At 40.3% G+C, this 62,191-nt stretch overlaps 3 protein-coding genes across 3 annotated transcripts; 2 read left to right on the top strand and 1 right to left on the bottom strand.

The window, feature by feature from the left end:
- Positions 1 to 6,332: 6,332 nt before the first annotated feature.
- Positions 6,333 to 10,484, top strand: LOC117410500 (proline-rich nuclear receptor coactivator 1-like). The gene is made up of 2 exons (XM_034017090.3): positions 6,333 to 7,398; positions 8,993 to 10,484. The coding sequence occupies exons 1-2, from the start codon at positions 6,991 to 6,993 to the stop codon at positions 9,464 to 9,466; spliced, it is 882 nt and encodes a 293-aa protein (XP_033872981.3). The 5' UTR covers positions 6,333 to 6,990; the 3' UTR covers positions 9,467 to 10,484.
- An 8,866-nt stretch (positions 10,485 to 19,350) lies between these two features.
- Positions 19,351 to 36,691, top strand: LOC117411418 (peptidase M20 domain-containing protein 2-like). The gene is made up of 7 exons (XM_034018932.3): positions 19,351 to 20,037; positions 23,612 to 23,760; positions 28,313 to 28,455; positions 28,871 to 29,025; positions 30,558 to 30,693; positions 33,138 to 33,245; positions 34,425 to 36,691. The coding sequence occupies exons 1-7, from the start codon at positions 19,612 to 19,614 to the stop codon at positions 34,631 to 34,633; spliced, it is 1,326 nt and encodes a 441-aa protein (XP_033874823.1). The 5' UTR covers positions 19,351 to 19,611; the 3' UTR covers positions 34,634 to 36,691.
- A 2,586-nt stretch (positions 36,692 to 39,277) lies between these two features.
- Positions 39,278 to 61,476, bottom strand: LOC117411500 (gamma-aminobutyric acid receptor subunit rho-1-like). The gene is made up of 10 exons (XM_059025847.1): positions 61,067 to 61,476; positions 57,198 to 57,260; positions 56,632 to 56,738; positions 51,962 to 52,029; positions 48,989 to 49,212; positions 45,771 to 45,853; positions 45,487 to 45,627; positions 45,065 to 45,217; positions 41,468 to 41,664; positions 39,278 to 41,124 (listed from the first exon to the last, which is right to left on the bottom strand). Exons 1-10 carry the CDS (start codon positions 61,168 to 61,170, stop codon positions 40,828 to 40,830), a joined length of 1,437 nt encoding a protein of 478 aa, XP_058881830.1. The 5' UTR covers positions 61,171 to 61,476; the 3' UTR covers positions 39,278 to 40,827.
- Between the last annotated feature and the right edge of the window lie 715 nt (positions 61,477 to 62,191).

Raw genomic sequence — 62,191 nt, 5'->3', positions numbered from 1 at the left:
GGACATCCCCTCAGATAGAACTCCTTCCTTTGTCATGCATCAGACCTCCTCGAGTCAGTCCTCAGGTATCAGGTGTCGGGCATCCGTCCTCCTCGAGTCAGTCGACAGGTATCAGGCATCAGTCCTCCTCGAGTCAGTCGACAGGTATCAGGCGTCAGGCATCAGTCCTCCTCGAGTCAGTCGACAGGTATCAGGCGTCAGGCATCAGTCCTCCTCGAGTCAGTCGTCGGGTATCAGGCGTCAGGCATCAGTCCTCCTCGAGTCAGTCGACAGGTATCAGGCATCAGGCATCAGTCCTCCTCGAGTCAGTCGTCAGGTATCAGGCGTCAGACATCAGTCCTCCTCGAGTCAGTCGTCGGGTATCAGGCGTCAGGCATCAGTCCTCCTCGAGTCAGTCGACAGGTATCAGGCGTCAGGCATCAGTCCTCCTCGAGTCAGTCGTCGGGTATCAGGCGTCAGGCATCAGTCCTCCTCGAGTCAGTCGACAGGTATCAGGCGTCAGGCATCAGTCCTCCTCGAGTCAGTCGACAGGTATCAGGCGTCAGGCATCAGTCCTCCTCGAGTCAGTCGACAGGTATCAGGCGTCAGGCATCAGTCCTCCTCGAGTCAGTCGTCGGGTATCAGGCGTCAGGCATCAGTCCTCCTCGAGTCAGTCGTCAGGTATCAGGCGTCAGGTATCAGTCCTCCTCGAGTCAGTCGTCAGGTATCAGGCGTCAGACATCAGTCCTCCTCGAGTCAGTCGTCAGGCTTAAGGTATCAGGCATCAGTCCTCCTCAAGTCAGTCATCAGGTATCAGACATCAGTCCTCCTCGAGTCAGTCGTCAGGTATCAGGCGTCAGGCATCAGTCCTCCTCGAGTCATTCGTCAGGTATCAGGCGTCAGGCATCAGTCCTCCTCGAGTCAGTCGTCAGGTATCAGGCATCAGTCCTCCTTGAGTCAGTCGTCAGGTATCGGGCGTCAGGCACCAGTCTTCCTCGAGTCAGTTGTCAGGTATCAGGTATCAGTCCTCCTTGAGTCAGTCGTCAGGTATCAGGCGTCAGGCACCAGTCTTCCTCGAGTCAGTTGTCAGGTATCAGGCGTCAGGCATCAGTCCTCCTCGAGTCATTCGTCAGGTATCAGGCGTCAGGCATCAGTCTTCCTCGAGTCAGTCGACAGGTATCAGGCGTCAGGCATCAGTCCTCCTCGAGTCAGTCGACAGGTATCAGGCGTCAGGCATCAGTCCTCCTCGAGTCAGTCGTCGGGTATCAGGCGTCAGGCATCAGTCCTCCTCGAGTCAGTCGACAGGTATCAGGCATCAGGCATCAGTCCTCCTCGAGTCAGTTGTCAGGTATCAGGCGTCAGGCATCAGTCCTCCTCGAGTCATTCGTCAGGTATCAGGCGTCAGGCATCAGTCCTCCTCGAGTCAGTCGTCAGGTATCAGGCATCAGTCCTCCTTGAGTCAGTCGTCAGGTATCGGGCGTCAGGCACCAGTCTTCCTCGAGTCAGTCGTCAGGTATCAGGCATCAGTCCTCCTTGAGTCAGTCGTCAGGTATCAGGCGTCAGGCACCAGTCTTCCTCGAGTCAGTTGTCAGGTATCAGGTATCAGGCATCAGTCCTCCTCGAGTCAGTTGTCAGGCAGGTATCAGTCCTCCTCGAGTCAGGCGTTAGGTATCAGACGTCCGGTACCAGGCAGGCATGTCCTCCTCGAGTTTTTTTTAAAGAGGAGAGTGAGGGGTTGGGCAGAGTCGTCTATCACCTAATCAAACAAGAAGACTGATGCCTGATATCTGACGCCTGATACCTGACGACTGACTCGAGGAGGACTGATGCCTGATACCTGATGACTGACTCGAGGAGGACTGATGCCTGATACCTGATGACTGACTCGAGGAGGACTGATGTCTGATACCTGATGACTGACTCGAGGAGGACTGATGCCTGATACCTGATGACTGACTCGAGGAGGACTGATGCCTGATACCTGAAGCCTGACTCGAGGAGGACTGATGCCTGATGCCTGATGACTGACTCGAGGAGGACTGATGCCTGATACCTGATGACTGACTCGAGGAGGACTGATGCCTGATACCTGATGACTGACTCGAGGAGGACTGATGCCTGATACCTGAAGCCTGACTCGAGGAGGACTGATGCCTGATACCTGATGACTGACTCGAGGAGGACTGATGTCTGATACCTGATGACTGACTCGAGGAGGACTGATGCCTGATACCTTAAGCCTGACTCGAGGAGGACTGATGCCTAATACCTGATGACTGACTCGAGGAGGACTGATGCCTGACACAGGAAGGCGTGATACCTGAGGATGTCCTAATATGGACACCCTAAGCATGACTTGGTTAACTGCTGTAGTTTGTAGTGTGTGCTGCAAGGTATATGATATTCCAAATGAGTCACAGCATGTTTAAATGAACTCAAGAACTGAAAGTAATTTCAGGAATTTCCCAGAACATGCAAATAATGTGTCATGCATTTCTGAAATCATGTTTCTGTGAAAAGTGTTGCTAATATGATTCAGCTCATTTGTAACAGATAGAAAATGTGATAGATGAAATATATTATCAGTACTGTATGCCTAAGAAAGCATTTAAGTAAAAACTGTTATCATTCTCAAATCTAGAAACATACAGGAATGGAATTTTGTTCAAGTCTCTTGGTTACAACAAAACAAATAACAAAGAGAAATTATTTTACACAGAATCAAAGATTTGCCTGACCTATAGTAGTCCCATTGTTGTGTTCTGTAGCAGCCCTACTGCTGTGTACATGCTAGCCTCTGAGGTTAAAAAAGTGAGCATACAGCTCTTCAGAACAAAGGACCATAAGACTACAATGCCCTGGTGTGCCAGTCCTTTGTACAGAGGGGCTTTGAGCAGTGTACTGTAGCAATACTGCGGTCTCCTTTTAATGTGCATGAGGAGTACACTTGCGGGACTAATTTCAAAGGTTTTTGCTCCAGTGCAAAATGTGCACCGTGCACCCCTTTTTCTGACTCCAAATAAACTCCAGCTAGGTTTCCTTGAATTCTTGTATGTAGAAATTCTTATTTTAAGAGGTAATTGTATTGGTATCTGAGGCAGGCAGAGAAGGAGGGAATTCACAAAGCCATTTTTTAAACTATTTTCTGAAAGAAAATAACAACTAAACAAACAAGTCAGGAAAGTAATTCAGTGGATTATTTGTTATTTCTATTTTTTTACACATTCACAGGGGTGTTTCTCTTTTTAGAGAATAGTGCTAATGACACTTTGCATATTTCACCCTGAATGAACAGCAGCAGAATGAAAGTAGAGGGATTTAAGAGAGCTAGCTTTTGTTCCTTTTTTTAATCCCAAACAATCATGTTTATGTGGTGCTAGAAGGTTACACAATCAAAATGAACCATCTTACGCCATGTTTTAGTCTTGGTTCAACCATCCACTATTAACATGGTCAACCCTGATTTGGGCTTCGTTTACCAAATTGTTGGAAATGGCACCACAGCCAATGTTCATCTCATACACATGTGTATTGTCAGAACTAAGTCATACATCATTTGATTTTTTTGTTTTAATTGTATTATCACAATCCCATTCCTTTTTTCTAATTCTGAAACTGAAATGGTACACTCCTGAATATATGCTGTGTGGATTTTTCCAGAAGGGATGTGACGATTTTTTTGACATGCTTGCCTGGTTGGACACATCCTGATAAACTGCTAGGTAACAACTGCTATGTCTGTGTTGCTGGGGGAAAGTACCGCCATGTGACTTTGCATCTCACCCTGCCATTGGTTACTGTTATAAAGGGTGGGGATATTTTACACCACAACTGAGGAAACGAAACTGGTTACCTCATCGCTGCTTTGTGCAATACAGGTTTCATTAAAATGTAGCTTTGTGGTTGGAAATAACAGCCAAATAAAGCTACCTAAAACAGATTATATACCTATAAGCATTTATTTTACTGATTTTTAAGATTTAATTCTGCCACAGGACCCCAGTAGCCCATGTTAATTGTCTTTCAGGCCATTTCTTTGCTGTGGTTTTGGGCTGGGCTTGCACAGGCTCAAATAGAATTCAGACACCAGTATTTGTGTGTGGCCTGCAGGGACCAAATAGTTTGGAACATTCAAAATGTATAGCAATGGCAAAGTAGCAAGATAGGGCAGTTTATATGTAAGTACTGAAAGCTGTTTCGGAAATCTCTGATGTCCTGCGATGAAAATGCAATTTTTACAAGCATTTTGATGTTACCATAACACAGAGTTCTATTGTACAGTAGAGGGTAGGCCCCTACTAAATAAATTAACTATTACTGTATATCAAAAGCATAAAGTATTTTTTTAGCATTTTAATGTTTTAAGTACTGTATGTTTAATTTGTTGTAGGTCTACTGTACATGTACTGTAATAGCAATAAATAAATTAAAATAAATAATTTACTGTAACTAATGAAAAACTAGTGCAATTTTTAGTTCATCCACGGTTTATTTTATAAATGGTAGCAATAAATGTTTATTTTGCCAGGTTATTAGTGAACTCCTGACAATAACAACCCCAGTCGCTTTCAAGTGATATGAAGTGGTTTCTTCATATTCATGAAGTCCACAGATGCCAAACAGCAAGCGTTACGATCTGTTTCTGGCACTGAAAATGTGTAACAGCAGCTGGATATACAACTGTATTGATTAAATGCACTGCACCAATGTCATACAAGATAAAATGCGTGGATTTTCATTCTCTTATGATTGTATTTGGAAGAGGTAAAGGCAAGCTTGTAGAAAGGTACTAATAAGGACACACTCGGGTATGATATATTGTCAGTGTCTGTGTCTTGAAATAGGAGGCTGTGTAGTCCAGTGGTTAAAAAAAGGGCTTGTAACCAGGAGGTCCATGGTTCAAATCCTAGCTCAGCCACTGATTCACTGTGTGACCCTGAGCAAGTCACTTAACCTCCTTGTCTTTTGGATGAGACGTTGTTGTAAGTGACTCTGCAGCTGACGCATAGTTCACACACCCTAGTCTCTGTAAGTTGCCTTGGATAAAGGTGTGTGCTAAATAAACAAATAATAATAATATCTTATTAGCAGGGTGTGTGTGTCAAATGCAATAGTGAGTCTGTTATCTTAGAAAATGAGAAGTGACCAAGAGGGAAAAGGTACAGGAGGATAACCAAGCTGTCCTGGAGAACAGATAAAAAGAAAGAATTGTTGAAGGATGATGTTACCACAGGTAAGGTATAAAAAGGGTTATAAAGCTCTTTTGTTAGACCAGAGGATGAGAAGGCTGCCACACACTGTTTGCCAAAACTGGTAATTCTGCGCAGAAATACCTTTTTTAGAAGCACAAGCCCCCAAAAACATCACAGCAGGGAATTAAGGCAGCCATTGGATTGTTTGATTGACTCCACCCACACAAACCTCTGTACTGTATGTAACACAATGACAATGCATCTTATATGTACAGGAAACGTTTTACTTTGACATTTGAATGATTTATATTAGGACAGTGACTAATGTAAATAGTTTTACTGTGAACAAGCCCACCTTTCTTGCCATTTAAATTCATCCACTTCCTCCACTCCTTTATCTTCAGTAGCATCTAGAGCTTGCGTTTCAAACACTTGACAATCCTGTCCCCACCTACAGAAGACTTGTGTCTTTAAAGCTTGAAAGCTTGTTTAAGGACTACAATTACATATAACATATAGGAATCATGAAAAATGTACATCCACCTAATACATGTATGGTAAACTGATTATGAATTCAAAGCTGGTATATATTAGCTGAAAGAGCCCAACGTTTTGATATGTTGTACATATCTTTCTCAAGTGTTTGAATCAAAACATTGGAGGTATTTATAGGTTTTTGACGGCATGACAACGACTTGTTATTGTTTATATTCAAATCCATGATTTATTCTTACATGATGTAATGGTCAATCAATCAATCTTTATTTTATATGTAATGGCGTTATATATATTGTGACAACTGTATAGTGTGTGTGTGTGTTACAGCATGAAATACAACTATATTGCTACATCAATTAACTGTGTATTCCCAAAGATGTCCCATATTAAATAATTATACATACAAGTCACTGAAACTATTGATTTTTTAAATTATACTATTGAACTTTTTTTTTTTTTTTTGTATCCCGCCTAGGTTAAACAGTTTACTGTATATTACATCACCTCACTATTGCCAAAGGCATTGTTACCCAAAGTTAGTTTCTCTCATCCTCTTGTCACCTCCCAGACTTCGGAAACTCCCACCCCCTCGGAACGGATTGGTTTGTCTTATGACGTAGTTGAATGGGAGGCGGTGCATGGTCTGTAGGTACAGAAGTGATTGGATTGCCGATTGTAGATAGAAGCGTTCCAGGTTGGTTCGACACGAAGTGAAGTTGTGCAGATGAGGTTCTGTTTTCTGTTGTGGAGAGGAGGCGAGACTGGAGATTTTGAGTTTGAGTGCAGTAAATAAGACAGGAAAGGGCGGTGGTGAGGGAGAAGTACTGTGAGGAAACTTTAACGTAATCACTAACAAAATGGTTTATAAATACAATTCAAGCTCGACTGCTAAAAAATAGTAACCTGTCGCCTACATTTAAACGGGTTGTTGAGAATTTGCCAGAAAACACAAAGAAATACAAGAACATTTAACTGCGAAAAAAAAGCCCCGTTTGCTTTTTTGTTTTTCTGGCTTCCCTTTGTGTGGAGAGGTGGGTGGGTGTGTGTGTGTTTTTTTTCCTTTCTGTTTACAATCAGGAAGTGGCTAGGCCGCCATTTTCACTTGCTCTGGCGACTGCGCCATCTCAGAAGGGGCTCCTTGCGAAACCGCTTTCGATTCATTGAGGGTATCAGATTGCACGATCGAGTCCGGAGCAGGGACTTGAGAGGAGACGCAATCGGGCGACAGCCGGGTACGTTGTTGTTTATATATGTGGACTCTGCAGCAAAGGCATTTCTTCTCGGTTTTGGAAGGAAAGTTTTACAGTAAGTTAGCTTGCCGATGTATCCTCCTTCGCCGCCCTTGTACGATTTCCAGGTCATGATCGGGGAAACACTAGCTCACCACGTCGAGTCTGAACTCGACCCTGGCGAGAACAGTAAGCCGCCGTCTTATCATCATCATGCCGGGGCCAACAATAATATCAGCAAAAGACAAGCTTTGTTGAAGAAAGGTGGGAGGAAAGCCCGCTCGACACCGGCGGCTTTACAAAGCAGACACCATCATCACCCCCATCGTAACCAGAAACATCCAAGTTTGACGAGGAGCAACCCTTCGCGCTTCAGTGATATCAACAACATGGGGACTGGAGGAAAGTCAGCAACAGACTGTGGTAGCGCCACAAGCCGGGTCCCTGCATCTAGTACTGCTATAACACTGCATCACCAGAAACAGGGGGCGAAGAAAGAGGTACCAACATGAATGTGTGTGTGCGTGTGTGTCATTTTAATACTGCAACGCATATCTATCTATCTATTGCAGTATTAAAATGGCTTGGTAGGTTTCTCATTTTAATATTGTGACCAAAAAACAAACCATACAGTGAAGCCTGCCTGCTTGTTTGTTATGATGATATTGACATGAGGGTGTAATGTAAGCTTATGTGATAGAAACTCACCTGGAGAGAGCGGTTAAACTCCTTTGTTTGAAACGTAAACCTGCGTTTTGATTCTAAATTATGCGTATATAACTAAAAGTAAGTGTTCATGTCCAATAATGTGCAGCTTAACAGTTTAGGGAAAGCAGTGCAACAAGGCATCCACATGGAAACGATGGAGCGGTAGCGAGGTCATGTACTCTCTTTGTCTAGGCAGCATTTCCCACGGGGTGTTACTTTAAGAAATGCTAATTCTCTACTTTGAAAAGCATTTTAGCAACACCAGTAGAAGTCTAGGTTATATCACCGCGCCGATTTTAGGCTTCTGTAGCGCACACCAAATGGATATGGCTAGTGTTTTAATTGTATATTATGTAATAAAAAGGGGGTCGGGAATCGCACGTTTTGTTAGTATAGCTGCTGTTAGGTGACAGAGGCCACTGCACTTTATAATACTCACTTAACTGACACATCTGTTTAAACTAGAAGGATCTTGTACCTCCCTGTGTCGCGGATCACGTTTTCAGGCGTGTTAAAGTTTAAATGTGGTTGTTTTGGAAATTTGAGATTATTCCTACAGGATATGGGGGTTGTTTGGAGTAAGCGATGGTTCTCGCACTGTTCTTGTCGACTTCAGGCGCTATAAATAAGATTGTAATAACGAAACTGGTTCTGCGCACAGATTACCGTCATCTACAAAACTGCATTTTTATTTGTCTTTTTATTTTATTTTTTTAAAGGGGGGGTTGTAGCCGCCCCTCTGCTCATATATGGGGTACTGGAACACATCGTTGTTTTTTGTTTGAGGGCGTGGAAAAAAATCAGTTGGGTTTGTTTTGATACAGAACATTTTAACGCAGATTACCTTGTGCGATTTCCAGACGATTAAAAAAAAAAAAAAAAAAGACCCGGAGGCCAATCGCTGCGGTGGGTGGGGTGGGGTTGGGCGCGTCAGTAGCGAACGTGCAGTGCAAGCTGGCATTAATGAAGGAATGTACCGACCTGCTAGAGTCTGTTTACATAACACGGCCAACTTTTAAGGAACTGTACATGTAGGACCCAAGCTATTGACTAGCTGTAAACAATTCTTACCATGTAGGCACTCTTTACTGTACGGTAGTCCTTTTTGTAAACATATTTGTACAAATACAATTCTAAAACTAATATAATTAGACCACATGTCGGCTCCTAACTTTACATTGTGTCCTCTGCTTTGTTTATTTATTAACACGGTGTGTTTTTGTTTGTTTGTTTCTGAAATAATTGTGCTAATGACAGTGAAGGGCTTTTGAGAATGTAGCATGGAGTGTAATAAACAGCTCCCTTTTTAACAAGCCATTACTGTATAGGCTACTCTGCTGCTGCCCTCCTGTAAAACACAGTATTTGTCTCCCTGTTTCTTCCTAGGTTTTAAAATCAAAACCGGTAAGAACAGAGAAGAGCCCTTTTTCCAGTGGGCAGCCCACGCACAGCCTGAATAAATATGAACACCCAGTCCAGTCTCTGAACACCACCAAACAGAAGATTAAGCACATCACGCCTGTCAAGGTTTCTCCAATAAAAAGAAATGAAAACAGCTGTCGGCTTAGCCCTGCCTCCTTGGACTTGTACCATAGAGAGGGGATTAAAATACCTCTCAACCCTGCCGATTATTTTAAGAGCATTAAAGTTACTGAAGCTGAATTGATTTCTGAAGAGGACCACAAGGATGGCAAGAAGAACTACGCTGGTGCTAAGTTTAGTGAGCCTCCATCTCCCAGTGTCCTTCCTAAGCCACCGAGCCATTGGGTAGGAGACAACACCCAGGGACATTCGAACCCGAGCAGAGCACTCATGACAGTGCACCTAAAGACCCTACTCAAGCTCCACGCATTGCCATGAGATTCAGAAGTCTGAAAAGAAAAAAGAATGACAAAGTCACCTAGTGCAATTCAGCACTGAAGATTACATTTGAAAGAGTTTTGGAGTTGGAACTTGTTGCAACAGAAGGTCCTGAAGTTTTGGACTGTATTGAATTTTACATTTGCATGGAACAGCAGCCTTGTACAGTTTAGTGGATTTTTAATGAACTTGTGTAAATATTGTAAACCATGTAATATTGTGTATATTTTTCATGTTCTTTTAACAAAAGTAAATTATAGTTTTGTTACTGAAACCTGTATGTACTGTATTATGTGCTGAGAATCGGTGCACTTTCTAAGTTTGTTTTATTTTGTCAATGAAAATGAAAGTCTGTAAAAACCTGTTAGGGCACATATAAAGTAAGAAACAATTTGTGTTCTCTTACTAATTTGCACAAGACTGATAACCAAACAGAAGAACCTGTGGATTCTTTAAGCCAACACAACTTGTAATGCACTACCGAGCAAACCAAGAAGTTGAGGCACAATCTCTGTGAAGTCCTGGAACTGGAATAGAAATGTGAACCTTTCGTCATCAATTAAACTTTGTGACCTCAGATGAAGAAAACTGCCTGCCTGATTTTACTGATACTGCTTTCTTCACTCATTATTACCAGCACTGACCTGCTTAAAAAAAAAAAAAAAACATTCAGATTTCTGGTTTATTTTATCATCTTGCCCTTTAGACCCTATAACATCTATAATGACATCCCAGAATAGTACAGTTGTAGAAGCCCATAAAAAAGGTGTTGGTTGTACTTTTGTTACGTCATTGGAAAATGTTCAGTTTGATTTGTTAATCCACCCTATTTGTCGGCAAGCTATTTTTGAGTTCTTGAATACAACACAAATGGAAAATCATACACAGCACTTAAAATCAAGATATTTTGTTGCAACTTTTGTTTTAAATTCCAAAAAAAAGGAATGTTGCTAATCTCCCATTTCTTTATAATTGGATATATGACAAAACAAATAAAACTTATTTGGCCTCCCCCAAATCATTGTGTGTTTCTTTTGTGTTTCAGGTGTGTGTTTAAATGATTCAGTTATGAGACACAAAGTCAGCCACAGAAAATGGAGCTTGGATTTTCATTTAGAAATAGAACTTGTTCCTAAATCCATTATATATCCTGGTACACTACCTTACAATTAAAACCCTGGAGAATATGAACAAAAAGATGACAGCCTTTTAAATGATGGCATTGTGGTGGCAGCTTGCGATGGTTTGCTCATGCTGCAACGTCTCTAAACCGTGTTAACAGCGTGCATGATTAAAGAATTGTGCCGACATCACCAAAATAAACCGCATTAGCATTACAACATACTTGCAAGTCCCTTATCATTTAACTGCTAATGTTTTCTTTTGGGATTTATTTTCACTTTGACCTCAGGAAGTTGGTGCCTTGCATTCACATTATCTGCTGCAGCTGATAAACTATTGCCTGTAACACAGAAAATAAGTTGGGAGAGGAAACCAAGAGTAATAGCCAAACAAATAGTGCATGTCACCCTCACCCACCACGGCTGTAAACACACAACTGGAATATGATGAGCAAGTAGATGCGATACTCTCAATAACATGCTGCAGCATGTCCCTGCCAAGCCTCGTCACAATTGGAGGAGTGCTTCTTTGATATAGGTAACTGAAAAACAGACACACTGTCCACTAACCCCTCCTTTCAAGGGTCACTTTCAGTAAGCAAGTACACAATAATGCATGGAGGTTCTGTTAAATAGCCTACTGTTATTTATTGTCTTATGCAGTAATAGCTTACTATTATTTGTTGTGTTATGCACTGTGTAACCTGTGGGGATAAATCCCTTTGTGGTGTAGAAGTAAAAGTAATTTAAAATGTTTACACTAGAGGACTTGGGCATTGTTATTACATGCCTACAGATAGGTAAACTAGAGCCAGTATCATAACATTCTAAAAGATGAGCAATTCAACCTAATTGATTCCCAAATGTTTTTAGTGTTTATGTTCAGTGATTCATGCGTTATGTTTAGTCACCTAATATTCTTCAACCAGTCACATTTTAAATACCACTAGCACTGTATAATGACAAAAAATGTAAGCATAAATATAATAAGTTTAAAGGGTCTAGCAAAGACTTGTATATATATTTTGCTATTTTCATATATAATAATTAAGTGCAGTGATGTCCAAAAAAATAGTGGCAGCTAAAATTATTTGCTTTCAAGTTAGCTTTAATATTCTATCAATCAATCAATATTTATTTTATATAGTGCCTTTCATAGTGGACCACCATCACAAAATGCTTTACAAGATAGTGAGGAGCAATGCATAGTATGTTAATACAGTGAAATACAGGGCATGGTACATTAAATACAACAGTAAAAAACAATGCAAATACATTAAATACAGGCATAATATATTAAATACAAGGCTAGGATGTGAATTCTAAACATTGTGGATGCGTGTCTCAAGCAGAATCATAAAGATAAGATGGAGTAAAAAACCTGAACCAGCAATTTAGACAACAGCTAATAATAGATACCAGGCTTAGAGAGCATTGAAAGCAAAAGAAAACAAGTGGGTCTTGAGAGTTGATTTGAAGCGAGCGATTGTGGGAGCTGCAGGCACTAAAGCTGGGAGAGAGTTCCAGAGAGTTGGGGCCATGAAGCAAAACGAGCGTTCTCCGAGTGTGGTGCGCTTTTGCTTGGGTATAACCAGCAGGCCTGAGTCAGAGGACCTCAGTTTGCGTGCAGAGACACAGCAGGTCAGCAGGTTGGAGAGATACTCTGGACCTGTGTCATGAAAGGCCTTGTAGGCAAGTAGGAGAACTTTACAGGTAGCCAGTGCAGTTGGGCAAGACAGAGGGTAATGCAATCATGTTGTTTACATCTGGTAAGGATCCTGGCAGCGGCATTATGAAACAGCTGCAATCAGTTTATGGCGCATGACGGAATACCACCATAGAGAGAGTTGCAGTAGTCGAGTCGAGAGGAGATGAATGCATGACAGAGTATCTCTGCATCCGGGAGGCAAAGGTAGGGACGGACCTTTGAGATGTTTCGGAGGTGGTAGAAGGAGGATTTGACTACAGAGGAGATTTGGGCATAAAAGGAGAGGTTACTATCCAGAAATACACCAAGGCTTCGTACAGTGGGGGAAGGCAGCAGCAGACAGTTTCCGAGGTTCAAGGCAGCATTTATGTTCAATAGATTAAAAATAAAGTAAAAATAAAAATCCTTGTGAAGTCAAATTCATTATTTTAATTTCTAAATATTTTTTGGCCAGTATTGAAGAAAATACATACAATAAATAATTAAATACAATTCACATATTATTATTATTATTATTATTATTATTATTATTATTATTATTATTATTATTATTAAATTTGGAATGCCCATCTAGATGTTATTCCTGTTTTCTCCCAAATTTGGAATGCATAATCCGCTGTTTCCCCTGTACTCGCCTAAGGACTGAAGATGGACAGACGTTCTTCAATCCCACTCACATCCAATTGCTTATAGTGGACAATAGGGGTCGCTGTTGATGATTTTCCTTGCTCTTCTAAGGTAATTCAAAAAGCAATGCATTGCTCCCTGAGGGCCCCAGCCAAGATCAGCAACTGCACGTCCAGGATTGCAACCAGCAAGCACCGTATACAGCGCAACTGGCTCTTGTAATGCTTTATTTGCATATCTCCCTACAACCCATTTGTTTTTTAATGTATTGCTTTCTCTCACCTTAACTCGAAAGCTACTTGTTTATATATATATATATATATATATATATATATATATATCTATATATATATATATCTATATATCTATATCTATATCTATATATATATATATTTTACATACAATTACATACAATTATCCATTTACACAGTTGGGTTTTTAGTGGTGAAATCTAGGTAAAGTACCTTGCTCAAGGGTACAGCAGCAATGTCCCCCACCTGGGATTGAACCCACGACCCTCCGTTCTTCATACGTTGTTCATACGTTTAAACATTTATAGCCCTAATCAAGGTAATACAGATTATATTTATTAGCAAATGAAATGGAATTAAAGTATGTAATATGCCAGTTTCTTCTGTGAATTTGAAATTGCTGCAACAACCAATTATACTTTAAAACAAGTGATTTTTGACAAAACAAAATGGTGTAGAGTGGGTTTGATATTGGGCTTCGCTGCTTTCTACAAAGAGATGTATGGTCAGGTTACTACAAAGGGAGCTTCTTGATGTATGGTCAGGTTACTACAAAGGGAGCTTCTTGATGTATGGTCAGGTTACTACAAAGGGAGCATCTTGATGTATGGTCAGATTACTACAAAGGGAGCTTCTTGATGTATGGTCAGGTTACTACAAAGGGAGCTTCTTGATGTATGGTCAGGTTACTACAAAGGGAGCTTCTTGATGTATGGTCAGGTTACTACAAAGGGAGCTTCTTGATGTATGGTCAGGTTACTACAAAGGGAGCTTCTTGATGTATGGTCAGGTTACTACAAAGGGAGCTTCTTGATGTATGGTCAGGTTACTACAAAGGGAGCTTCTTGATGTATGGTCAGGTTACTACAAAGGGAGCTTCTTGATGTATGGTCAGGTTACTACAAAGGGAGCTTCTTGATGTATGGTCAGGTTACTACAAAGGGAGCTTCTTGATGTATGGTCAGGTTACTACAAAGGGAGCTTCTTGATGTATGGTCAGGTTACTACAAAGGGAGCTTCTTGATGTATGGTCAGGTTACTACAAAGGGAGCTTCTTGATGTATGGTCAGGTTACTACAAAGGGAGCTTCTTGATGTATGGTCAGGTTACTACAAAGGGAGCTTCTTGATGTATGGTCAGGTTACTACAAAGGGAGCTTCTTGATGTATGGTCAGGTTACTACAAAGGGAGCTTCTTGATGTATGGTCAGGTTACTACAAAGGGAGCTTCTTGATGTATGGTCAGGTTACTACAAAGGGAGCTTCTTGATGTATGGTCAGGTTACTACAAAGGGAGCTTCTTGATGTATGGTCAGGTTACTACAAAGGGAGCTTCTTGATGTATGGTCAGGTTACTACAAAGGGAGCTTCTTGATGTATGGTCAGGTTACTACAAAGGGAGCTTCTTGGAATATTATTTTAAACTGGAACTGGCAACTCCCCAAACTATTCTGCCCAAACTATTGCTGCCTTTCTTCCCCATTTAAAGTGTTGGATGGATTTTCTTATGGTACTGTAAAATCTTTATGACAGGACTCAGTTTAGCTAGCTTTCACACTCCTGTGAAAGCTAGCTAAACTCCTGTGCACCCCCAGTCATGCTGAGAATGCCAGGGATAGCATTAGTAGGAGCTGCCCCTCCCTATGACCCCCCAGTGCAGAGAATGCCAGGGATAGCATTACTAGGAGCTGCCCCTTCCTGTGCACCCCCAGTCATGCTGAGAATGCCAGGGATAGTATTACTAGGAGCTGCCCCTCCCTGTGCACCCCCAGTCATGCTGAGAATGCCAGGGATAGCATTAGTAGGAGCTGCCCCTCCCTGTGCACCCGCAGTGCAGAGAATGCCAGAGATAGCATTACCAGGAGCTGCCCCTCCCTGTCCACCCCCAGTCATGCTGAGAATGCCAGGGATAGCATTACTAGGAGCTACCCCTCCCTGTGCACCCCCAGTCATGCTGAGAATGCCAGGGATAGTATTACTAGGAGCTGCCCCTCCCTGTGCACCCCCAGTCATGCTGAGAATGCCAGGGATAGCATTACTAGGAGCTGCCCCTCCCTGTGCACATACAGATGAACCAAGAGACCAGGCATGTGTCCTGAATGCTAATATACAACCATTGTTATTCAATATACTCAGTATTCAGAAAAACTGCACTTTCAGAAGACAATGATCTATATTCCAAATATGCTATTCAACTGGTATTCTAAATAATTATGAAAAATGTCCTAATTCCTCCCGGCCAATATAAAGACATCAACAATTGTGTCAGTCCATTTCAAATAGAGTCTGAAGATCTCTGCATTGGGATCATCTCTCTGTCGGGGCTATTTTACTTGCTCCTATTGGATGAACTAATAAAACGTATTATTCGTTCCAGTGTTCTCTGTTCTCTCATTTTCAATACTGCCTGTGCACTTAGGCAGAACTTAGGTAAAACGTTCAATTCACTACATATACATTATTAGATGGCTGGATTACCTGTCATTAAAAAAAAAAAAAAGTTATACATTAGAAACTTTATTTAAGTTCAGAGATCATCATTTTACCAAACACTCATTCTGAAAACCCGCTTAGGCTTTAAAAGGTACAAATGTTAACAGACCTCTGAAATCATACCTGCTTTTTCAGTTAAATATACTTATTTTTGTTCCGATAACTTTATTCTTTATTCTTTAGAACATACTTTATAAAACAAATACTGTTAATTTCAGTATAGTTTTACCACCATATATTTCTGCCTTTACAATCAGTGCATTTACATTTTGTTTTTAAATTACAGAATGTTACTGTAATTATTAGTTGGGTGGAGTACAGGTTTATTTGTTTGGCTGTGGAAACATTTTGCTATTTAAATATCACATGTGCAGTTTTGAGAGAAGCACATGTGTTAGCAGACACTTTTTTTCATACCTCGCTAGTTTAAAGAAAGCTCTCCATTTGCATACCTTACTTTCATGACTTTCATGCACTTGCACTTCCTAGATCATTTGATTCCAGATATTTAAAAAAAAATGGAAAAACAGATATTTCCGATTGCATGCTTATTTCAAAACTGCACATGTGACAAACAGAAGTGCATTAAAGGTGTAATTTATGGAATTCTCACAGAATCATTACCTTTAATACCCCTCTCTCCCACGTGCAATATGAGATTATTGACCCCTAAGTCATCCTGTTACTTCCACAAGGGATGGCATTAAAGGTTTGTTTTGGCTATAACTATCACCCACCGCGACTTTACATTGTTAATAAAAATCTGTTGAGTATACAAATACTAGCCTTGTCAGGGTGTCAGTTGTATTCATGATACCGCATGCTTTTGTTAAAAATAATGTCCTAATGATATCAACAAAAGGAAGCTGGAAAGCAAGCCTGGGTGTTTCTAGTGTCAATACAAGCTGTTACAAAGTGTTATGGTTTTGCTCAACCCGAAGCTCAAGAAGTTGCTGTGTGTAAATGGGGCCCCCAATCTGGCGGTCCTGTCTTCACTAGCACAACATATTGAACTAGGGACTTTACTCAGTATGAACACAAGGGGTCTGTCTTAGTCAAAAGAAGTACATTAGTAAATGGACATGGAAATAATTGGACTTTCTTTTGAAAATGTTTCTTACTACTTGACGGTGTTTTCAATCATTCTGAGGGGTTATGTGCTCTGCTGCTCCACGTTGTTTTCATTTTCCTCGAAAGCTGCCTTCACCTGACTTTGAACTTGCTAAAGAACCCTAAATGCTGGGACTGAACAGCCTTATGCCATTTAAATCATGAGACGAATGTAACCTTTCAACTCTGCCAACTCTCCCACCTATTCTGTCTATGCAAATGTAGTGTAGAGCAAGAGGGGTACTGGAGTTGAAAAAAAAATGATTCTGTTTTTTAATCCGTGTGTCCCTAATTTATACACTGATTCACTGACCTGTGCTTGATGATCAACATGGTTAAAGGGGAGTGCAGTGGTGGACAATCTTTCTTTATGCACACATCTGTGTAAAATGCAATGTGCCAGGGTCCCAGAACTACAAAGTCACTTGGACTCTGATGAAGCCTGTTTTCTAAGTGCATTTCCTGAGTCACAGATAACCAGGATTATTCCTTCCCTAACCCCCTATTGAGCTACCTCTCTGTCCAGGACCCTGCTCCCAACTGTGATGGACCCTCACCTGCTCCACGGAACAAGGGCAGATTCATTATAAATGGCAGCCTAATGGATTGGGATAAATATTGTTATTGAAGTGGATTATTACAATGTTTTGTTCATCTCACTGCAATACCATTGTGTGTCAAAATATAAAAATGTGGCCGCTGCTCTTATCATGACTAAAACCATTGTAGCTGCCCTTGTGCTGCCATTAGCCCTTTAATACCAATGCATTTCCACTGCAGATAACTTGGTAAGGACTCCGCACCTGAGGATTACAAGTCCAGAGAGCATGATAAATTAGCATACATTTTGAGTCATCAAATCATAAAACTAATCCAGCATGACTTTATTGGGCTGATGCAATACACCTGAGCTAATCAAGGATGCAGGCTTGCTTTGGGATTCTGCTGAGAATGCTGTCTGATCTCACGGTGCAAGCAGGAAGCACTATTTGTTGGCTCTGTAACCTAATTGTTTAGAAATCTGATGTGAAGTGCAATGCAATGAGCTGCTAGGTCCTTCTAGCCCGAGGCCAGCTGCAGTAAAAAGTTTCTGGAGTGTCAGAAATGAACAGACACCCTTTATTCAAAGCAGGTACCTATCTCTTGAATTGCTTGGTCAATACGATAGAATGTAATAAAATAATATATACTGCTAGGGATTGGTGTTTGTAACACTATCTTCCACATAGTTACAATTATCTGACTAGACAGTCTAAATATAGCCCCAATACTACAAGACTCCCCTATGCCAGTGTTGCGAGGCAGTGCAAACACATGACAAAATGCAATGACACAATGCCAACAAGTCAAATATGAAATACTGCCTAATATTATTCATGTCCTCCAGTTTACAGATGAGTATCAACAGAGGGGGCAATAAAGAAATGACAGTAATAATCATTATTCATGTTGTTATGCTTTCATATTTTGGTTGAAGGACAATTAAAAACTCTTTACTAAGAGGTACTTTTTACAACAGAACAATGTTGTTATTGTTCTTCAGCACAGTATGCATCACTGTTTCTTTGTGAATTTTCAAAACTTTTAAAACATTTTTTAAAAAGTTTAATATTAACTATGCAGATTCCAAATTGATTGTGTTACATGAAAGTATAATGTATAAGTTTGCCAAAAAATAATGTATAATTAATTGTAAATGTAACTCTGTTTGACAGGAAAACACCCATCAGATCGCAATTGATTTCACCTTTACCAAAATCTGACAACGCACCGCTTTCTGAAGCTACATGGGCCGAGTTTTGGCACACGTACCACATTCTGACGATGTACCACTTTCTAACACTACACTGGTACTGCCAACCTCCAGGCACTTTGAGATGGGTGGGGTGGGACTTGTTTACCACTAATTTTCTATATTTTATCAAATACAATAAAAATACAGTCTGTGTAGATAACACGTTTAGGATAATCTACAGCAACATAAGCATTGACATTAATTTGCACATGATTTTTGTTATTACTAGTACTACAAGCTGGTAGACATAACAAAAAATACAACAAAAACATGAACCACACATAGTTGTGCGTGTGGGGGTGTTATGGAAAGGTACCTTAAGACGTACTAACTGTCGTTATTCCATTCTTTTCCAGCTTTCTTTGCTTTGAGTATTGACTAAGAAATTGTAAGTGTGCAGAGTGACATACTGGCTATTTATATTGAGCTCGTCCCCCCTGCACCTTGTTTGAATTTAAAGCAAGGTAAACAACGTTCCGAGAGTCTGGATACATCCGGATTCTGTTTGGATCTAGAAGGCTCCTCGATTTGGATGTTTACGAGACACTGCTTGCATTTTGCAGGGGTATCCATTTCTCCAGTGATTGGGTTTGCGCAATCATGAGGGGCACAGTAAATACAGTTTCCATGTTACACAACAGAGGAGAGAAAATGCCGAAATGCATGCTGGGCTTTGTAGTGTTGAGTTTGATTGAACAAAGTGTCAGGATATGAGAAGAACCACATTGCACAACTACAATTAAAAGGGTGCATCGCGATTAAGTCGCCTTGCTTTTCATCCGTTAAATGCGTGGTAAAGGCTTCGTGGCAGTCCCAGTTGTCAGACTGCGGAGTCTTGTGCATGTATTTGCAGAGCCGGTAATTAAAGTCGGATTGTTGAAACAGTTTCTGTCGCAGTTAAATCTATTTAAAAAGCGTGCAGGGTAATTTTGACAGTGCAAACTACTTCTTTTTTTATTTAACAGAATTAAGTTTGCTTTTTTCTGTGTTGATTTCATTAATAATAATTTCAGTCATCTTACTGAAAATTAGCTACTGACCATGCAAACAGCGGACAAGTGCAATCAAGATCAATTGCAGCAGTGCAAACACAAAGCAGGATGTTGCATAGATTCAGCTAAGGACACGCTGTTCGCGTTGAGTAAAGACATATGGAGCTGCGCAGAACTAGCGTACGAGGAAAAGCAGTCTCACGACATCCTCGTCCGCTTCTTCACGGAGACAGAGAAGGGATGGAGCGTTGAAAGCCATTACAAACTGGACACGGCGTTCCGAGCCACATGGGGACCCACCGGAGTCAACGCGGGGGGAGACACGTTAAATATTGGGTTTCTGTGCGAGTATGACGCGTTGCCAGGTATCGGTCATGCGTGCGGACATAACCTGATCGCTGAGGTCGGTGCTGCCGCAGCTGTGGGAATGAAAGGGGCGTTGGAGGCGCTCGTCGATCCTCCAGTTCGAGTAATGGTAAGGCAAGAATCACAAAAGCTGCCAAGCGTTCTTGGTCGAAAAAATTACGTAGCAGGGTAAAATTGTATACCTGTGCTATTATATTAGTGGTACCTGGCTCTGCAGTATCTGCCTAAACCGTTGACATTGCTTGCATTTGCATAAACACGAACACGACTGCATAAGGTGTAGCACGCGATAGTGCAGCCCCTGCCAGTCAAGTACGAGCAGTTATTTGGTGGATAATGCTTAAACGTCTTATCCGTGTATTACACATGAATACAATAACACATAAATCCTACTTACACAAAATATTTAACATAGGGGCAGGTGCGATGCTTTTCAGTTATGCGTGCTTTAAATCGTTGTTTGTTTGTTTTTCACATTACAAGTTACAGTCAGTTACTTACAAAACATCCCCACACGTACCCTTGGTAACATTGCATCGTTGCACGCAGTACTGTTTTAATAATAGTAAAACCTAACCGTTGTTATGTCTTGAGAGGATCTAAGAGAACGGTTCGTCTGTAAGTCATCTGACTTGAGTCACCTGTTATTTGCCTGAACAAGGCTTTTCTGTAGGGGACAACAAACTTCAGAAGAGTGCGTGGGTCTGCTAAATATCCCGACTCTCTGCGACGGTCCTTGCTTATTGGTAAAATACAACTAACGATGCCCTCCATTCTCTGTGACATACACATATTAATTGCACTTTGGTCTGTTTCTATTTAATTTAGGAAGCTGGTTTTCCTATTCAATAGGAACATTAAATACATGTGGAATTATTATTATTATTATTATTATTATTATTATTATTATTATTATTATTATTATTATTATTATTATTATAAAACAGGCACTTATGAATGCACTTATTGTTTTAGTCTATATCAAGTAGTAAGAGAGTCCCAAGTACCAATCAGGCAGAGGGAACATGTTGCTAACGTTTTGACTCCCCTACTGTAATTAAATTCGTACTTCAGTGGAAAAGACGTTAATCAGCTTTTCTGAACTGCAGAACATTTCTGAAGCACAAGTCAGATTATACAGTACAATGTGGAGATTGATAACCAATCCCCAAAGAATTTATATGAAAAAAAGCTGTACACATATTTGAGAGGGGCACGTTGCTGGTGGATACATTGCTCCTATGTATCTGTGGGTACTGTCACAGATGGTTCTGGCACCTCCCTTTTGCATAGCGGTTTTAAATTAAAAAAAAAGTATTCTGACCAAATAATAGAGTGACAAAACTCTCTGAAGAGAAAGAATGTTTTAAGTATTTTGATCTAATAAGAAACATAATATTTATACTAAGAAGTGTTTTTGGTTGTTAAGGCTCTACTGTAATACAAATAGACTGTAAAAGCAGGAGCGAGCATTTAATTTAATCAATTTAAGAATTAGTTCAGTTTCTTTCTCCAACTAAACAAAAAATCTTTTAGACATTACAATATCCATTAAATTAAAGAATATAAATGTTTAGTTTATATAAAGGTTTTACTGCAATAAAAAACAGGAACTGTTAGGTTGGAATATTAGACAAATAAAGTGTAAACTGTATTCAATAATATTAGTACACAATAAATCTACAGAAAAATAGCCTTGCCCTTATCTGCTTGCAAGCAGAGCGGTGCTAGATATGGAAGGTTATGTTTGGCAGTCAAAGTGAGATTTACTTGTTGTCTTGCAGTTTTGAATCCAAAGCCTTTCTATAATAAAAAAACCTGGCTGTCAATCCGAGCATTCCACAAATTAGGGGAGTTGTGTTCAGTATTACTTCTTATCAAATAAGTAGCGACTTTCTTTGGGAGAAAACTGACTGACTTCATGCAGCGAATTTGGAGAAGTGCTTACAATGGTGTTTCATATTAATCAAAACAATAGTCTTGGCAAGAAAACAGGGTGTCTGAATCCTGCTTGAGCAGGCAACTTTTAGAAACAGAGTGAGATCAGGCATAGTCAGAGAATGACACAGTTAAATAAGGCTATTATACTTAACATGTTCATTCTAGTTTAAAATTTAAATGAAGATAACTGAACTGAACACTGTATGCTTATTCAAAGACAGTCTGTGTCCCATAATTTGTTAACACACATTTGTATATGAAGTTAAACTGGCCCATTGACAACACACTGAAAAGGGACATATATTTTCGACTCAGCTAAATATAATCAAATAGAGCTGGTGTTTACATATTAAAAACATCTCTCATACACATATACTTGTATTATATTATAGCAAGGATTCTGTGAACTTTGGTCCACCTCACTTTTTAGAAAAAGGAGGAGTTGGAAAAAGAGAGCGATGAAATCATGTTCCAATATTTTTTGTCAAGAAGTTATATCCAATCAGTTTTGTAAAAAGAGTTGACCAGATCCTTCTAGAATGTATCATTAACTTAAAGATAAGAAATGTCAAGGCCGAGTGATGATTAGATTTACTTGGGACTTCTGATGTATTCAATGAAGGGAAAGTCCTATATAAGCCCAGAGCAAGACCCCATACGATACCATTGATCTTGATCTTGCAAGCTGACGTGGTCCTTGCTCTGAAGATCTCTGAAAAACTGATTGCTGTTTGGTCAAAGTCAGGTCTCTGCCTTTTGAAGACAGTTCTTATTTTTCAATATATCTTACACTTCCATATGCTGAAAGGTAAGCATATACAGTATTTGAATTTAATATCTCTTTTATATTGATTCATTGCCATAAGGTATATAAATTATGTTTTAGTCTTAAGAGAGTAATATATATTGAATGTTCTAGAATTTAGCGGTGGGCGTTTTCAGCTTTATGCATGCATAGCCTGAAGGCTAAATATATAATAACCATATCTGTATTACTGTATTGAAGTACTAATGCTGTTAAACCTGTGAAGGCACTGGAAACACCCATGCTGCATATTAGCAGGGATCTAAAGTGGCTTGCAACCACTTGATCAATTTTTAAAGCATTTAATAAACCGAAAAGAGCACTTGTACTGCTCTGATTCGTTAAAACTTCAAATTAAATGAGTCTGTGTGATTTTCTTGACGATTACAAAGTTGTCTGGACATATAGCCCACACAGTGCACAAACAAAAACACAACAGGAGTTTAAAACATCTCTGTCCTCCTTAAACGTCTCCCCTGGGTTTAAGAGTGTGCTCATAGCATATATAGATAAATAAAAAGAGCATGTGCGAGAATTCTGACAGTACTGCCATTCTAACGTGGTCGTGCCCCCCACCACCCCCCCTGCAAAATCCTCTTGGTGTCTGTTCCAAAGGGGTCACATTTAGGATATTGTAGGGTCTAATGGAGCCCAACACAAAACAGATGCAAAGGAATTAAAGGTGCAGGGTGAGCTAAAGCAGGCAAAAAAACAGCCTTCCTTTACTGCCGTGTAATAATGGCGCTGTGTGCCAGGGTGCAGTCTGGCTGCAACACTTTGCCTCCACAAGACCACAGTCATCATTCGGTGGGGATTTAAACACCTCTAGCAGCTGCCATCTCCCTGTAGAACTTTTGGAACACGCTGAAGTACAAACCAATTCATGTATCCTAGGGTTTACAACAATGAAATAGCAAAGCCTGATCTTTCTGTTTAGGTGACTGTGATTGGAACTCCTGCCGAAGAAGAGGGAGGTGGCAAGATTGACCTGATCGAAGCGGGAGGCTTTGAAGGCCTGGACCTGGTGTTCATGGCACACCCATCGCAGGAGGATGCAGCCTACCTTCCTGACATGGCTGAGGATGAGTAAGTGAATAGTCAACTAGCCGAATAGTGAAGCGACAGGCGACCGCAGAAACTGGTAGTCAACAAATCGCACAGCAAACGATTGTGAAGTAATAGCAAAGCCTGCTCTTTAAGACAGTTGCAGGTTGCAATGCGTTAAGTGTACAAATGACGTTTTAGAACATGATTAATTTGTTTCCAGAAAAACCAAGCAGTTTTCAAATATTGTGCACAAACAGCAATGTGTTAGGAAACAGTATGCTACCACACAGAGGATCAGAAATGATTAAATGCATGATTTATTGAAGTACTGTACATGGTGCTAACAATATAATGCCAGTAAATATTACCCAGTATATATTGCCATCATTTTATAGGTCTCAGATTTCTGTATGAAAAATGCACACATTATGGAAAAGTTGAATTACATTTTTTGTAATGGTAAATTTTTTAATTAAAAAAAAATAATAAAACTTCAATGCTGTACTTCTTGTCAATATCATAGAGTCGCAGGAATGATAGAAGTTGACGTTGAAAACCCAAGTCACAGGAAAAGCAGTGCTTGGTACTGAAATGCAACCTGCCTAGCTTCTGGGAGTTTGAGAAGGAGGGGGAGGGGGAGGGGGAGGGGGGTATATATTTGGAAAATTTTGCTCAGGAAGAGTCATTGTCTATAAAAACCAAGAAGCAGCTGGTGTGGGGTGGTGTGGGGTGGGGTGGGGGGGGGTGGGGGGGGGGTGGGGGGGGGGGACGACGACGACGCTTCCTTCAGGGGAAGTGCAGCATGGATTAGAGTAAAAGAGATTGTATTATTCACAAATGCTATGAAAAAAAATCCCATTTCAAAAATAAAATACACATTTAACATAACAACATAATGTACACATGAAACTATTATAGACCCCTGTACCAAAAGTCTATAATATTTAAAATAACTTGGGCTTAAAAGCTTGGCAAATACAATTCGGGGCTTTGAATAACTCCAACGCCAGGCGATTATCAAGAAGATACTACAAAAAAACTATAAATAAAACGAAACATGTTTGAGACTATACACTATGCATTTGTTATTGTGGCACTGACCGCATAGACTAATGATACAGCTCTACATTCTGTATGTGTTGCATTTCATAATGTAAAAATAAAAATGCCTTGTAGCTCAGGGGTATTTAGTTACATTCACTGGAGGGCCAAATAAGGCAATGTCCAAATCTTGGGGGGCCACAGGGTGCTCATAATGTGCGTATGGGGGGTGACCACTTGCAATGATACGATTTCTGATTGCCATTTAATAATGCAAATACAAAGCAAATATATTTATCACTGTAATGATTTTAAAACGGCATGCTAGTAATCTTAGTTTTATTAAAACTATTAAATTAAAATGGACATCTAATTTCCTTTCATTTTGTCTAAAATTGACACACGCTTGCACCGTCTTCGTTTTCGAAAAATTACTGCACGACAAGCATGTAAGTTAAGTAATAAATTACTGTGCAACAAACATGCAAGTTAAGTAATAAATTACTGTGCAACAAGCATGCAAGTTAAGTAATAAATTACTGTGCAACAAGCATGCAAGTTAAGTAATGAAAGTACGTCCGTCGGTGGCGGGGGGGGGGCATGTCGCCATGTGGTGGAGGGGGATGCATAAATACAATTGAATCATTTTCCATGTCAGAAGTGGACCAGGGTGAATAGCAAGCATTTAAACAGCAACCTTCAGGAAAGAGGAGTCATTATCTGAAGAAGTGAAATAATAACAGTAAACTGTAAAAAAATTCACCATTAAATTATGGAGTGTACTTGCAGGGCTGGATTAACCTAAATGCAAAATACACTATAGCGTAGGGCCCCCAGCAGAACTGGGGCTCATGTGAAGTCGACGTTTTTGGGACATTTTACAAAAACTGCATGTGGACGGCCAGGCCCACACACCCAGGAAGAGAGGCGCACAGAAGCTTGCTTATGGTTATTTTTTTAAAATTTTATGACAGGCTAGGCATTCCTTGTTGATTACACATACCTGGTCTGACTCTCACGCAAGCAGCTACGCAAGCAGCTTCCTGCTAATGTACAAACAATACCAAATGCTCCACGCCCTCTACCTCCTGGGAAGAGATCTGTCCCTAGTCCTACTACGTCAGAGGGATCAGTCTGCAGGATAAAATAGATGAAACATGCTCAATTTACGCATTCATTTATTTCAGTTTTAGGGCCAATTTAAAAACCTGTCCTGTCTCAAATGTACACAGTAGGCCTATGCCTCTTTACATTTTAGAAACGTTCCTTTTTAATTCGGGGGTTTGAATTTTAGAAAGAAAAGGCAGGTAAAGGTGTGCGGGAGGCTGCCCTTCTGCAGCTGGCAAGAAGGGTTTAAATCCATAGCATTTGTTTCTCTCCCTTTTACAGCTAACAGTTAGAAAAGTTATTCCCTTTTTTGTTAAACTAGATTGTCCTGTATTAAATGCAATGCTGCTACTGGTCCGTAGAAGGGATCTACGAACAGGTTTGGAAGAAAAAAAAAGTTTTTGTTTTGAGAGATAAATATATATATAGTGCGGAGTGTGGAGCAGTGGTTAGGGCTCTGGACTCTAAGAAATAATATATACATATATATATATATATTGTGAAAAGGTTACACCACTCACGGGTTCGTGTCCCTTTAAAATTACGACCCAGGACAGAGAAATGGAGTTTTAAAGCGCGGCTGCGCTATTTTTATTAAACAGAAACAAAATAAACACAAAATGAAAACCTAACTCCGTTTTGGAGTGCTTACTAAACAGGTACTTTCCCTGACTAACTTGCAGGACGGCTAAGCCATTTACCTGGCACCACAGAAAACACACGCTAACACAGCACTGACTTTTCTGACTGCTCGGAAGCAGAGCACCTCATCTGCCGCCTTCTACTCAGCAGCCGTGAGCAGACTGACTGCTCCTCTTAAATACCCTGCACCTGGCCCCAATTCTTAATTACTGCCCAGGTGCAGGTGATAATTGAATAATAAAACAATTAAACTAAACAATAAGACAATTAACAAAACTGATTAACTGAAAAAGCAATAACAATCAAACAAAAAGGTGCATTCCGCATATGTTTCTCTCGTAGGGAGGTTTTAACCCCCTCCCTGCTGTCTCACACAACCCGCTGTCTTACATAATATATATATATATATATATATATATATATATATATATATATATATATATATATATATATATAATTCTGCTGCTATTTCATACCATATAAATAACAACATTAAACGGTACAGCTCTGCTATGTGCCTGCATGTAATATTCGCCATGCACATAGCGCTGTGCAGTGATTATGTCATGTGACTACAGTATATGCAATTTCCGTTGTTGTACTTGTTTGTGTGCTGTAATTGTATCCCTTTCCCACTCTGTATTTCCCGCCTCTGATTTTGTTCACCTGTCTGTGTCTGTGTTCTGTGTCTCTCCTGTGACTGGTCCTATCTGTCCGTATCAGTCTTGTAGTGCATGGTCTGTGTGTTCCCATTGGCCCGAAGTGTGTGGCTGAGGACCAATGGGATGTGTGTATCGCTCTTCTCTCATCTACATACGGAAAACGGCTTCTCGTTCCCAGGAACAATTTATTTTTTGAATATATTTTGCCCATGACTTCGGCATCTTTACTTTGCAGGATCTGAGGGTTTTTTGTTAATCACTTAAAAATAACTTTGTCTATTTTCCCTTGAGAAAAAAACAACAATCCTATATAAATGTGCCAGTCTGGTACTGGAGCTCCTATATAAATGTGTCAGTCTGGTACTGGAGCTCCTATGTAAGTCAGTCTGGTACTGGAGCTCCTATATAAATGTGCCAGTCTGGTACTGGAGCTCCTATATAAATGTGTCAGTCTGGTACTGGAGCTCCTATATAAGTCAGTCTGGTACTGGAGCTCCTATATAAATGTGTCAGTCTGGTACTGGAGCTCCTATATAAATGTGTCAGTCTGGTACTGGAGCTCCTATGTAAGTCAGTCTGGTACTGGAGCTCCTATATAAGTCAGTCTGGTAGTGCTCATCAGTGCTGAAGGGTAAGAGAGGGCATTGCACAAAGTAAAATAAAATTAATTATACATGTGTGATTTCAGATTAATCAGCTGGATTTCCTTTTTGCTTCTAGGTTTTGAAATCTGATTGTAGCTGAAGCCTTTCTTCCTCTTCCTCCTCCTCCCATGGCTTTACACAAGCGAAATATGAATTAAAGAACTAAACTGAAGAGCTGTTACAATATAATACTGCCAAACGAGAGCAATGCCGTGTGTGTGTGTGTGTTTTCAGGCTGCCACGGCTGAACTGTATTGTACTGTACTGTACTGTACTGTACTTAAACCAGGAGAGAGAAATAAACATTCAATACAGCTCAATTGAGAAACACTAAAATAAACTAAAATTCAATGAGAAACTTTTCAAGACACTGAAAAAAATTGTAGTCGTAAAGTTTGTCTTTGAATGTTAGTTTCTTTTGGTATCTCTTAATAAATAAATAAAGTGCAACCTTGCTGTGAGTCATTTTAAGAAGGCGTGATTTTGGTTTTGCAGTGTGATGGTGAAGTACTATGGAAAGGCTTCTCATGCTGCAGCGTACCCATGGGAAGGGATTAATGCTTTAGATGCTGCTGTCCTGGCTTACAACAACTTATCTGTGCTGAGACAGCAGCTGAAGCCTGACTGGAGGCTCCACGGTGAGGATTCATGTACTAGTGTCATTAAACGTCTCGTTCTTTTTCAGCTTTTTTGTTTTTCTTTCCTGGTTTATTTATTCATCTATTTTTATTTTCTCCCAAAAGAAGTAACCCTTTTCACAGATTGGTTCTATGTTCAAGAGATTTTATCAGTGTGAATCATTTGTACAGAGACATGTTTGATTAGCTGCTTAATTGAAAATCTTCCCTAATGACAATGTTCTATGGAATTCTCATATGGAGCTGCTCTGTAGATAGTCAATAGAGATTTATTTTTTTACTATAAAATCTTATAGAAATTCTGTAGAGGTTTTTTGTATAGAATTCTGTAGACAATTTTCCATAAGGGTTGCATTTAGGAAAACTTCAATTTTCCTGTTGCCTACCCTTACCTTTGTCTTGTGCCCTTCTCCAGGTATCATTAAACACGGAGGGGTGAAGCCGAACATCATTCCAGCGTTCTCCGAACTGGTCTTCTATCTACGCACCCCGAAGCGCAGGGACCTTCCGTTTCTCAGAGAGAAGGCGGAGCAGTGTTTCAGATCTGCTGCCATGGCAACCGGGTGCCGAGTACGTTTCAGCTGCTTAGAGAGAGAAAGCAGAATGCAAAAAATAAAATGAACCCGAACAAAGCACACCTGACATGCTTTCGGCGAGACTCAGAAAGGCACACTCACAGTCGTATATTTTTATTTTAAATTCCACTAAATATAACATGTTGAAAGACTTGACTTGATTTTTTTTTCATCAAAAATTCATTTCAGGCTCCCATGAAAAGTTTCATTTTCTTTTACCAAAAATACCTTCAACTTGCAATATATCTTTTTTAAGATATATTTTGTTCACACACAAATCAGCAAATAGTGCATCCAGATCACTCTCCCTCCTGCAACATTGGTGCTGGTTTTCTGTTCCCACGATGAGCATCAGCATTGTTGCACGAGAGAGCATGTCTGGGTAGAGCATGACAAACCCCAGTGACAGTTGAGAAATGTTTGGGTTTTGTGTGTATAATACAAAGCTGCTGTTTTTGTGTTAGTGGCGCTACTAGTTTGAAGAGTTGAAGTGACAGGTACTGCAGTAGCTTTTACTACAGTTTTCTCCACTTATTTTGAAGACTCCGTCCACAAAATACAGACCATAATACAGCTGTTTATTTCAAGTTTTTAAATAACAAATCTTAGTCAACATAAGAGAAAGCGGACGAAGCAATCCTGTGGGGAGCTGAACGCAGCTGTGCTCTTTGTTTGAGGTGGAGCTGAATGAAGCTGTGCTCTTTGTTTCAGGTGGAGCTGAATGAAGCTGTGCTCTTTGTTTCAGGTGGAGCTGAATGAAGCTGTGCTCTTTGTTTCAGGTGGAGCTGAATGAAGCTGTGCTCTTTGTTTGAGGTGGAGCTGAATGAAGCTGTGCTCTTTGTTTGAGGTGGAGCTGAATGAAGCTGTGCTCTTTGTTTGAGGTGGAGCTGAATGAAGCTGTGCTCTTTGTTTGAGGTGGAGCTGAATGAAGCTGTGCTCTTTGTTTCAGGTGGAGCTGAATGAAGCTGTGCTCTTTGTTTCAGGTGGAGCTGAATGGAGCTGTGCTCTTTGTTTGAGGTGGAGCTGAATGAAGCTGTGCTCTTTGTTTCAGGTGGAGCTGAATGAAGCTGTGCTCTTTGTTTCAGGTGGAGCTGAATGAAGCTGTGCTCTTTGTTTGAGGTGGAGCTGAATGAAGCTGTGCTCTTTGTTTGAGGTGGAGCTGAATGAAGCTGTGCTCTTTGTTTGAGGTGGAGCTGAATGAAGCTGTGCTCTTTGTTTCAGGTGGAGCTGAATGAAGCTGTGCTCTTTGTTTCAGGTGGAGCTGAATGGAGCTGTGCTCTTTGTTTGAGGTGGAGCTGAATGAAGCTGTGCTCTTTGTTTCAGGTGGAGCTGAATGAAGCTGTGCTCTTTGTTTCAGGTGGAGCTGAATGAAGCTGTGCTCTTTGTTTGAGGTGGAGCTGAATGAAGCTGTGCTCTTTGTTTCAGGTGGAGCTGAATGAAGCTGTGCTCTTTGTTTCAGGTGGAGCTGAATGGAGCTGTGCTCTTTGTTTGAGGTGGAGCTGAATGAAGCTGTGCTCTTTGTTTCAGGTGGAGCTGCAATACGGGCCTCACGAGTACCACAATATTCTTCTCAACAAGACACTGACACGGCTGTATGAGGAGAATGGGAAGGCACTTGGCATTGAATTCACAACAGACGAGCAGGTGCTCAACACTCCATCTGGTAAATACATGCCTTGTGTTACTTCATACTTACTAGTTTATTTCAAGGACAGGAGCAGTCATTTATACTGCTTGCACATGCAGAGTCTTGTATTTCAGAAACTTCAGAGATATGGGCGGTTACATTCCTATTGCACCTAGAGGTTATGTACTCTAGGTCTGTGCTAGTTCAGCACTAGTTATGGAGTATATTTCTGTCTGGGACATGCAGAGGCTTTAGTCTGTCTGTCTGTCTGTCTGTCCAACTGTGTCCATATGTCACATAGGTTTGTATTTTCAGCCGTGGAGGGGGTTGGATGTCCTTCCTGTCTTCCAAGCAAACCGAACCAAATGATTTGTTTATTATATTTAATTTTTTGCAGCGTGTGTCAGAATTCAGCTTGTTTCACTTTGCAGCACAGGAGGCTGACATTCTTTGTTACATATTGGAGCGGTGAAAGCATATTCACAATGCTTTGCCAAAATATTGGCCGGTGGCGGGGGGAGTCTGTCTGACTGCCACAAAGTGCCGTGTACCATGTACAGTGCCGTGAAAAAGTATTTGCCCCCTGTCTGATTTTCTGCATTTTTGCACATTTTGCACATTTTTCACATTGTATTTGGTCAGATTTTTTTGTGGGTTGTAGTAGTATATAGAGGGAGTCTGAGAGAAAAAATGACACCAAAGTTTGATGCTTCTTTCATTTGTTTGGTGTGCAAGGTAATCAAACGTGCAATCTTCAGGTGTGAAAAAGTTATTGCCCCCCCCAGTTAACTCAACCCAATTAAAGGGATAATTAGGGTCAGCTGTTTGAGTACTTTGGTTAACAACCAGGCCTGATTTGGGCCAGCCCTGCCCAATATAAATCTGACTAACTTTGGCCCTTACCATCAGAGTGAAGTTGTCAGCACACAGGTTCTAGAGGCACATCATGTCACGAACAAAAGAAATTCCTGAAGATCTCCGGAAAAACGTTGTTGATGCCTATCAGTCTGGAAAGGGTTACAAAGCCATTTCTAAGGCTCTGGGGCTCCACCGAACCACAGTCAGAGCCATATTGTCCAAATGGAGAAAGTCTGGGACAGTAGTGAATCTTCCCAGGAGTGGCCGTCCTACCAAAATCTCTCCAAGAGCAAGGCGTAAAATCGTCCAGGAAGTCACAAAGAACCCTAGAACAACATCTAGGGATCTGCAGGCCTCTCTTGCCTCAGCTAAGGTCAGTGTTCATGACTCCACCATCAGAAAGACACTGGGCAAAAATGGGATTCATGGTAGAGTAGCAAGGCGGAAACCATGCTCACTAAGAAGAACATGAATGCTCGTCTCAAGTTTGCCAAAAAGCGCCTGGATGATCCTCAAAAGTTCTGGAACAATGTTCTATGGACAGATAAGTCAAAAGTGGAACTTTTTGGCCGACATGGGCCCCGTTACGTCTGACGAAAACCAAACACAGCATTCCTCAGTAAGAACCTCATACCAACGGTCAAGCATGGTGGTGGTAGTGTCATGGTTTGGGGATGCTTTGCTGCATCAGGACCTGGACACCTTGCCATCATTGAAGGAACCATGAATTCTGCTCTGTATCAGAGAATTCTACAGGAGAATGTCAGGCCATCTGTCCGTGAGCTGAAGTTGAAGCGCAGCTGGGTCATGCAGCAAGACAATTATCCGAAACACACAAGCAAGTCTACATCAGAATGGCTGAAAAACAAGAAATTTAAAGTTTTGGAATGGCCTAGTCAAAGTCCAGACCTAAACCCCATTGAGATGTTGTGGCAGGACCTGAAATGAGCAGTTCATGCTCAAAAACCCACAAATGTCACTGAGTTGAAGCAGTTCTGCATGGAGGAGTGGGCCAAAATTCTTCCACGGCGCTGTGAGAGACTAATCAATAACGACAGGAAGCGTTTGGTTACAGTTATTGCTGCTAAAGGTGGCGTAACCAGTTATTGAGTCTAAGAGGGCGATTACTTTTTCACACGGGGGGTGTTGCATAAGTTTCTTTAATAAATAAATGAAATATGTCTCAGATTTTTGTGTTATTTATTCATTCAGGGTCCCTTTTATCTAATATTAGGTTTTGGTCGAAGATCTGATAACATTCAGTGTCAAAAATATGCAAAAATGCAGAAAATCAGACAGGAGGCAAATACTTTTTCATGGCACTGTACAGTAGAGACGCGGTGGGGTGCTGTGCCTGAATGCAAACTGCAAAAGAAATCAGGCCATGTTTTTTTTTTTTCCGTGCTGCAAATCTGGGGAATAAAGGCATAGCGTTGTGTTCAAGAATAGCATGGTCAGTTGTGCTGTTCCCAAGGGTCTGGATTGAGAACTAAAAAACACACTGATGACGCTGGAATCAGCCTGGTCTGTGCTTCGGATTTTGTGTTCTTTGGCTGTTTCTGAGCAGATTGAGCAATAATGCAGAAGCTGGTTCTTGATTAACTCTCTTTTCTGCTTTATAGGATCCACAGATTTTGGAAATCTGTCCTTTGTTGTTCCTGGAATCCACCCCTATTTTTACATTGGCACCGAAGCACTGAATCACACTGAAGAGTACACTGCAGCTGCTGGTAGGGCTTCTTATCCAGACTGTCTGTGAACAGCAGCATCTGATTTATTTTATTCGCTTGTCAATAAAAGATCATATTGGGTCCGATCATATTGTTACTGCCATGGGCTTTGGTTAGCTTTTTTGGTTTGTTTTTGTTTTAATACCCAACACAAATATACTTTTAATTGTGTTGTTCTCAATTTAAAAACAAACAAAATATTTGTTCAGCTTTAAAAAAAAAAAAAAAAGTTAATAAAATATGCCATATCTCCTATAGGTTTTAATATCTGTTTTCATACCTCTCACAGATATTTCATAGACAGAGCTATAGATGAAATGCTGCTGCTGATGCCTGGGACATAACCACGTCAAGTACCAGGATGAGGGGGTTTATCTGTTGCGTTTTGTTTAAAAATATCCTAAAGTAATGTAAAAAGATGAATTACAATAAAAAGGGGAAGTGTAGGAATAAGCTTCATTTTCTATATTTTAAAAATAACAGAAACAGTGTGTGTGTATGTTGGAAAGCACCCTTCAACAATTTGCAGAAGTGTAACTTGCTTGTTTGAAGTTTTGCAACTTGCTTACCAGGTGCTATGGAAAATGGTGGTCAAGACAATACCAAGAAATACCAGCTGCACTGCCGTATATACAAAAAAGCAGCCCTTAGGCGGACCGCACCAAACTAGTGTATATAAGGGAGTCAAATAAACGAACTAGAAACTCCTGAGATGGAGAGACAGAGTAGGCTTCCGGGACACTGGTAACCCTCTGTTCTGTACCAGGGTATTAACTGCAGACTGATGGGGTTTATATGTTGTTGCAGACTTGTGTACCGGACCCCCTATGTTTAATCTGATTGTTGGTAATAAAGCGGCCTGAACCAAATATTGAGTGATTTGCGTACTTGGTTGGCATGTTCTTTAGTTTATTACTGTTTAGTGTAATATTGATCATATTCTATCATAGTTTTTACCATATCTGTTTTTGTTACATATCATATTGAGACAGAAATTGAATTAAATGGAACTGACTGATTTATTAGAGTATTGAACAAACAATCAAATAAATCCAGCAGAAGCAGTAAGAATGGCAATGAAGCCTGTAGGCAAGGCCTTGGATTTGAAAGCATTCGTCTTTGAATATTTGCTAATCAAAAAAAAAGAAAAGATTCGCTCAACTGCTCTCGTTTCTGCAGGTTCTGATAAGGCCCAGTTTTTCACCTTGCGGACGGCCAAGACGCTGGTGATGACGGCGCTGGATGTTCTGTTTAACCCAGAGCTTCTGAAGCAGGTGAAAGAAGACTTCCGCCTGTCCAAGCTGAAAGAAGAATGTGAAGTGAGACGGGAGAATGGCAGTGGGTCAGGGCCTGGGCAGTGGGGTGGGGCGGCCAGTGCCTCCCGCTGAATCCTAACTGAGCTTGCTACTGCCATCCCTCACTGCACTCAAATCAGACCACAATCAGATAATTCTCCTTTTTTTATTTACACACGTTGATTCAAAGGGACCCATGTATACTACTACTTTAAAGTTTTCGTTCTTAGCTTTTTAAAGGAAGGTGTAAGCTGTTCCTTTCTGATGTTGCCTGAACCACACTACTACACGAATCAACTGATGAGCAGTTCAGAATGAGCAGAATATAGAACACTATATTGTTTACAAAATGTAAAGGAAATAGAAGGACATTTACATGGATGGTTGGTACTATTGAAAAAGAGCAATAGAGCTGTTCAAAAGGGTGAAAAAACGTAAAAGCCTGTGACTGGTCCTTTGGCTGGGAGAAGGGACCTGGGTTCAAACTCGGCACACACGTTAAATGAGGTCTCAAGTGGGCTCACATTCATGCACCACAGAAATATATACAGTATATATATATATATATATATATATATATATATATATATATATATAAATATTGCAACAGAGCAGGTTTAAATGATGTAAAAACACGGATAAATGTGTTTAATTGTTAATTATCACCTGCACCTGGCTATTATTGTAAATTAGAGCCAGGTGCAGAGTATTTAACAATAGCAGTTAGTCTCTTCGGGGCTCTGCTGTGTGAAGAAGCTCGATTGATAGTATGAAGCCTTTTGTTTTCATGTTTTGAAAAACTGTGTCCAATTATTTTTTGGCTCAGCTCACTGCTACCACCCCTGCACTGACTCGGGAGGGGCGAAGATGAACACACGCTGTCCTCCGAAGCACGTGCTGTCAGCCGCCCAGCAGCTCTGGGCAGCTTAAAGGCAAGCCTGCAGGCGCCCGGCCAGACTACAGGGGTCGCTGGTGCGCGGTGAGCCGAGGACACCCTGGCCGACCTAACCCTCCCTCCCCTCGGGCGACGCTCGGCCAATTGAGCGCCGCCCCCTGGGAGCTCCCATCCACGGTCGGCTGTGGAATAGCCTGGCTTGAACCGGCGACGTCCAGGCTATAGGGCGCATCCTGCACTCCACGCAAAGTGCCTTTACTGTGTGCGGAACTTGGGAGCCCCAGAACTGTGTTTTTGTGTTATTTGTCAGGTAAACGGCTTAGCTGTCCTGCGAGTTAGTCAAGGAACCTGCACATGTTTAGTTAGTGCTCCAAAGGAGCTAGGTGTTTGTTTTCACAGGATGGCTAAGCCGTTTACCGTTTAGCCAGGTGCAGGTGATAATTAACAATTAAACACATTTATACGTGTTTTTGGCAGGGAGGATTTTAACCCCCTCCCTGCTCTGTTACTATATATATATATATATACATATATATATATATATATATATATATATATATATATATATATATATATATATATAAATAATCAAGCAGTATGGGTATTGAGCATGTGTGCAGACTGTGATGAACAGTATTTTCCAACCTTTTCTATTTTGATATTGAATTCCTGCCTTCAGCATGAAAATGCCAGTTCTAGCAAATTCTAGTTTGCTGCTTAAAGCTCAACTGTAAACCTGTCTAGAAAGTGAATACCACACTGTTGAGCTTTTAAAAACACAGCGCCCTGACTGGAAATGAACCCCACCTCACACACACACACACACACACACACACACACACACACACACACACACACACACACACACACACACACACACACACACACACACACACACACACACACACACACACACACACACACACACACACACACACACACACACAGAACGACTTTGACATGAATTGTATTCAAGGGTTTGCTTCTCACCTCAGAGTCTGTTTACTTTTTGAAGGTAATTTTGTTGCTTGGTGATACTGCAATGTATTAACGCTTAGATACACAATTAAAATATAGTCTGTTTCAAATGGCTTTTTATGTTCATTCAATGTTTGGTCTAATTGCATGCCTTCTAGTTACGGTCCACAGAAATGTACACAAGGTCCTTATAGTTAGAAGTGAAATTAATAAACCATGACTGTTTCCACTGTATTATCTGTTTTGTTTTAATAAATATAATTTAAAAAGACAATGTATTACTTTGGTCCTGTTCATTATTTTGGGCTAAATATAGTCATGGAAACTTATTTTCCACCCTGGGGATTAAATGGGTTCCTGTGGATTACACATCTAAACCAAATTCCAGCTACAGGTTATTTACTGCAGATTACATTTATTCTGTTATTTTTTTAATGATTTAAATACAGAATGTGATGTAAACCGTGCCAGGGTACTAAGCTGAAGTTTTGTTCATGTCATACCTGAAAACATTTGTGCTGAGTTTCCCATACATGGTTCAGTAGACTAGTCACAATTGGAAGTGCACGTTAATACAAAAATGTGTTTCCAATTTTTAAACCTAAAATCAAAGTAACTTTTCTGAATATGAAACTATACAAGTATAGTACAAGTAGATGGTCAAAACACTGCTCTTGATGTGGCATTGTCAAAATAAGCAGTGATATTCCCACCCAAACGATTTCCCGTTGACATGCCTGTATTTACCCGATAACTGAGGAAACCTTGGATACAGAAGAAAGATGCCAGGGGCTACACAAAGCAAACTTCTGGACCAGTCGGTACACACTGTATTCAAAATGGTAGAATTCCTTTGCATCCTATAATTAACATCTGAACAGGCTCCAACACAGGGCTGTGAGCTGAAAATGACTAGTCTTACCTAAACAGTCGCTTTAGAACAGTTGTCCTTGTGTGTATATTTCTCAAAATACTTATTCCAAAATGTAAAACAAAATGACATTGCAATGCTAGTTTATCCTAGTGTCAGATAAGAGCTTTAGAGCACAGAGAATACGTGTTGCAGTAGTAGTACAGGTTTTGCAAGTCAAGCTTGTGGAACAAATGATCTGCAAGTTGCTTCTGGGGCAGGAGTGCCTTGGTGTGTAGTTCTGTGTTAGAGAAACCAAATGGATAATAAAAAAAACAGTATTTCAAATTAGGAATTGAAAGTATTTGTAAGTAATCATATTCTTAATATTCTATTTGAAGCAATTCCTAATACTTCAATGCCATTCTTGTAAAAACATTTTTGTACAGAAAACTCAACAATAAACCGAGTTTGACAAACAAACAATATTCTGCCGCCCAGTTTATTTGAACTCGTTGGTATAAAACCAACATCAATAAAAAACACACTGAATGCTGTTTGATATTCAGAGGAAATGATAACATAACAGAGGCTTTTGAACAATTCAGAGGTACACCTTTAACACAAGTGGAAAAGCACAACACAACAGGTCCTAATGGAAAAGTACAATCTGTGAGCCGGCTTGTGCCGTTGGAATGAAAATGTGGGTCAGAGTCTGGCGTTACGTATTATGAATCATTAGAAAGATATTTTACAAAGAATAGCACTTGTATAGCAACTGTGAAAAAAGTGAACAAATTGCTTTCAAAAACTCTGCACAATTGGTGAGGGCGTTGTCTTTTTAACAGCAGACTGACAAACACCATTTTCAACACATTCTGTACAGGACACACCGAATACATTGTAAATGGCATGTGGTTCTATATTATTAATACTGTATACTGACTAAAAACAAACACGACTAGTTCAGCACATTATTGTCCTCTTTCTGTTCTCTTTTATTTGAATACATGTATAATCGTTTAATTATTTGACAAGTCACATATCAATCTGGATGTGATGAAATATTTTAAAAGTTCATTATGGCTTGGCATGCTCTGTTTAAATCGATCTTAACTAACGTTTCACACCAAAGTAACAATTACTTTATTTTATTTTTTTTTAATTTATTTATTTATTGTCGCGTGATATTACTGAACTGGATGTAGCAGGTGGCACTTTGTGGCTCTATTGATGCAGCCAATACCTCTTACCCGCGGAGCCGTATGCAGACAAAAGCCGATCTGCAAAGTCTGGCTGCAGCGTCACAGAGCACAGTCCGCCTGAGCATTTTCGATTTCTATTTTGTGAAAGTAAATATTTTTAGTTAAATGTTGGAATTGGAGTGACGGGCTTTGTGGACACTCTCAACACGACTCGCTCTAATTTGGGTTACACGTGGATTTTAAAGCGTTTCATTGTTTTTCTGTATTCTCTGTTTTAATGAACATGGTTTTATCTAGTCTGACTGGATTGCCGAGGTTGACATTCCTGTTTTCTTTGCTAAGTAGGAGCAGATGTCAGCCAGTATTCTCCTTATAGTTTAGTTCTATATTTAGTGCTGTATGTTACAAACGCCTTAACTGATTCCCATAGGGTTTATGGCAAGCTTGTCATTTAGAGATATCTCAAATTGAATTCCAGACATCTTTAATTGTGCAGTTTTTAAGATATCTGAAATTAATTTAAAGATATCTGTAAATCAATTTGAGATATCTAAAAAATAAAATAAAGATATCTCAGATTGATTTACAAATATCTTTAAATACTATGGAAACCATATGGATTGTGCTAGCATGGCGCGCCAAACTGTCATTTAGAGATGTCTTAAAATGAGGGTTTTAAAGATATCTCAAATTGATTTACAGATATCTCTAAATAAACGGGAAGTTATTTGAAGATATCTTCAAATGATTTACAGATATCTTTAAAACCCTCATTTTAAGATATCTTTAAATGACAGTTTGGCGCACCATGCTAGCCAAATCCACATATTATTTAAAGATATCTAAATCATTTGAAGATATCTTCAAATAACTTCCTGTTGTCTCCAAAGCATTTGAAGATGTCTTCAAATGAACAGGAAGCCATTTCAAGATATCTCGAAATAACTTCCTGTGAAAATACTCTTTGTTTTGAATGGACTGCCGGTCTATTTAATGATATCTCCAAATGAACAGGACGTTATTTGAAGATATCTTCAAATCATTTAGAGATATCTCTAAATGATTTAGAGATATCTGAAAAGTGTTTAAAGATTCCTCAAAAACATTTAGAGATGTCTTAAAACGATTTAAAGATATCTAAAAATGCATTTTAGATATCTCATTTAAAGCTCAATTTAAAGATATCTGTAATTCATTTTGAGATAACTCTACGTGATAATTTGGCTTGCCATATAGGGCTACCCAAACAATTACTTCAAGTGCATAAACGTAAAACTAATTTGAGCGTTTGGTATGACCAAAGCTGCTTGTGGCTGTGTCTTGCAGACTGTTTTGTAAATTAAATATCGTATAGTTGTATAATGTGCGATTACCCCCAGTCTAACCTCCTGTTCCAGACATATATATATATATATATAAATCACATGTATATACTCAACAGTCTAAGTTTTACATCAATAGCTCATTGGGCACATACATAATGTTTACATTTTAGTGAGCAGATAGGTTTGTTGATTGTTTGAGTAGTATTGAGAATACTGAGCTCAGTGTTGAGTTAAAATTGCCAAAATGAGTTGATTAAGAACCTGTATAAATAGCCATTTGAAAAACACATTAACGCAAGAAGAGCGAAAGGTACGCTGCCAGGATTGTGTTAATGCTCAGGGAGGTCATACCCGATACTTTGTAATGTTTTCATTTTGACAGTGTGTCACGTTTTATACTGAAAACTTATCATGATTCTTTGATCTGTATTTTTGTTCGCATTTTCTATGATTTTTGTTGATATCTATGTTTAAATATTTGGTTAAAGCCATTAAAGCTGAGTGTTGCGTTTCTTTTGTGGATCAGTATATTTGTTTTTATTCCGTTCCGTCTCCCTGCTTGGAATTTTCGATTGCGTAGTGGCCTTTAATTTAACTGCAGCTTGTTGCTTTTCTCCCCTGGTGGTGTCTAGCGGTACTGCTGGAAATATTTTGCATTTAAGTTGTTAGTCAGCCTCATTTGTATTGCTCTTATTGTAACCATTACCAACAATGCTTTTAAACCTGTGACCTTAATAAAAATATATTTTATTGCAATCTGTTTACTTGGTTATTCATTTATTTGATAAGGTCTTGAGTGGGGAACCAAAGGTTGTTTACAAAATCAAATTGGGTATTCGGAGCGCCTCTTTGCTCCTGGTTAAACTACGGGGTGGAGTAGTCTAGATTTTAGCTTGCAGGGGATGCTAAATTCACAAAAAAAACCAAACAATTGACAATAAACAAGAAAGCAACAGTATTTCTACTTATGCACAAACATTCAACGTTCAGTGTCTTGATCTGGTTCAGCGGATGCTGTGGATTGTGCCCTTAGACTAGCAGTAAATGGACCAGTATATTATATTGAAAAGGATGTAGGCGCCGGGAAAGATCACTCGAGAGTACTTGTCAATGGCGTGCGTGTCAATCCACATGCTGACGTATCCGCGGGACCCTTTCCTCCTGCTTGTGGGGCGCCTGTCCCCCAGAGCCAAATGCACTATAATCCTTTCCTGCCTGTCCCCATTCCCAGGCATCCCATAAGAGCCGGTGTTGAGATCCCCCTCACTGTAGCTGGGATCCATCCTCATGGGCTGCGGGTGAGACGGACCACAGGTACAGGGAAGCTGGGACTGAAACAGAGAATTGCACACGTACAAGGCTGGGCATGCAGGGGCTGCACAGCACACAAACAACTCATATGCTATGCTGGGCTGTGAACTCTTTGTGTAAAGGGGCTTCAGTTAGTGGATATGGGAATGTTGTATTGATGGTTCGGCTCTTTTGGAATACAACATAAACATGAGCTTGGGAGACAATACAATCCCTAATAACTGGAATCCTTTATTACCAAAAGAAACTACGGACTTCAGCTTTGTTTAGCATTATAATGTAACTAGCCACTATAAACGTATCACTTTATTTTGTTGCTGTGCTATTTACGTTTAACATCATTGTGCACCAATAAAATCCTACCTTGTCTCTCATCTTCCTCTCTTTGCGCTCCTGCACAGTACTCAGGTAGTTCACTGCAGCGTACTCCAGCACCGACAGGAACACAAACACAAAACTGACCCACAGGTAGATGTCCACAGCCTTGATGTAGGAGACCCTGGGCATCGATGCATTGACTCCAGTGATGATGGTGGACATGGTCAGTACCGTGGTGATACCTGCACAGAATTAAGAAGGCCTTCTTATTAACAGGGCTTTATGCAGGCTGGGGGCAGTATTACATTGACTCCAGTGATGATGGTGGACATGGTCAGCAGTATTACATTGACTCCAGTGATGACGGTGGACATGGTCAGCAGTATTACATTGACTCCAGTGATGATGGTGGACATGGTCAGCAGTATTACATTGACTCCAGTGATGGTGGTGGACATGGTCTGCAGTATTACATTGACTCCAGTGATGACGGTGGACATGGTCAGCAGTATTTTATTGACTCCAGTGATGGTGGTGGACATGGTCAGCAGTATTACATTGACTCCAAGCAGTACCTCACGAGAACGTGTGGGTTGTACGGATACAAGCCACAATCAAGTTTACCACAGTTTAACACAGTACCACCAGATCGCAATACAAATCAGTAATCATGCAGTATATACAGTATTGTGCTCTTGATATTTCTAGCAATCAATCGCTAACGATTTCCATTCAGTTTTCAAGTAGCCTAAAATAACATACAGATGACTGCAGTTTCATTATTATGCATTTAAATATGTTATAAACTGATGGCTCTATGATATAAATATTTCTGAAAAATCAGTTATGCAATTAAGAGTGTTACACTTTATAATAATAATCATAACCGATTTTTCAGAACTATTTATACACTTAAATGGAGATTACACTTAAGCAGGTTGGTGATTCCCCGTCCTTACATACAATATTACTGTAGCGTTCTTGCAGGAGGCAGAAAACAGAGAAAGGCACTCCTTTTCTTTTGAATCTCATTATTATGTAAAACGCTGTTTTCTGAGCACTGTCCCGTTCGGTGGTTCGGAGTCTATTTAACGCAATACTGTACTTAATTCATATTAGTACTGGAATTTGAAACAAACTATTGAAAATGTATATTTTCTTAATTGGTAACATGTAAGTTTTCTTAAAAGGAAAAAATGTATGTGGTCAAATCACCTCAAAGTGGGCTTGCTCACCAGGGGGGGCACAGTAGGGGTCACAAATTCCAAGTATCTGGCACTTATCATTATCATTATTTATTTCTTAGCAGACGCCCTTATCCAGGGCGACTTACAATTGTTACAAGATATCACATTATTTTTACATATAATTACCCATTCATACTTTGTTTTTTTTTTTACTGGAGCAATCTAGGTAAAGTACCTTGCTCAAGAGTACAGCAGCAGTGTCCCCCACCTGGGATTGAACCCACGACCCTCCGGTCAAGAGTCCAGAGCCCTAACCACTACTCCACACTGCTGCCCCACTACTCCACACTGCTGCCATGATATCTTTCTAATTCCTGTGACTGGCGGTGAGAAGTGTGCTCTGGTTGCAAATAAATAAAATTTTGCTGGTGAAGTTGCCATTTTTGCATGAGCCGCCATGGTTGTTTTGACCACTAGTATGGCGGCCTAGCCTGCTGGGGTCACGTGACTGCCACCCCTCAATTGGATTGTTTACATCACATGGATATGTTCCTTGTTCGGACCAAGTAAAATCACTACTAAGCCGTGTGCCTAAAACTTTGAGGTGGCTAAAACTACTTAAATGGGTCTGATCTATTTTCTCTTCATGTTAACTGAAACCTATTTGTCTCTCCTTGCACACTATCTGTAAATGAAAAAGCAATCGGCAGCAACCATTTAAATGAAAAAGGAATCGGTAAATCTGAAATCAGTTTATCTTTCCTTGTACACTGCAATGTCTGTAAACGAAAAATCAATAGGCAACCAACTTTAGGTCCCTAGAGTGCCACTATTGTGGATGCCCTGGAGCATTGAAGGCATTAGTCAAGCCTGCTATTTTGCTTGGTTTTACTTGTATCATGTGCACTATAATTATTCTTTAATTTGCTCTGCTTATTTCTCTTTTGTTTGTTTTTGGGTGTGGGTTTATTTTAATTAGTTTTATCACAGGTGGTGGTGCTTCACTCTGTCCAAGGGTTTGGTGGGTGGAGCAGCCTGTACTTGATAATTGAGCTTGACATTTTCTCTCTCTCCTCTAGGTGTCACTACCTTAGCAATATTTTTTGCAGCACTGCATCCCAGTCTTTATTTATTAACTGTTTTAAAAATAACTTCAATAAATATTCCTGCTCGGAAGAGCACCAACCAATTTCTGATCTCCTGATATTTGGCGAAACATAAAAACCAATTTTTCTCCAGAAATGTTGGCGACCTGTTGCAATATACGAAGTATGTATTTTTAGTGGAATATGATATTTGTGCCAAAAATGTTTGCGTTTTTTTCATATGTGAAAAACGCCTAATAAAAGGCTTGCAAATATTTATGGCTTTATAGTATTTGAAAGGGGCTTAATGAGGGGACTAAGGTATTAGTGGCATGCCATTTGTATTTGATAACAGAGGTTCTACCCTTCAGTAAACTTTAGATGGCGTAGTCAGGCTTATTTATAGAGCACGGCCTGGGTTCCAGATATTGGAGGTCACTAAGATCCAAAGAATACTATCCACCAAAACATGTGGACGATTGAAACCTTTGAGCCACCCATATTTAGCAGTTATATTAGCTAAACTTAGTAGCAGCAGTCAGCTATATATACCTTTATGATCCATATTGATAGTCCTAGAATATTGTTGCTAACCTAGCAAGTTTCATTCGTCTGCCGTGTCAAGTTGAATAATCAGAAGACACGTTCATGCTTGGTTTGTTTGGGATCTTGGTTTCAAACATCATTTACTTGCTTGTTCATCTGAGCACAGCAAAAGCAAGAAAAGCATACTGTGTGTTACACACTGCAGGGCCGGGCAAATATTGGTTCCCTTCCTCAAATTCTGACACAGTTTGCAGCTCCCAGTTCAGCATCACATTCTGAGGATCCTGCCTGTCATGTGTATCAGATGTTCTCATGGATCTTATTCAGTACCTCTCTCTCTTCAGGATTGCGATGTATTATGATAATTCGATTGACTATTTCCAGATGAAAAGCTTTGATTAGCAAGTGCTCCAAATAGTTCTCCAGACCATCACTGAAAAGATGTGGATGATGTTCCAATGATAAATCCTCCAAGGGCTTCAGACCCAAACGTCTCCACCATCTGAGAACTGAACATGAGGCTGGTTCAGGTTCCCTGCTGTTCTCTCCCTCGAACGTTGGCTTCTGAAAGCAGGTTTGCCAGTTTGCCAGAGCTACATTCATCTCTCTTCAGTTTGACTCCATTGATTGCCCAGATGAGTTGTTTTACTTCAACTTCTAGCAGGTTAAATAATGAAGGATGAGTCTGGAACCCCAGTGGGTTCAAATAGAGTCGACTTGTTTATTTGGAGGAAGATAAGAAAAGAGACACGTGAAACATGCTCTGTCTTTTCTTGACCCCCTTCCCCATCAGACGTGATTTTAAAAGTTGTGCATTGTCTCACCTAACGGGACTCGAGCCGGCACAGCCCTGCGGTCGATCCAGAAGGACACCCAGGACAGCATGACCATCAGAGTGGCTGGGAAATAGGTCTGGAGCAGGAAGAAGAAGATGTGCCGACGGAGCGTGAAGGTGATATACAGACGGTTGTACCAACCTGACAAACAACAAAAGAAATACTTCAATATCAAATTTTCATGAACACTTATTTGTGGATGATGAGATTTATTAATTCGTTGGCAAGTTATCTTCTGTCATCTTATTATCAGCAATCATGCTGCATAAAACTATAGCAGGTCACAGTTTCAATGAAAGGGGCTACCGTTTCTAGTTCCCATCCACATCAACTTGCATTTGTAACTTCATTTCTTCAGACGTGTTCTTTTTAAATATATATAAAGGGAGACCACTAGATCAGTATGATACCTGTACTGCTGTAAAATGCTAGCTTTGTAGTTGTATGGAACTTTTGTATGAGGAACTGGGACAAAGATATCCTTTCGTCTGTCTTAAGAGAGTCATTTCCTTTCATCCAGTACAGCATTAGATCTTCGTCAGTGTAGGCGTCTGAAATATATTGCAAATAAACAGTCGGTACACACATGGCTTGTCTGTGAGAATAACTTTATTATACAAGTTCAGATAGCTCAAGGTTTACAGCTGGATACTTTAGCCTAACACATAATGCACTTTGCAGATATGATACTTACAGCTCTCGATCTCCAGTGAACAGCTCTGGGTGTCCAAAGGGAAGCGGCTGAAGTCCATGTTGCACATGGCTGTAACTGTAACCCTGCAACACGCAGCATTGTAAGACGTTATCATCGCGTGTTGTAACCCTGCAACACGCAGCATTGTAAGACGTTATCATCACGTGTTGTAACCCTGCAACACGCAGCATTGTAAGATGTTATCATCGCGTGTCGTTGGACACAGTATAACAGGTTGCAATGAATGCAATAGTCTGTTCTTTGGTCACAGAAATCAGTACAATATTTTTACTGGATAAATCTGTTTGTAAAATCGAAATGTGCTGCAATGTTAATGTTAAATAAAGTTGTACAGCTGTGGCCAAAAGTTTAGCATCACCCTATAAAATTAACACATTTTCCTTCATAAAGTCGAATGAAACCTGATGAATAATGTTACGTTAACGTATTGAATACATACCGCTTTGTAGTTTTCCGTAACACTGCCAAGAATTGAAATGTGACATTTCAAAATCTAACATGAAATACTGTACTACTATTATATGCCCCAGAGCCTCCTGTTGGAGACTTAACTCATTACAGCTGTGGGGTTACTGGGGGGATTTGGGGGGGTAAATATCAAATAGTAATGATAACCCAGCTGTGTTAAAGGACAGGTTTCTCTCAGTTATGTAGGGCAGTTTAGATAAGTATCCATGAAACTATCTGGTGTCTCACTGGCGGGAATCTGTCCTCCCACACAATGGGATCCTCACCACCACTCTGCCCCTGCTCAGCACAGTATATACAGTAATCCATTCCTGTTTACTGACCTACATTCATTGTTAAAAAGCTATTTTAGTAGAAAACCACTGATAATCTGCAAAGACATCCCCATTACAATTTACAGGAGAGCAGAGATCTGTTCTGATCGACAGAAGAGCAGCGTTTTTAATCCATGAACCCTTATTAACATTAACAATCTTGGGTCCCTTTATTGTTGTGCTAATGATATTGAGGTTTCCTTAGCTACAGGGTATTCTTACTCAAATGTTTAAGATCCAACCATGCAACCTACAGCCCAGGAAATGATTAAATACTGTACCCCAAAAAAATGCATTTGATGTTCTGCTGTAGTTTTATGCAGTAATTCTGCAGTTTTTCCATGCTTCTCCCATGGTTTGTTATGCATTTAGCATAGTTTACCATGGTATTTTTTATTTTCTTCATCATCCTTTCACTGTGCTTTATGACAATTTGCTATGCTTTTACTCAGGCAAACTTTTCAAAGGGTTCATGCTCGGGATACATGTTTACAAACACTCCCAGTTTAGCACAGCTACAGGGTGTTGGTTGTGGTTTTAGATTGCATCACTTTATGTAGTAGAGCTGTAACACAGTGTTATTGTAACGTATTTCTATTTGCACGTTCACAATGTGGTTTGTCATTTAGTATCACTTATGTTATTTTTAGGATTTATTATGTATTATTGTTTATTGAATTATTCTTTGATCACGGCATCAAGATTGGTGCTTATTTCATTTGTTTCGTGTTCCTGCCCCCGCTCTTTCCTTGAGTGAATGATCCTGCTGAATTTCAGAGCGTGTTGTAGATTTCTAGTGATTGAAAGCTGTCCTCCGAACAGGAGCTAGACGGCGTCAGAAGCATTGATTGAATCAATATCCGCTTGCAGCTTATTTAAAACAACAAACCAGGTTGGAAACAGAGAGGAATGGAGGACAGAAAATAAAGTAGTCATGTGCTCAGTGTTTGTTTGTTGTTTTGTGTGAGATATCGAGCTGCCTTCAATCTTTTTAAATTCTGGTTCTGCTTTTGTAAATCTAACAGGTTGTTGACTTGAGACTTCATGTGTCGCCGATGGTGAGAAAGCGAAAGCACAATTATTATTATACTACTGGACCTTGTTATGTGAGCAAAGAGATAACTCTTAGAATATAAGTTCTGAGCTCTAAGGTCTTGGGTTGACGCCATTCAGGTAAGGGGAAACTGGTGGTGCTGTGCTTGGCTGCCTAGGGCCATCCCTGCTACAAGTGCTTGTGTGTCCCCTCAGGATGTCAGGACACTAGCCACTGGGGTGGGTAGTGATTGGTGCTTTTTAAATTGACTCATTTACAGGAGACTGCTGCTATTTATTGTGAGTGATTGTTGCTACCTATTTTAAATGATATGTGCAGTTTTTACTGATTATTGATATCTATTGAAATACTATCTGTTAATTGTTGATACCTGCTGAAGTATTATTAAATGCTTTCTGTGTAATTGCTGAGAAGCACTTGCTGTTATAACTGGCTTACTTTTTTAAATATTAAGGTACTGTGACAACAATACACACTGTTTCATTTTTAACAAACTTTGAGTGTGTGGTGAGTGTCCATCTGCTCTTCCAAATAAAATAACCTCTGTGCGTGGAACTACTTTATTCTGGGGGGGGGGGGGGGGGTTAATAAAAACATTCTAGGGGACCTCTCACCTCTATATAAAAACTAAAGAGAGTGGCGTAATCGGAATACAATTATTACCTGCCATTACTTGTAATAGTAATGATGGCATTTAAAAGTCAATTCATACAATAGTATGTATATGTATTCTTTTTGGTGGCAGGATGGGATTCACGTGTGTATTCTAGCCCACCCCCCACTGGTTAAATGTCATTATTTGTTAAATGTTTCTCTTAAGATTCCCTCATAGCACAAAAGAGATTTGTTAGTAATGTGTCAATAGGCCAATACCAATAGGCTACTGCTACTGGTAATTAAAATGAAGTTTCTTTTTGCAACTATGTATTGTAATTTGTGTTTTGTTTTATGGTTACTCCATCTCACTGAGCAATGCGACCATCAGTATCAATAGCTTCAATATAGTATAAACTTCAAATTAAAACAAAACTTCAATTCGTTACTGATTCTGTCCCCTGCTGATGAGACAAGATGAGGTTAAAAGCTCTTAAACCAGGAATGCAGACGAGCCCAGCTGCTTGGTGGTTAAGCTGCTGGCTTACTGTGCGCCGGTTCACGCCCAGCCTCTGCTCTGTTACATAAATAACCTTCCCAAATAAGCACTGTCCGAAATACAAGGCATGCACTGTATCACGTTTTACAGCGTCGTAGTCAGAGAAGGGTTATTAAGTACAATGCAGCAGTCAGACAGTAGGTCACTATGAAATCTCTGCAGTACATAAGATTAAAACAGTTAGAAACGCTGCAGGTACAGTTTTTACCTGAGGCTGTACAGCACCTTCCCATCTGGGTGCACGCGCAGCATCACATTGTCCGTCGTCGTGTCGTGGATGAACGATCTCTTCGAATGAACGAAAAACATATCGGGGACCCAGATCTTTTTCACCAGCCTGCCATCGAATGTCATGCTGAGGTTGTTGGTGCTTTGGAAAGACAGCCGCTCATCCTTCCAGTAGTGCCTCAGGTACAGAGTCATGGTGAAGTCCTAGAACAAACCAGATGAGTCACAGCTTTAACAGTGTGGATACAGAGGAGTCACAGCTTTAACAGTGTGGATACAGAGGAGTCACAGCTTTAACAGTGTGGATACAGAGGAGTCACAGCTTTAACAGTGTGGATACAGAGGAGTCACAGCTTTAACAGTGTGGATACAGAGGAGTCACAGCTTTAACAGTGTGGATACAGAGGAGTCACAGCTTTAACAGTGTGGATACAGAGGAGTCACAGCTTTAACAGTGTGGATACAGAGGAGTCACAGCTTTAACAGTGTGGATACAGAGGAGTCACAGCTTTAACAGTGTGGATACAGCAGAGTCACAGCTTTAACAGTGTGGATACAGAGGAGTCACAGCTTTAACAGTGTGGATACAGAGGAGTCACAGCTTTAACAGTGTGGATACAGAGGAGTCACAGCTTTAACAGTGTGGATACAGAGGAGTCACAGCTTTAACAGTGTGAATACAGAGGAGTCACAGCTTTAACAGTGTGGAAACAGCAGAGTCACAGCTTTAACAGTGTGGATACAGAGGAGTCACAGCTTTAACAGTGTGGAAACAGAGGAGTCACAGCTTTAACAGTGTGGATACAGAGGAGGCACAGCTTTAACAGTGTGGATACAGAGGAGTCACAGCTTTAACAGTGTGGATACAGAGGAGTCACAGCTTTAACAGTGTGGATACAGAGGAGTCACAGCTTTAACAGTGTGGATACAGCAGAGTCACAGCTTTAACAGTGTGGAAACAGCAGAGTCACAGCTTTAACAGTGTGGATACAGAGGAGTCACAGCTTTAACAGTGTGGAAACAGCAGAGTCACAGCTTTAACAGTGTGGATACAGAGGAGTCACAGCTTTAACAGTGTGGATACAGAGGAGTCACAGCTTTAACAGTGTGGATACAGAGGAGTCACAGCTTTAACAGTGTGGATACAGAGGAGTCACAGCTTTAACAGTGTGGATACAGAGGAGTCACAGCTTTAACAGTGTGGATACAGAGGGACTGTCCTTTATTGTAGCTTTTGACTTCATTGGCTGGTGAGCAAGTCAAAAGCTACAATATCTGTAGACAGGGAGCCTTTGAGGTAGGGTTTGCCATGCTGAATTTGCCATTGTGACAGCTTGATTTGCCTCATGCCATGTAGGGCATCTACTATTTGCTTGAATGTGTCAATTAAAGCAAACTGAAGCATGTTGTACAGGAGACACATCCCAAGTAAATGCATTCATCCAAAGGATGTTGCTTTCAAAACATACAAAAGAAAAACACACCAGATTTGATGATGTTAATAGTTATGGGTGTTGTTTCCAATGTCCATGGTCAGATTCTGACCTTAAAGAAACTTTTATGTGAAAAGACACCTCTCCTTTTAATAATAAATAATATTTTCTATGATGTACTTGAAAGGTACTGGCCTTGGGACCATGTGACCATGCGCAGGGATTGCTGGTAACCCTAATTGTATGTCATTAAAATGAGAAGCACTGACTGCTCTGGTTCATTTGAGCACGTAGTACAAGCAGGTCAGGGCAACTCCCAGTAATCTTCCTTAGTCTGGGAATGATGTGGTTTTACACTGATTTTATTACCATCAATGCAAAACTGCAATTCAATGCTACAGACACTGCCAGGGCACGTTCCAAGAGCCTGCATCTTATAATGGGCTGGTCCAGCATTTGCCTTGACACAGCATGGCATAGTTTCCATAAAGGAATGTTAATCCATTCAGTCAGTAAGATTCAGAAATGACGTCACTAAATGTTTTCGGCAGCAGCTGTCTTTCTCGGCGTCCACATTTCCTTTGCTTTGCCACTGCTGGTTCACTCTAGAGCAACCGACCAACATGACTAAAGCTGTATTTCTTTCATGGTTATCACGGATTTCAGTGAAATGTAGCCGTTGACGTGTTCTATGTAGTTCCCTGTGAAACTTCCCATTCTGAAAGAATAGTGTAAATATACTTTTTTTTATCACATAAATACAGCAAACGTTTGCCTTATTGACACACTACCTGTTACTCTGCATTTAGGAACCTGGCAGCCAGTTTAGTTTGCTTCCGGTAAATGATTGAACACACACTGCATAGAGCTGCATTCAACGAAAAAGATGCATCAGATATCGGAAATATTCCTGCTAAAGATCACTCTGTCCAGTACAAGAAGGGGACATTTCACGTGTTGTTATTTTTATTTTTGTTTCTTTTTATTTTGTTTAATATATATATATATATATATATATATATATATATATATATATATATATATATATATATATATATATATATATATATATCACTGATGTTGAAAATAGGCAGACATCAAAAACGAAATGTTCTACAATTTAGCATTGACTGTTTTTCAGGTAAGGATTTAAATATTTAGGAATATTTGTTGTATAATAACTCTAGAGAAAATTATACATTTTGAATGTGACAACGCTATTTTTTTCTGTTTTAATAAACATTAGGTTTAATCATGAAATATCTTGAAATATGTATTTTTAGACCTCGAAATGACGTGAAATAAGCCATTTTTTACCATGAAAAAAATACAGCTCAGAACATGAGTGGCCTTGCTGCTGCAGCACCCTCTATCATGCCTCTTCCAAATGCTGTACAATCTTTTCTTCTCAACTCCAGTTCTGCTAGACTGTTTTCATTCATATCACCGGATTAACCCAGGTAGACATGTCCTAGTAAAGTGGCTGCATTGTGTGTTTTCCATCACAAATAGATACTTACCATATCCACTTCAGAAATGGTGTCGAGGCTTTCTACCTGCACGTCCACACCAACTGGGATTGCAGGCCCTAAAACAGACAGATGAATATGAACACCTGGGCAATGAAAAACCTTTCAGGTAGGAACACCTGGACAATGCAAAACCTTTCAGATATGAACACCTGGGCAATGAAAAACCTTTCAGATATGAACACCTGGGCAATGAAAAACCTTTCAGATATGAACACCTGGGCAATGCAAAACCTTTCAGATAGGAACACCTGGGCAATGCAAAACCTTTCAGATATGAACACCTGGGCAATGCAAAACCTTTCAGATATGAACACCTGGGCAATGCAAAACCTTTCAGATATGAACACCTGGACAATGCAAAACCTTTCACATATGAACACCTGGGCAATGCAAAACCTTTCAGATATGAACACCTGGACAATGCAAAACCTTTCAGATATGAACACCTGGGCAATGCAAAACCTTTCAGATATGAACACCTGGGCAATGCAAACCTTTCAGATATGAACACCTGGGCAATGCAAAACCTTTCAGATATGAACACCTGGGCAATGCAAACCTTTCAGATATGAACACCTGGGCAATGCAAAACCTTTCAGATATGAACACCTAGGCAATGCAAAACCTTTCACATATGAACACCTGGGCAATGAAAAACCTTTCAGATATGAACACCTGGGCAATGCAAAACCTTTCAGGTAGGAACACCTGGGCAATGCAAAACCTTTCACATATGAACACATGGACAATGCAAAACCTTTCAGATAGGAACATGACAGAGTTCCAAAGGCATGGAGCAGAACAACTGAAGGCCCTCCTCACCCCTCCTGATTTTAGACAACTTCTAGGAACTACCAAAAACTCAGCCTTCACTGATCTCCTGGTGTGACTAAGACCAGCATCCTGGTGACTCCACTTGAATATACAGCTAAAGAGTACACATACTGGAGGAAGCCAATACAACACACCCATTCATGAGAGTGTGCTCATACTGGAGGAAGCCAGTACAGCACACCCATTCATGAGAGTGTGCTCATACTGGAGGAAGCCAGTTCAGCACATCCATTCATGAGAGTGTGCTCATACTGGAGGAAGCCAGTTCAGCACATCCATTCATGAGAGTGTGCTCATACTGGAGGAAGCCAGTTCAGCACATCCATTCATGAGAGTGTGCTCATACTGGAGGAAGCCAGTTCAGCACATCCATTCATGAGAGTGTGCTCATACTGGAGGAAGCCAGTTCAGCACATCCATTCATGAGAGTGTGCTCATACTGGAGGAAGCCAGTATAGCACAACCATTCATGAGAGTGTGCTCATACTGGAGGAAGCCAGTTCAGCACATCCATTCATGAGAGTGTGCTCATACTGGAGGAAGCCAGTACAGCACATCCATTCATGAGAGTGTGCTCATACTGGAGGAAGCCAGTACAGCACATCCATTCATGAGAGTGTGCTCATACTGGAGGAAGCCAGTTCAGCACATCCATTCATGAGAGTGTGCTCATACTGGAGGAAGCCAGTTCAGCACATCCATTCATGAGAGTGTGCTCATACTGGAGGAAGCCAGCACATTCATGTTTTTATTTTTAACCTTGCTGTTGTTTCTGCTCCCTTTTGTCCTCACTGATGCAGAAAAACAATGAGGTCACTGCTGATCCAAATTCTGCACGTCTCCTAACAGCTGGATGGCATCTGGACACAATGTTTTATGCTGATTTATAGGATTAGCAGATGAGACATTTAAAAATACAGAGACAGAAGACAAGGTCAGAGTTTTATTTTTTTTATACCTAGGTGGCTTGCACCGGGATTAAGAGATTCAGAGATTTGCAAGCTTTCCCATCAATAGCATCTACAGTCCATTAATTGTTTTGTTGTACAGTAGTTTGAAAATATTGTTGAAAATATCACCACTGTAAAACTATGTAAGTTTAACAACAACAATGAGATAAAGAAGCATCACCATCTATTACTGAAAGCTCAAAGAGGAGGTGAAACCTGTGGCCTAAAGGTACATGTTCAGGCCTTATTCCTGATTTGTGAATTAAGAAAATACACAAATATAAATAGGCAAGCATAAATTAGTTTTACAGTTGATTCACCCAAAATAACCATTAGAAAAGTGTAGTGAATTCTAAAATGGTAGCATATGGATGCAAAGACTTCTTCCTTAGAGATATCACCCTGTACTGCACGTAGCATTCATTACACCTTCATAAAGCCTTCACAATACTGTACTGCACATAGCATTAATTACACCTTCATAAAGCCTTCACAACACTGTGTAACTGCATGTAGCATTCAATAACATTCATAAAGCCTTCACAACACTGTACTGCATGTAGCATTCAATAATCTTCATAAAGAATTCACAACACTGTACTGCACATAGCATTAATTACACCTTCATAAAGCCTTCACAACACTGTGTAACTGCATGTAGCATTCAATAACATTCATAAAGCCTTCACAACACTGTACTGCATGTAGCATTCAATAATCTTCATAAAGCCTTCACAATACTGTACTGCACATAGCATTAATTACACCTTCATAAAGCCTTCACAACACTGTGTAACTGCATGTAGCATTCAATAACATTCATAAAGCCTTCACAACACTGTACTGCACATAGCATTAATTACACCTTCATAAAGCCTTCACAACACTGTGTAACTGCATGTAGCATTCAATAACATTCATAAAGCCTTCACAACACTGTACTGCACATAGCATTAATTACACCTTCATAAAGCCTTCACAGCACTGTGTAACTGCATGTAGCATTCAATAACCTTCATAAAGCCTTCATAACACTGTACTGCATGTAGTATTCATTACACCTTCATAAAGCCTTCACAACACTGTACTGCATGTAGCATTCAATAACATTCATAAAGGCTTCACAACACTGTACTGCACATAGCATTAATAACACCTTCATAAGGGGCTCCCGAGTGGCGCATCCAGTAAAGGCGCTCCGCGCAGGATGTGCCCTATAGCCTGGAGATCGCTGGTTCGAATCCAGGCTATGTCACAGCTGACCGTGACCGAGAGTTCCTAGGGGGCGGCGCACAATTGGCTGAGCGCTGCCCGGGTAGGGAGGGCTTAGGTCGGCAGGGGAATCCACGGCTCACCGCGCATCAGCGACCCCTGTGGCCAATAGGGCGCCTGTGGCTCTGCAGCGGAGCCGCCAGATCTGTGTTGTCCTCCGGCACTATAGGTCTGGTAGCATTGCTGTGGATCTGCAGTGCGGAAAATGACGGCTTGGAAGGAGCACGTTTCGGAGGACGCGTGTTTCAGCCTCCGTTTCCTGAGTCGGCGGGGGGGGGTTGCGAGCGGTGAGCCGGGGATACAGATAATAATTGAGCATACTAAATTGGGGTGAAAACCGGGGTAAAAATAATTGGCGACGACTAAAATTTATAAAAACACCTTCATAAAGCCTTCATAACACTGTACTGCATGTAGCATTCAATAACATTCATAAAGCCTTCATAACACTGTACTGCATGTAGCATTCATTACACCTTCATAAAGCCTTCACAACACTGTACTGCATGTAGCATTAATTATACCTTCATAAAGCCTTCACAACACTGTACTGCATGTAGCATTCAATAACCTTCATAAAGCCTTCATAACATTGTACTGCATGTAGCATTCATTAAACCTTCATAAAGCCTTCATAACACTGTACTGCATGTAGCATTCATTACACCTTCATAAAGCCTTCAAAACACTGTACTGCATGTAGCATTCAATAACATTCATAAAGCCTTCATAACATTGTACTGCATGTAGCATTCATTAAACCTTCATAAAGCCTTCATAACACTGTACTGCATGTAGCATTCATTACACCTTCATAAAGCCTTCACAACACTGTACTGCATGTAGCATTCATTACACCTTCATAAAGCATTCACAACACTGTACTGCATGTAGCATTAATTACACCTTCATAAAGCCTTCATAACACTGTGTAACTGCATGTAGCATTCAATAATCTTCATAAAGCATTCACAACACTGTACTGCACATAGCATTAATTACACCTTCATAAAGCCTTCACAACACTGTGTAACTGCATGTAGCATTCAATAACATTCATAAAGCCTTCACAACACTGTACTGCATGTAGCATTCATTACACCTTCATAAAGCCTTCACAACACTGTGTAACTGCATGTAGCATTCAATAACATTCATAAAGCCTTCACAACACTGTACTGCATGTAGCATTCAATAACATTCATAAAGCCTTCACAACACTGTACTGCATGCACAGCCCTTCAGATTCACTTTGAAAACGTACATATTACAAACCAATGCAAGGTAAAACTATAGCAAGGTAAAGTAGACCACTGTCCTGACCAGTGCTTTCTTCAGTGTATTGTAAATTGTTTTCTGATATGATTTACCAACCAAATGCACTGAAACTGAAAATTCACAATTTCAAGAGCCATTCATGTTTTTACTTTAATTATTGAATAATATCGTTCTGTATCATGTATGACAGCCCAGGCAGCATGTTAAGAACACTTATGTGCATGTCATGTCAGTTACCCAGGTCTGTGTAGGTTTTATGAAGGTGTGATGAATTCTTCACAGCGTCCAATTCAAAGACAGTGCTGTATTATTGAAAAAGCTTACCTCCAAAACTAGGCCTCATTGAGAAATCATGGTCATCGATTCGGAGAAGCTGCTCTGATTTTGTCAATACAGATTTTGTTACATCAGGACTTCTTTTCAGGATGGGGCTGATGAGTAAAACAATTAAGAATAAAAAACCTCACAATTGCAACGTTCCAACATGTTTCCCCAAAACTTAAGATATCAGAAAGGTTATTATGAAGGCTTTTGAGAATACTAAGTTTTCCCCCAAAACTATAAGAAATTGATATTGTTTGTTATTATTTATTTATTGCAGAATGATTTTCCTTTTCAGATAAAACATAACCAAAAAGCAGGCTTCCCTATTTCTACACATTATCCAGAGTAGCAATGAATGAATAATTCTAAAGTATTGGAATTTGTCGCCAGGCACTTTGTCTAACAGCACTCTCGGGGGATTGGTTCAACAGTATTTCTTGTGGTGCTGTCCATTCTCAATCTTGTTTAGCTACATTCTAACAGTGGTATCTTCAGAATAGGTACAAGGAGTCAACCGATTTCTTTTTTCCCCAATATGTGCTACATAAACTATTTTACAAAATTACCTGCCCTTTTTATGCCTTCCCCCGTCATCTTCTTTAGAAGCTTCTCTTCTTAGTCTGTGAGCCCTGTGAGCAACATAAAACACAACTGCAGTTATGACAGTAACACATATTACTGTCAGTCCAAAACAAAAATGAACACTAATCGGTTTAGTAAAGGAAAGTCTTGCCCATAACAGTAATGAAACACATTCAGTGTCGCATAATTAAAACTTCCTATGGCCTTTGAATTCATTCCAGCTTTTAGAGTGACGTCTCATAGCACAAACTTTTTGCCCCACAGCATCATAACTGGATTTTCTTAAATGCTGTAATTATACAAGGATGATTTAAAAAAAAAAAGTGAAATGGTCCAGCGTAGTTCCACAGCTGACTGATTGGTGCTGATTCAGTTTGAGTAGTGTGAGAAACTGCTATTGGTACGAAAGTACGAAAATATCTGCAGCAAACAGAATGACACTAAATTCTGTTCATTGTTTAATCGCACAAGTAATGTAGGATTGCAATGTATACTGACAGTTCTGTCTGCTAAAAGTAAGAAGCCAATAGAATTGTGTGTTTAACTAGCAGTAGAAATGCTGTCTTATGGAAAGGACTACAAAACAAACTTGTAGAATATTATACAAATGTGTAAATTGGTCTACTCTGAATTGAATATCTACTGGTCCAACTTGCAATGGCAGTTTATAACACTTGCCCTTTAATGCAATCGTCTGCTTCTATTTCACTTGCATTTCACAAGCCTCAAGTATATCATGATATCTGTATATACTGCAGCCTATTGTTCTGCGATTAGCATATCTTGATCACAGCCCTCCTTCTTCTGAAATGAAAGAACCTGTGTCTGCTGTTGACAGACAGCTGGTAATCGGATAGAGGCAGATGTTACCAGTAGGTTTTTTACTGCCACTAAGGAATCTGATTTTGCTGCTGCAAAAATCATTGACAAGACCATTTATGTTGGACTTGACTTCTGTATTTCCACCTCTTTGGTATCCAAAAATGGGCTATATTTTATTCAACATCAGACGTAACATCCACAGCTGCATCAGATATGCCATCTGGGATAATTGTGAAAAACAATATGGAGCCCAACCAAAAATGTTTAATACCAGGTGCAAGTTCCCCTGAAGAACACACTTGATTTTCTTTTTGTTATGACATGAGGCTGGTGTTGAATCGTGTCTGAAATGGTCACCAATGGAGATACATTAATAACTGACCATCTTGGCTCCTGTAGATGAATCAAGGTTTGACAACACGGTTAACGACTTAGGAAAGGAAACAGATATGAGAACGGAGAGTACTTTGCAAAGGACTAGCTCAAGACCTGCAGTTAGCAAAGACATGGAGCTCCAGGTTTGTGTCTGTGGGTGGAGCAAAGTGACAACGGTAAGGGGTTTGAAGATTCATCAAGGGAGAATGAAATGCTTGAGGGAGAAGGGACAAGGACCTCACTTGATCAGTACTTTTTACGAAGTCAGTTAAGTCAGTCGAATGAATTTCAATGGCAGGAAGCAAACAGTTCGCAGGACATCAGCACCCCCTGTAATAAATGAGAGGAGGACTTGCATAAACACAGCTAGTAATGAACCTAATGATGTGAACCCGGTCAGACAAACCAGTGTAAGAGAGAAAAGAACCTCAACGGACACAAGCCTGGAGTTAAATGGACAAGAACTTGTGAGAAAACAGTGTGGGACACAGTAAACACAGATCCCTGTTTTGCGTTGGAAAGGTTAAGTGGATCAGTTGAAAAGAAGCTGGATATATTTGGGGATACCATCTACGCATATGGAAGCGAGAGGTTTGGAGTTGAAAAAAGGAAGGAGAAAGTACAAACTATTCCTGTAAAGTCTAGATGGCAGCAGGAGACTGAGCGCTTAGTTAGAGAAAGGAGGCAGCTGAGGAAGCAATGGAGGAAAGCAGAACAAAGTCAGAAGGAGGCACTCAATCTGTTACAAAGGGTCATAAAAGATAAGCTTGCAACATTGCTCAGAGCTGAGCGCCTACAAAAAGAAGGAGTGTGCGAGAACTAAGTTTTATAAAGATCCATTAAAATTTGCAGATAAAAATGGCACACTAAAAGTAACTAAGTCTGAAAAAGGCAAGGGCGTCATCATAATTATTAGGGTGTCAAAATGGGTAGTGGGAGGAGAACACTTGGCTTCTGGACTGCCACCAATTAGTGTCTGAGAAGCCTGTGAAAAGTCTTAGGAGATGGTATGATGGGGACCTAAAGGACACAGTTCGTGTGGGAGAAGTGAGACAACAAGCAGTGCACAGGTTGAAGAGCACAGACAAAAGCGCTTTACCGGGCAAACTGAAACTCTGCTGCCAAGACTTCTGTGGCCACTCACTGTGTATGAGGTTTCCTTGACAACAGTAGAGAAGCTGGAAGCGTTAATCAATTCATACGTCAGGAAATGTTTAAGAGTTCCACGCTCCCTCAGCAGAGTGGGACTGTATGGTAAAGGGATACTGCAGCTGCCAGTCTCAGCTCTAACCAAGGAGTTTAAGTGCATCAAGCTTCGATTGGAAATCACATTGGTAGAGTCACATGACGAATGTGTGAGGGAGGCAGCACCTATGTTGAAAACTGGAAGAAAGTGGGCGGCAAAGGAAGCTGTGGAAGATGCAAAGGCTGCCCCTCGTATCAGTGATATCATGGGGCAAGTACAGCATGGAAGAGGAGGCCTTGCTCTCAGTTCAGATCCTCCTACATGGCACAAAGCAGCTCCAGCTCAACGGAGGAGGCTGGTAGTCAACGAGGTGCAAAAGCAGGAGGAGAGGATGAGGTGCATAAAGGCCGTTTCCCAGGCCAAGCAGGGAGAATGGATGAGAGTGTGGAACAACGCAAGATCGGCTGGTGAGATCTATGGACATTGAAACAGAAGAGGATCAGTTTCCTCGCCAGGAAGTCTGGTCTTGGCACTGCCCTAATAACATCTGAAAAACACTGTTCTGAGCTATGGCAAAATGTTGGTACTCTCCACCATCTTTCTAGATTTTTTATCATGCACTGCTTTTTGCTACAGCACGTGGGTAGACTAGATTAATCGATCAATGATTTTTTAAAATCAGTCAACACCCACAGGCATGATTAATGAATTATTCTTTAATCGATTAAAACCCTAGTTGTGATCATTGTCAGACTAGGTGCTTACTAATCTAGCTGGCAGTAACTGAGATTGCTCTGCCACCCCACCTCCATCGCCAAGGACACAGTCTGCCATGCTGTCACATTTCCCTTTTATGCCCTCTTTCCACTGGCTGCTGGACATATCCCTGGTAAAAAAAAATCTTTGGAAACCTTTGGAAATGTTTTACAGTGCAAGCTTACCTAGCACCCCAGTCCATCTTTGTACAACTTTACTAACCTTGCCCAGCAACACTAGTTTTCAAAAGCAAGCATAACGCAGACAGAATTGCATTATTTGTAACCCCATTATCTACTGACTGTCGATGACCTTGACCAAGCTATGGAAAAAATGCTATGTAATTAAACGCACAGGACTGAGAAAAACAATAATGGAAATCAAATTCAAATAAAATACAAACAATCCAGTCAAATTCCCATTCTGATTGAGAGCCTTCATGTTTTGTAGTAAAAGAAAGCTGATGTTTCAGGGAATCAGTATTATTTTTTTCTCCATTGCGCTTAATTAGGCATGGATTGCTATATTCATATCCATGATAAATAATGAATCCGGTTGTTAGAAAGACATGGAATCCAGAGACACCCAGAGTAAAAAAAATGTGTATATTTGAAATATCTGGAGATTCTGAAAGCAAGCAAATCTCTCATCTGTACATGGTTCTGCTGAAGTAAAGCCCTGCTGTAGTGTTATAAGAGGTTTGACACTCTTTACCTGCCTCTCCTGTGCCCTTCATGCATGTGCCTCTTGTATTCAGCTGCTCTTCCTGCAGCCCCCAGCACCCACAAGCAAAGCAGCAAGACAACACCAAATCGCATGGTGCCAACAACCTAAGAAAGTGGTAGCCAGTTGTAGGTAATCCAAATGTGAAATTCACAAGTATCCAAGGTGAACACCCAAATCTTCACAGCCCTCTAGAACCTTCTCGTTTGCCTTAACAGTGTAACAATGCCCAGTTATGCACAAATGCATCCAGAGTATTTAATCTCTACAGTGGGAAAAGCAATTCCATCTGAACCTGTAAATCCCTCTACGTCAGATGGTAGGGATTTTCTTTCGGAATGCGTGCGTCTCCGCAACCAGTCCTCAGGATTTGTTACTCGCAGGTTCAGGTGACTAGAATATGTTTCATATCTTGTCACTGCAAACCCACTGTTATATAACTGACTGACCGGCTGTCCTTGTTATGGCAAATTGCAATTCACAATAACTGCTTCAGTACCGTTTCCTTCCATCCCTATAGATATGAAAATCATTTCTGCTGTGTGTGGCAAATTGAGAATGACAATAATAATACTAGAGCCACCCCTAATCAAAACCAAATGCAGTTTGTTTTATCAGTTACTGGGTCATGTAATTCATGAGCAGCTAAATACATAAATGCTCCTCGTGTTAAAAATATTAAACTCACAATTACATGCAAACCTGCCATTTGTTGAGTTATTGTTATGATTATAAAACGAGTACTAGCTATTCCTAGTATAAGGGTCACCAGTATAAAGATGTATGTAAATGCTTGGGATGTATGTGTATTATAACATTGTAATACTATATATAATATAGCATCATATTTTCCAGCATCTTTCATAACACATTTATAAGCACAAGTGTCACCATTTTACAATGGTGCTGCCTCCAGCTCCCAGGGATGTTTAGTTTGATTATTGTATCTGTTTTCTAAAGGAGTGTAGACTGCTTCAGCGATGCTCAACGGCAGGGAATAAAGTGAAGAGCCCACACACTGCTCAGCTGACCAGTGCATTGAGAATTTCACATAACCTTGACTTACTACTTTAGCAATCCATTTGGGAATGGATTATGAAGCTTTTGTCATCAGAA

This window comes from Acipenser ruthenus, chromosome 6 (genome assembly GCF_902713425.1).
Source record: "Acipenser ruthenus chromosome 6, fAciRut3.2 maternal haplotype, whole genome shotgun sequence".
Classification (NCBI taxonomy): Eukaryota; Metazoa; Chordata; class Actinopteri; order Acipenseriformes; family Acipenseridae; genus Acipenser; species Acipenser ruthenus.
The sequence above is the reverse complement of the archived record's forward strand: the minus strand, read 5'-3'. Positions and strand labels throughout refer to the sequence as shown.

What these genes read in the sequence shown, in the direction of transcription:
- LOC117411418 (XM_034018932.3), top strand. Translation starts at nt 19,612, where the DNA reads ATGCAAACAGCGGACAAGTGCAATCAAGATCAATTGCAGCAGTGCAAA. An exon ending in GGTGCTCAACACTCCATCTG is followed by an intron (nt 30,694 to 33,137) that starts GTAAATACATGC and finishes TCTGCTTTATAG; the next exon opens with GATCCACAGATTTTGGAAAT. An exon ending in AGAGTACACTGCAGCTGCTG is followed by an intron (nt 33,246 to 34,424) that starts GTAGGGCTTCTT and finishes TCGTTTCTGCAG; the next exon opens with GTTCTGATAAGGCCCAGTTT.
- LOC117411500 (XM_059025847.1), bottom strand. Translation starts at nt 61,170, where the DNA reads ATGCGATTTGGTGTTGTCTTGCTGCTTTGCTTGTGGGTGCTGGGGGCT. An exon ending in GAAGGGCACAGGAGAGGCAG is followed by an intron (nt 57,261 to 61,066) that starts GTAAAGAGTGTC and finishes TGTTGCTCACAG; the next exon opens with GGCTCACAGACTAAGAAGAG. An exon ending in GCCGGCTCGAGTCCCGTTAG is followed by an intron (nt 41,665 to 45,064) that starts GTGAGACAATGC and finishes AATTCTGTGCAG; the next exon opens with GTATCACCACGGTACTGACC.
- LOC117410500 (XM_034017090.3), top strand. Translation starts at nt 6,991, where the DNA reads ATGTATCCTCCTTCGCCGCCCTTGTACGATTTCCAGGTCATGATCGGG. An exon ending in AACAGGGGGCGAAGAAAGAG is followed by an intron (nt 7,399 to 8,992) that starts GTACCAACATGA and finishes GTTTCTTCCTAG; the next exon opens with GTTTTAAAATCAAAACCGGT.